General features: G+C 41.6%; 22 non-coding genes across 22 annotated transcripts; all 22 read left to right on the top strand.

The window, feature by feature from the left end:
- The first annotated feature begins 34,440 nt into the window (after positions 1-34,440).
- On the top strand, positions 34,441-34,514 carry trnai-aau (transfer RNA isoleucine (anticodon AAU)). The gene has a single exon. It is a non-coding gene; the product is annotated as a tRNA-Ile (tRNA).
- A 1,855-nt stretch (positions 34,515-36,369) lies between these two features.
- On the top strand, positions 36,370-36,443 carry trnai-aau (transfer RNA isoleucine (anticodon AAU)). The gene has a single exon. It is a non-coding gene; the product is annotated as a tRNA-Ile (tRNA).
- A 1,130-nt stretch (positions 36,444-37,573) lies between these two features.
- trnar-ucg (transfer RNA arginine (anticodon UCG)) lies at positions 37,574-37,646 on the top strand. The gene has a single exon. It is a non-coding gene; the product is annotated as a tRNA-Arg (tRNA).
- A 655-nt stretch (positions 37,647-38,301) lies between these two features.
- trnai-aau (transfer RNA isoleucine (anticodon AAU)) lies at positions 38,302-38,374 on the top strand. The gene has a single exon. It is a non-coding gene; the product is annotated as a tRNA-Ile (tRNA).
- A 1,853-nt stretch (positions 38,375-40,227) lies between these two features.
- trnai-aau (transfer RNA isoleucine (anticodon AAU)) lies at positions 40,228-40,300 on the top strand. Its single transcript has one exon. It is a non-coding gene; the product is annotated as a tRNA-Ile (tRNA).
- Positions 40,301-41,433: 1,133 nt separating this feature from the next.
- trnar-ucg (transfer RNA arginine (anticodon UCG)) lies at positions 41,434-41,506 on the top strand. The gene has a single exon. It is a non-coding gene; the product is annotated as a tRNA-Arg (tRNA).
- A 658-nt stretch (positions 41,507-42,164) lies between these two features.
- Positions 42,165-42,238, top strand: trnai-aau (transfer RNA isoleucine (anticodon AAU)). The gene has a single exon. It is a non-coding gene; the product is annotated as a tRNA-Ile (tRNA).
- A 1,858-nt stretch (positions 42,239-44,096) lies between these two features.
- Positions 44,097-44,170, top strand: trnai-aau (transfer RNA isoleucine (anticodon AAU)). The gene has a single exon. It is a non-coding gene; the product is annotated as a tRNA-Ile (tRNA).
- A 1,851-nt stretch (positions 44,171-46,021) lies between these two features.
- trnai-uau (transfer RNA isoleucine (anticodon UAU)) lies at positions 46,022-46,095 on the top strand. Its single transcript has one exon. It is a non-coding gene; the product is annotated as a tRNA-Ile (tRNA).
- A 1,127-nt stretch (positions 46,096-47,222) lies between these two features.
- Positions 47,223-47,295, top strand: trnar-ucg (transfer RNA arginine (anticodon UCG)). Its single transcript has one exon. It is a non-coding gene; the product is annotated as a tRNA-Arg (tRNA).
- Positions 47,296-47,952: 657 nt separating this feature from the next.
- Positions 47,953-48,026, top strand: trnai-aau (transfer RNA isoleucine (anticodon AAU)). The gene has a single exon. It is a non-coding gene; the product is annotated as a tRNA-Ile (tRNA).
- Positions 48,027-49,882: 1,856 nt separating this feature from the next.
- On the top strand, positions 49,883-49,956 carry trnai-aau (transfer RNA isoleucine (anticodon AAU)). Its single transcript has one exon. It is a non-coding gene; the product is annotated as a tRNA-Ile (tRNA).
- A 1,850-nt stretch (positions 49,957-51,806) lies between these two features.
- trnai-aau (transfer RNA isoleucine (anticodon AAU)) lies at positions 51,807-51,879 on the top strand. Its single transcript has one exon. It is a non-coding gene; the product is annotated as a tRNA-Ile (tRNA).
- A 1,125-nt stretch (positions 51,880-53,004) lies between these two features.
- On the top strand, positions 53,005-53,077 carry trnar-ucg (transfer RNA arginine (anticodon UCG)). Its single transcript has one exon. It is a non-coding gene; the product is annotated as a tRNA-Arg (tRNA).
- A 658-nt stretch (positions 53,078-53,735) lies between these two features.
- Positions 53,736-53,809, top strand: trnai-aau (transfer RNA isoleucine (anticodon AAU)). The gene has a single exon. It is a non-coding gene; the product is annotated as a tRNA-Ile (tRNA).
- Positions 53,810-54,936: 1,127 nt separating this feature from the next.
- trnar-ucg (transfer RNA arginine (anticodon UCG)) lies at positions 54,937-55,009 on the top strand. The gene has a single exon. It is a non-coding gene; the product is annotated as a tRNA-Arg (tRNA).
- A 654-nt stretch (positions 55,010-55,663) lies between these two features.
- trnai-aau (transfer RNA isoleucine (anticodon AAU)) lies at positions 55,664-55,737 on the top strand. The gene has a single exon. It is a non-coding gene; the product is annotated as a tRNA-Ile (tRNA).
- A 1,131-nt stretch (positions 55,738-56,868) lies between these two features.
- trnar-ucg (transfer RNA arginine (anticodon UCG)) lies at positions 56,869-56,941 on the top strand. Its single transcript has one exon. It is a non-coding gene; the product is annotated as a tRNA-Arg (tRNA).
- A 654-nt stretch (positions 56,942-57,595) lies between these two features.
- trnai-aau (transfer RNA isoleucine (anticodon AAU)) lies at positions 57,596-57,669 on the top strand. Its single transcript has one exon. It is a non-coding gene; the product is annotated as a tRNA-Ile (tRNA).
- Positions 57,670-59,523: 1,854 nt separating this feature from the next.
- trnai-aau (transfer RNA isoleucine (anticodon AAU)) lies at positions 59,524-59,597 on the top strand. Its single transcript has one exon. It is a non-coding gene; the product is annotated as a tRNA-Ile (tRNA).
- Positions 59,598-60,725: 1,128 nt separating this feature from the next.
- On the top strand, positions 60,726-60,798 carry trnar-ucg (transfer RNA arginine (anticodon UCG)). Its single transcript has one exon. It is a non-coding gene; the product is annotated as a tRNA-Arg (tRNA).
- Positions 60,799-61,452: 654 nt separating this feature from the next.
- Positions 61,453-61,526, top strand: trnai-aau (transfer RNA isoleucine (anticodon AAU)). Its single transcript has one exon. It is a non-coding gene; the product is annotated as a tRNA-Ile (tRNA).
- Positions 61,527-71,634: the final 10,108 nt, after the last annotated feature.

Raw genomic sequence — 71,634 nt, 5'->3', positions numbered from 1 at the left:
AGAGATGGTTTTGGTGAGTTTTGCTTTGTTTCTGTCAAGTTGGAGTTATGTGTGTTTTACTTTGAGATAACAAGGCAATTAAGCTTATTTGTGGCTCGGTGAATAAGAGACACTTAAATTCAGAAGGTGTATGGTTGTATATTTTCTGTGTTATATGGCAAACAGAATTTTACCTTTCTTGACATTTTGTGAGTTTACTGTTAATTTATAAGAATAATAAAGCTCAGAGAGCTTGCAAAAAGTAACAAAGTCTGGTAGGTAGTGACACACACAAATATCATCATAAACTGCATAGTTTCAGAAAGGTATGAAGGTATAAAAAAATAAATAGTGCCCATACCTAATGCCCACACTGTAACGACAGAGCTGGTTGGAAATCAGCAAAGTTTCCTTTTAACTACCCATATCACTATTTTCCAAGCTACTTTAGCTGTCATATTTCACATAACCAGACCTTGATTGGCTGTTGTAACTTGAATTTAGTTTGAGGAACCTGACGACCATGAGCAAATGTTTTATCATGAATATAGCAAGGCAGCTAGCTACAGGGGCGGAAATACTGGGGGGGGCAGGGTGTCATGACTCCCCCTTCAGTAAAGCTCTCCCCCCCCCACAATCATTTGAGACACAATTAATAATTTTTGAACAATGCAGTAGTATTTATTGAAAGCACAATGTAAGCGGTGCTCATTATAATCGCGCAATAATGTGCTATTTAAATCTTAAAAGATTTAGTCCCCCCCTCCCATTCCTAGTAGTGGTATATCCCACACTCTTTCCAACGGGCAGGGCTGCTTGGCAGCAGTAGCAGCGTGTGGCTGGACCTGGCTGCCCACATTGCGCATCGCAGGGTAAGATGTACACTCACACAGACACAGTTTAACTTACACAAGTTACAACACATCCCATTTACTGTTACAACAAGCCCCAGGCCCAGGCTGATAATATAAACTGTCTGCAACATTTCTCCTGCATTGTTCAAAAGCCTACTCAATTACGAGTGCTGCTAAGCTAAAAGCTAATGATTAAGCTCAGAGAGGACAGGAGAGAAAGAAGAGGGAGAGGACAGGACAAGAGCAGTCAGTGATGGAGGGGCTCGTAGTTAATATCTGTAGGCTCTCCACCTGTCAGTGAGACAAACATGAAAGACGTGCAGTTTAACCAACGAGGAGCGGTCATTATGCACGACTATTACGCGCTGTTGTGAGGTGCGCAGCGGCAGATCTGACAGCACACTGTTTATAAACCAGTTTACCAGTTTAATTGCAGGAAATGTTTAGTTGTTAAGCCATTTCTCATAAGTATAGACATTCACTCTGCCTGTTGGAGAGACAGAGAGACGATTAAAGCGTCAAATTGCGGTGAAAGATGCTGTATAAAAGACAGGCTACAACTTTTTTTCCTTGTCCCCCCCTGGAATTATTATCTAAAATTTTACTGTTTATTGTCTCCCCCAACTATGGGATTTTCGCCCCTGGCTAGCTATACAAATCAGAGATGTGGGTGGCGCCTCAGAAGTCTGAAATCAGGGTACCTAAGGAGTTCCATTGAGCTGAGTGAACTGTGGAGTTGGTAATTCTCTGTGAGACTATTACTAATACGGACCCCTGTCACATTACAGATAGTTATTTGATCCACTGTTACCATTAAAAGTTTTCATTAGCACAGCTTTAAAATATAAAATACACAGACTGCAATATAAAATGTACTCGTAGAAATATATAAATATATAAAGCAAAGGAACACTAAAAGAAATATGTCACCACCCTGACTTCTGTTGCCTGCATGCCATCTGTCAAAAGGCCTCATGCAAATATACCACTGCAAGTCAACTCAATGCTAAAGCTGTATGGGGCCAGTACAGAGGTATTTACAGCAGGGGAAAAGCCACCCTAATAACACTGTAATATTATACTTAGGCTCCTTATTTTTCTTTCAAAAAGTGCATGTGTCATATTGGGCTCCCTCATACAAATAGGAATTGAGGGTATTGCACCGTGGCATTTCTGTCTGGCTCGTGAACAGACGGTCCAAATGGAACCCAGGTCCCATCTCTCAGCTCCAAAATGGCACGGTTGTTAAGAAGGAAAATACATGAGACGGGAGGCTTGGATATCAGATTATCATTAAGTAGCACCAGATTCCCTGGTATTTTGTCGAAGATTTTGGTATTAAATCTCTGCTTCAAAGTGACTAATTACACTAAGTCCTGATTTCATGGTCACAGCTGTACCGTATTACCAATCACAACAGCTCGACGTGGACTGCTGTGGTTTTTCTGCAGAAGGAGATGCTGTGGCTTATCTATGGTGGTATCGATGTCACTGAGACGCTCAGCAGAACCATCTGGACCACTACCTCCATCTCATCTTCATCAGCCTAAGCAGTCACCACAAGCAAGACCCAGATTCCAAGGGTTTACCTTCAGTTTTTATATTTGAGGTAAAAATGCAGTAAGTCTTCATCCCTTTCCCTTCACGGTCCATTTCATGACTCACTCACACTTTAAGCAACATGTCACGCTTGATCAACGAGTCACTGGGAGTCCTGTTATATCCTACAGAGCTCAGTGACCATGGGAGATCAGCCAATGTGTGGATGGCCAAGAAAAGATGTCCACAGCTTAACTTTATGCAGTCATCGGCTGTTAACAGCTAATCACATTTCTGTGCTTCCCCGTGTGATTTAGTTTTATGAACGGTTCAGCATGTGAAGTAGAAAATGGTACATTTTAGAGCCATGCTGTCCCCTACTGCAGTGTTCATTACCTTCCACAGTAGGAAATTGTTCTACAAAATAAACAATGTCCTATGATCTAATGTTTGCCTTGACAGAGGAGTAAAACGACAGTTTATGGGATTGTAACAAAAGCATGGATGCATAAATGTCCCAAGCAAATTTTATAACACTGGAGTTAATACGAGAGATATCCAACCCTATCACCAGATAGAGTAATGACACTGAAAGACTGAGTGAATCCAAGGATTCAATGACAACATATTTTAGCAAGTTTTTTAAAATCATTTCCATCTCTACACATGGCAACTTTATATTAATGGTTAGGGAAGGACTGTGGTCATGGGAATCAAATGGTTATTGGCTGATTAATGTTGGGCAACTAAAACAGCTGGTGAAGTTTAGGATTAAATCATGATTATGGTTTGATATATTAACTGTTGGGTTGACCTTCACACCCTTACTTTGTATCTGTATTGCAACCCCCTTACCCCCCACATTGGCACTGATTGTAAATCATTCACTGCAGCATGGTCCACTGTAAAGATAATGTGTACGGACAATGGGCTGAGGTATCTTAGGTGTAAAGCTGAAATTTCAGCTTGAGGGTCAGGCTTGGGGAAAGCTAAAGAAGTGTCCAGAATAGAAATCATTCATCCTCGAGGGAACAAAAATCTGCTCATCAAAATATGCCAAAAATGTCAGAAATCTTAATAAAAGCATTAATTATCTACTGGGGCATAATTGTGTTAATGTGTGCAATGATATCTGCAAATATAGTAACAATGCTCAGCTTATTTACATTTTAACGCAAGAAATACTTTTGTCTCCATATTTGGATTTCCATGATGTCCTTCTTGGGTAACAGACTATAGTGGCTATTATATATTACCATATTTGGATTTGGATAGTCATGTGACAGACTGTTACATCAGCCAGAAGATTCTGAAGGACCCCCAAAACACATTACAAGGTCAGAAAGTCTCTCTTAAAATGTTGATATTTTGACCTTTTCGGTCACTGGTGCGTTATGTCCTCAAATCATGTGTCTTTCTGGATAACGCTAATAAAACATTTATGATGTTTATATATTCAAAAACTACCTATTTCATGTGAAATATGACACTGATGCATTGAAGTATAAGTTATAGTTTTCCACAGTAGGCCTAGTTAAAGCCTGATTATAAAGGGAAAATTGTTTTTTTGTCCTCCCTGGATAACAAAGATCTTCTGTTACCCAGGACATGTCCTCTGTTATCCAGAGTGGACATGTTTATCAATGCAGATTTGTATTAGTATCTGTAGCTTTTTAGGCATTGACTTGATATTGTTATATTATATTAATAACAATATTATGCTTTTTTTTTTTTTAACTTTTATGGCAGTTTCTGTTATTTATCTTGAATTCATCTGATTCAATGAACACAGGCCATTATCATAGATTTTGTCAAGTTACTGTCCAAAAATGAACCAATAATATGCTATAATTTAATATTTATGTTTTTAATAAGGTTTTAGTACAGTTTTTGATGTTTCAGGGTCAGTTTTGTTCTTCCAGATGCAGCTGTCTGATGAAGAGACGCAGAGACTATACAGGGCCAGGAAGAATGCTGATCCACAAGCTAGGGCTGAGTATCTTGAGGAAAAGAGAGCAAGGTATTGTGATTTAGTGAGGGCAGATCAGTAAAAAGGAAAAAAATATCAAAATAGGTTTACACTCATTGCAAAAGGCTTAGATGTTTTAGTTAACCCCCCTGCTGTGTTGTGGGTCAAACTGACCCGTTTCGAAGTTTAAGATCACAGAAAACATGTTTTTATTAAGTTTTGGAGCATGAAACCGTTTCTGCTGGACTTGATTAGTGTAATGAACATGTAAATGAAAAATGACTACTGACACGGCAGTGATAATGGAGGAAGGGTAAAAATATCACATTTCTTGCAAATCGAGACACAAGAGAAGAGAAGGACAGCCCAGGAGGCTCTGGAACATATCCTTGATCAGGATAGTGAAGTTGAGGAGGAATTGTCTGAAAATGTAGATGATCTTGAGATCAACTCGGATCATGAGGATTGAAATTTCAGACCATCAACTCCAAGAGAAACATTCATGTCAAAAAATGGCCAAATAGAATATTGAATGTCTCATTTTTGCCAGTGTACTAAAAGAAATCAGTGTGAAAGTTATTTTTTAATGAAAAACGAGTGAATTTTCATAAGTAAACGATGATTTGTAAAGGGTGAAACACTTGATTACATTAAATAATGATTACATTAATGTCAATTGAGCTAACGATAATGTTTATAGAGAAAAATATATTTACCTCCCCCAGGGAGGTTATGTTTTCGCCGGTGTTGGTCTTTTTGTCTTTTTGTCTGTTTGTTCGTTTGTTTGTTTGTTTGTCTGCAAAATAACTCAAAAAGTACACGGAAAGCACGGATTTTGATGAAATTTTCAGGAAAGGTGGATAATGGGACAAGGAACAGATGATAAAATTTTGGTGGTGATCGGTTGAAGGAAAGTGGATAAAATAATAAATAAAGTCTAGCGTCTGACAGCCTCAGCAGCAATTAAGACGGAAAGCACGTCTTGTTCTACTTGCTAAATATTGTTAAATTCTAAAGTTGAAATTAATGTTCTGTGTTGGAAAAAAAGAAAGTGAAAAATACAAAAAACCATTATATTCTGTGTTGGTACAAAATAAAAACGAAATATACACACCACAGTGTGTCCATGGTGAAGGCATATATAACCTAATAATAATTGTGATTCAGGCTGCAAAATCTGATGCAGAGGGGGAGGGAATATCACCTACTTGGCAGAGGTCTGCACTCTCTGAGTGCTTTTCTAGTTTTGAACTACTTTCAGATGGTTAAATATCCACTGGGTCAATTTGACCTGGGAACATCATTGCATTACTTGATAAATGTAATCATGTTTCTTGAGTTGAGGATACAATAACAACCCTTTTACCTTTACTATAAAACATTTTAAGACATTTTCCATCTTTTTTTCTCTTTTTGGCATGGAACATTGTGTGATCAACAGCAACTAATGAACCCATTTCAGTATAAATATCCAAATGTATCACATTAATTGGGATGAAAATGTTGTTTTCTGAGCAGTAATTGTTTGTTGAGCTCTAACTGTAGTTATCTATAAACTTTTATATGCCAACAATGGTAGACATTTTAATTAATTTTCAATTCCATTTCCGTTACCCAGGAAGGATATTTTCCATGGGATTATCCATATGATTGACTGAAAAATGTTAATTGCATTTTTAAAATGAATTCTTTTTGTTGAGTTGTATACAAAACACTCTAATAAAGATAGAAAGTGCCTAAATTGGCATTTTTAGCCAATTTGATTTATTTTCAATCTTCAAATCCTTATTCGTCTTTGACCCAGTTATAGTTTACATCCATGTTTTCCCAGACTCAGATGTGTCCATAACAGTTGACAATGCTTCAAATAAGGATGCTGCTGCAAAGAAGCTACATACTCTTAAATGTTTTACAAACATCTTTCCCCAGGCAGCACAGAAAATAGTCAGCGCAGTTTCAAGGATTAGTGTCACCTATTAAGAATCTGTTCCTCAGATATGAAGTTGAGTAATGGCCAGAAAAGTGTTTTTGCAGAACATTATGATTTCACAGTGAATTTGACCTTTGACCTTTTGGCTATAAACTGACATCATTTCATTATTTTATCCTATAGACATTTGTAGACATTACATGTTTACATGTATTTTAAAAGTTTGGTTTTAGTCGGATTAACACAATAAATTGATTTTCTCTGATGTTATGTAAACATACTGATTGACTCTGCTCTGTAGTCGCTTTTGAATGGCATATAGCAGGGATCAGTGGCGGCAGCAGATGATTTTTACTGGAGGTGCTGGGGGGGAGCTTGACTATTAATTGGAGGTGCTAAGGAGTTGTGGATATAGCCTACCGATATAAGCATGCAGAGTCCAAATCAACAAAAAATCATGCACATTGTGGAATTAGAGGGACCACCAACAAGAACCATCTTTGAACAACACGTCTTTAATTTAATTTTGCTGGGCTCCACAATCATCGAGGCAGAGAGAGAGAGAGAGAGAGAGAGAGAGCGCATATTTTCATGGGCCATAATACACACACTGAGCAATACAAAAGAACGACAGCTCACTGTCCTTAACACAGAGCCATAAGCCGTTTCAGGACCAAGGTGTGGCTGATCACGGACACTGTCCTTGGCCTTGAAACGGCCCACACTAACGCAACACAACAACACTATTGACTATGCCAGAGTATAATAAAAAACAATAATCCCTGTACTTCGCCTATGGCAGGCTAATATATTGTTACTCACCACTAGACGTCTTTACAGAAGAACGATGCGTCTGTTATTGTGATTGCTGGCAAAGGCATCAATGATTTTATCTGCGTCCAGATCTTTGGTCCTCCTGGTGTTTATGGTCAAGAATGCCAGGTTACTGGGCACTATGGGCTTCTTTGGGGGTGCTGAAGCACCTCCAAGCTCCCCCCCAGTGCCGCCTATGGCAGGGATCCAGACTGTTTATTACCCAGGGTGAGCAGGAACCAGACAGCACCTCACATTCCCACTGTCACACAAGTCCTATTCACCATGACGCACAGGCCCCCTTCCATTCTCTCACCATAGTGCTCAGCTCTGTTAGACCAGTTACATTTGGATTCTTTTGATTCTTTCATGAAAGCAGAGATTTTGGCTCCACAGTGGTGCTAAGCAAGAGGTCAGTGGGTTACTGAAATCATTAATGGTGACAGTGCATATACACAGAAAATTTCATGATAATCTGAGCAAGATATACCCTCTTTTGGACCAGTGTTGACCAAACTTGTACCCTTTTCCACTGCAGGAACTTACCCCATATAAACTGGAGCTTCCAAAAAAAAAAAAGACTATTGTAAAGCTACTACTAAACGTTTTCATGAGCTATTTGGTAGGGGACTGAAGAAAATGGTTGAGCATCTATGGAAGAAGTGACGCTCTGATTTTTAATAACTGATCTCATATTTACATGAACAACAACACAACAATACAAGTTACACCATGATGTATATCCCAAGGCTTCGGAGATTTTGGCCTCATGATGTTCTGCTGGGACCATCAAGTGCTTCAAACTTGTGCACTCACTGTGACTTTATATTCTCAGATGATTCATCTTTTTTTTTTCCTTTCCCATATTGTGTGTTGGCTGTGTGTTAAATCCTCAATTATGCTTGAGGTATCCTCTGGTCCACCTCTTAGTTCCTGACTCCAGCTCCCTTAGTTACTATAAAAAAACCTAAAAATCTTAAACAGTATAAATTCATAATAAGACTTTATTGATCCTGAGTGGATACATTCACTAGTGCTAACAACATGCTTCCGAACCTAAGCTTGATTTGTCCGAATTAAACTTTGCAGCTGCGGAATACTGCGCAACCAAATCCCTCCCACCCTCCACAGTCTTTACACAGAGCAACTGATCTGAGAGCCCTTGTGATATTATTTCTTCTTCAGATCAATAACTTCAATAACTTGGTCTGTACACATTTGAAATACACTTAACATTACAAGAAGAAAAAGTTAATGAGTGTTAACACATAATCTCCCTTTTGCAATAACTGCTTATTTCCTCAAAGTCTGACATTCTTTTAAACAAGATGAAATCACTGAGTAAAGGCAGTTAGCCAAACACACACACACACACACACACACATACACACACAAAATGAAATCCTCCAAATGTCAGTGCCAATCCCTCTGCTGTGGTGCTTCATGATTTGCAGTGTAAACATGATACTCAGATGGAGGACCCTGACGTGATCAGTGTTTAATTTAAACCGACACACCAATTGCTGTGGTCCAACGCTCAAAGTGCACAACAATCACTCGACTTAGTTTCTCTTCTAATAATGCATGTCTGCTGTTAGCGTGCTATGCCTTCAGAGTACCAGGCACAATCAAGCTAATATTTTCGTCTTGAGTTACTAATGACTAATAATCATAGGCTAACATAGTGGAAATATAAAGCGCAGCTCCACTCAGCTGGGCTGTCCCCTACAGAGGCAGGATGCCATTTTGGTATCAGATAGTTAATGTAATAAAGTGCAGTACGTGCCTTTTAATGTTTGGGAGACTAGAAACTGTCAGTCATGGAGAACATCAAACAAAATACAACCCAGGGTTGGAAATTAGCACCAGCCACAAGCCAAATACTGGTGAAATATGCGAGTGGCTGCTAGATTTTCTTTACTTACTGGTAAAAAACAAAACAAAACAAAACAATGGAAACCCAATGAGTGGCTGGTAGATTTTGGAATCCAGCAGCTACAGTGGCAGGTGAACAAATAATAATTTCCAACACTGATACAACCACTAGCTCAACTCCAGCCAATTCAGATGTCAAAATGAATATCAAGAGCTCAATAAACTCTGTCTAAATGTGATAAATCTTATGGATAAATATCTGTATAAATAGTCCTAGGATCCAGCTACGTGTATGGTGGTGTATGGTACGTGAACACTGTTGTTAGGCAACAACTAACAACAAAATGGAAGCCGCCGTGTTTATTTAACCGCCAGGACGGGACACTCTAAAACTAAAGCATGCACAAGCAGGTGAACTGGCACCTCTCCAGCAACCAGTCCACGCTCCATATTTGGTCTGGATGGGGACTTGAACACGCGACCCTCCGGTTCCCAACACAAGTCCCTATGGACTGAGCTACTTCAGTTCCCATTTGAGGGACAATATTACAAAATCTGAATGTGAAATCAATAAATAATGCCCTCAAATTGAGCTTCCCCTCTCTTGAATAAAGATAGGAAAAAAGCTCCATAGATGGAGGAGGTTTGTGAGACACTCCTTTCCACCTGTGAGGCATCTGACAAGATGGCTAAGTCAAACCAGATAACTTTATTTAGTAACTAAGCTGCTTTTGAACAAGGCCAGTAGATGGCACTAAACTGCACCAAATGCAAGAGATATAATAAACAAATTAGCAGAGCTGCTGATTTTCCTTTACCAACAGAAGAACCTTCTGTTTGTAGCTTAAGTTGTGAAGCCTTATTACCACCAGTGTGGAGTGGTTGTCAGTTGTTGGGCCAGTTGTTCAGTGTGCTCTGTCAATCTTTGCCCTGCCATCTTTGGTACAGACAGGGTTGCCAGCTCTCACGCATCTGGTGTGACTGTCACTCTTTCACCATCAATGTCACTCTCTCACACCCGTTTAAGAAATCGCACTCCACCATCACTGAGTCCTTTTTTTTTTTGTTACATCCAGCCCATTGTTTGGCTTGACCGGACCGCATACTGGATGTCCACTGGATCCGCTGTGTGCGCGATTTGGCTCCGACTTGTGCCGGCCATCAATGTCCACTGGAACTATAGCAGCGTGCACGTGAATGGCTGGAATTGGCGCCGCTTCCACTGTACGCCATGGCTAGGATGCGCCATGGCGCTTCTGGTGGAGCAGCTTACACTAACTTGAATGGCCACGATTAGCTCCAGCACCTACGCCTTGGCCAGATCGTGCACGTGACGGATCCAGTGGACATCCAGCTAGCGTAGGAAGTCACCTGTCATTGATACACTGCTGGTTGGAATTGTGCAAGGTAAGCAAATTGCCGACGAATTTAATTGAACTGTGTTATGAAACCATGTGCCCTGCCTGAATACACACTTACGATGAAAAAACTTTTTGTTAAATGAGTCTGCTGAATTTCTCTATGCATAAATGTACACAGGTCATTGAAAGTCCTTAAATTTATCTATTTCTGTATGAAATTGCATGATTTCGCCACGTGAATTTTCAAAATTTTCTCAGGAACCCCCCTTGAAATCTTTCTTTTTGTCACAACAGGACATATTACTGGATTTTTTAAGCAGATGATCAATACTACCATCAGATTGCTGAAACTGACCTTGATCTGCACCGTAAAACAAATATTGAGCGTCAATGGACGTATGTGGGGCTTAGGCCTATAGATATGAATATGTAAACGTATACTAGTTTCTTTTGTTTGCAACACGTGCATGCCGCCATGTCCACATATGTTCATGACCACCTCACTCCGGCCCTCTGACCAAAGTTGGCAACCCTGCACACAGGTCCAGGAACTTAGGCAACCAGGATTTGAGGTTGCCTGCAGCACCTTCCTTCAACCTGACAGTCTCTCCTGCTGCAGTTTTCAAGGTTCTTGCTGTGACTCTTACCATCATAGACTGTTGTAAAGACACCACATTGCTTTTCAGTGAAGTCACGTCATCCTCCGTGAACTTAATTTGATTTTTTGACTTCTCTAATATAAGTAGCCTAGGGGTGTCAGTGGCTTAGTGGTAGAGCAGGCACCCCATGTACAGGACTGTTGCCGCAGCGGCCTGGGCTCGAGTCCAGCCTGTGGCCCTTTGCTTCATGTCACTCCCTCTCTCTCTCCCCCTTTTGCACTTGACTGTCCTGTCCATTAAAGGCAAAAAATTAATATGAGTAGCCTACATAAAGAATTGTTGAACTTTCATATGACATTCTTCTTTCTTTATGCATAAGTGAAACTAAACTAAATTAAAAGGAAAAACTGTATTGGTGGTAATGTTATTGCACTTAGTACCCACCTGATTATAGAACATTCCAATAGTCCTCTGTTAAAAATGAAGTCAGTAAAGTTAAATAGATTTGGCTCGTGCTCTTTGCAACAGCTAACACGGGCAATGTAATTGAATGTTACAGTTATACTTCTCAGACTGATTACATTAAATTTTATAATAGCAGTGATGCCATTAGTCCATGAAAATGTAAATTAAGAACAACTTCATGGTTTCCAGTAAAATAATTTTGGGTTGGTCTTGTTTCTCAAAGAACTATCAGCAATAATAACTGTTCACTGTTACTGTTACCACATTAAACTAAAACAACATACCAGTAGCTTACAATGAGACTGTGCATGTTGTTGCTAGGATGTGCTGTCAGCAGCAGTGACTACAACAGTTCTATTTGTTTCTAATATTTCTAAGGAAAGCACTTTGTGCCAATGTGACCCTTGCTTAATTGTACCAGCCTCTGGTTAGGTCACCTGTGATACTGAATACCCTCTCTGCAAAAGGCATGAGAAGCTGGTATGGTCAACAGGTCTAAAGCAAAAGTTTTTGTGATGATTAGTGTCAGTCTTTGCCAGCCAAAGTCTGTTCCTGTATCATTTGTGGTGGGTTGTAAAAGCTTATACTTTCTGCTTTGCTGCTTCATGCTGGTGGTCAGGCATCCTCTGTCTGGGCCTTATGCAGCATTTTGAAAGAAAACCTAAAGACTGGCTGCTTTGATGAAAATGGTGCTGCTTTCAGTTCCTCCACATTCCCCTCTTCTGTATTATCTTTAGACAGATCCTCATGTTGTGTGTGGCAAAGAGGATCTGGGCACAAAGTGCTTTACTTGTTTTAGCAGCTCCTGAATATTGTCATCAGCTACATCAACAAGAGCTTCACAGAGAGTACGGTTAACAACGCGGGCAGCTGCTGTAAGTGGAACTTTTCATCAATTGGATCTAACAGCCAAGCAAAAGGCAGGCTCACATTTCCTTTCATTTTCTGTGCAAGAGTGGCAAGGTCTTGGTAGCTAGTGTTCTGTTCAAAATCAGCAAAGTGGCTGAGCAGATCAAAGAGGGCAGGGACCACCAGGGACATGGAAATGGTGTCACTCTGGAGAGTATATGTCCCACAAAATGCAGCAGTAGGTCCTGCAATGGAGTCTTGCCACTCACTAGGAAGCAAGGTGTCCATCCCATGTCATTTGTGATTTGATAAACTGAGTCTTTCACTTTGAGGAGGTGTGTGACCATGCTGAGTGTTTAGGGGAGTCATTCACAACAATAAGGCCACACTGGTCCATTACTCTCTGTGTTGCAATAGAGGACTTGTCAGAGAGCTTTACCACTGACCTCACTTTTTCAATGACTCTCTTGACAGATGCCGCCTTTGGCACCATGTGGACCACAACTTGCAAAGAATGCACCTCACAGGGGATCTGTTGCATATCCATGTCAACATGATGGTACCTAAAAAGAGTAACACAGCCAAAAAATTCTAATTATTAAGCATCTTAAGTATCTGAAAATTCAGAAAACACCTATCCAAGGCATACCCAAAGTCAAGTGAAAGCTGTTCTTGTTCTATTTTTAGTACATGTACATGCATGGTTGATTTCATTTGAAAGGCCAACATCACTGTATGTGTTGTCTGTCATTGAGTTATCGAAAGTTTGTTTTTTTTTATCTTTGCTTGAATATTTTCTTGGAAACAGATGCTGCACATGACTAGAACTGGGAGGTACTGGAGTGTTGGAAAACACAACGGGACCTGACCATGAAGCCTCACGACACCCCACAAGTCAATTCCAATAGATTCTCTTAGGGCAGCAGCCAGCCTCTTTTTGGATTCTTGTCTTTCATCTTCATAATACTTCTCATCAGATTGCTTATTTCAGTTTTGCTCATCGTAATCCTGTGAGCAGCCAATCCATTTGCTGTGGATTCCTCCCAGTTCTGTTGTTCTACAAGAAGGGCTGTTGGAATATTCTGCTGGAATGCACCAGCTTTCTTTGCACTCTGTGACCCATCCTTGTCATTGAATGTCTTTTGTATCTGTGATGTTGAATATGAGGGAAAATAAAATCAGGTTTTTCTCTTCCACCCACCTCTCTCTCTCTCTCTCTCTCTCTCTCACACACACACACACACACACACACACACACACAGCCCTAAGTTGTCTCTAACTCTCTTTACTAAATTTCTGCTTCTTTCTCCCGCCAGGTGTGTAACTGTCACGGGTGGAGTTTGAACCCAATAGCAGCACCACAAACAGAGGGACAATTTGTAACTTTATTAATGATTTAGCGGAAGAAATAAAACAGCTGGAGTTGGGGATAACATGTGGGGAAGTGAAACTCAGCACCCTGCTTTATGCAGATGATATAATATTGATGGCAGAAAATGAAATAGATATGTAAAAAATGTTAACATATGCGCCGAAAAATGGTGCAAAACATGGCGCCTTTCTATCAATCCAAAAAAGACAGAGATTATGGAGTAGAAAAGAATGAAAAAGAAGTGAATTTCAATTCTGTTTTGGTGATAAACTCAAATATACCGATAAGTACAAATATTTGGGCTGGATGAACACGTCATTTTTACATGGGACATCAGTGTTAGCAGACTAGAGTGCCCCAGGAATGAGTCCTTAAAGCCAGATACTGTATAAGTTAGCACTGTAGCACTCCCATTTCCCTCAAGTCAGAGATAATGGGTTTTTTGAATGGGTTTCTGATTAGATGTCTGAAATAAGGACTGTGGTTAACAAAAGCTTAAGAGACTTTCATGTTTTGTTCTACAACGTAAAATACATCAGTAAATATCCCACTGTGAATTTTGATGCTTTCATGTGTAAAAATGGCAGTTGCAAACAACTGGCTAAATAAGACTACAGAATGCAGTGTTTTCCCTATATGTAACTAGCAGTGGTGCACCGCCGCTGAGTAAAGCATATAAGAGGAGAGGGCTCCGTCTTATCTCTTCATAAACTAAAGTTATATTGTTTTGCGCGATGGATGCTTCATATAATAACAGAACAATATACTATTTATTGTGTTATGTCATCGTGTCATTTCTGTCTCTACATGGTCACGCATTAACAATTCTCCTCTGCTCTCTGTATTGCGCACAGCGGAGTTCTGCCTCGATGCACACACAGACATGTGCGCACACACACACGCTAGAGCGGCTCGGGCCGCATTTTCCTGACCAAACCCGACCTGAGCCCAGCACAGTTTGTTACCTGACATAGTTATTGATATGGACTGTGTGTAAATAACCAGCTAACCAGCAACAGACTGCTTTTACGCACAGACAAACACACTGCTCGCACAACAACGCCGCTCACTCAGTTGGAGCAGAGCCTGTGTTGCGTTCAGGCATTGTCACGTAAATAACAACTTCCAGCACTTAAATAGGTCATAGCACAAAACAGCAGCATGTCAAGTGACTTTTTACTTTATTATATTCAATACAATTGTATGTTCCTAAATCTTGAGACACCTCATATGTAAGCTAGACAGACATTTCACCTGCTCATTACTGTGCACACATGTACTGTATGTACTTAGTCCTAAAGAGCCCTTCTGGTGCCAGTAGATACACAGAAACATCCCAGCAGGCTGTGCTTTGCAAGCATACAAAAAAGTTTTGCGCGTGTGAAATTTTTTTTTCATGCGCATGCTTCACCTCCGCTGCTATAACTCCATCCTAGGGGAAACACCGGAGGTCATCACGCCAAACGTGGGTTAACAGCCTTGTTGTGGTTCTGACGTTAAGTCATGCACAGTGTTTGTTTATGAACTAACGTTAACTTTTAACTCCTTGCAATTACATTTCGGCTTCAAAAATACTGACAGTAGTAGATTCGCATTCTGACTTAGTTTTCATCATCACAACCATCTCGTTTTCATCAATGAGAAAATGTTGTTGACCAATAATATAAAGAAAATTATTCGTCAGTGAAATTAATGCTGCACTAGACCTTTAACATACTTTACACGACAGAGAAATCTGGTAAAACAGGCCAATCTCTAGAGCCACTGAAAAATTGGCTTTGCTGACCATTGTCAGGAGGGGGATATCGGGCCCAAAATCGTCTTGAGCCCTGTAATGTGTAATGTATAATGTTTGCATAAACACAGTCTGAGACAGATCAGTGGTGAATAGTGTGAAACCACTGGCAGGAATGTATTCATTGGAATACGTAAATAATTAAGGGACCGTTCATTGTTTGTTAGAGGAGGGAGTTTGCTGAGGAGTGACCTCTTTTTTGTTGTTCTTTATCATGACCCTACCTGAAGCCTCAAATATTTTTCCTTGAGCCTCCCTGAGTACTTTTAAATGCATGACCCTTCCTTCCAACATAAATCGACCCTAAACATACTAAACTACATGTGCACAATGACCATTGCACACAACAGTGGCAGTAGCCAGTAAACTAGTGTGGTGGAAGTTATTCGATTTTAAAAACGTACCCTTTCATATCTGAAAGTTAAGAGTTTTAAGTTGAAAAGAAAATCCTGGAATTTAAAAACACAATTGGTTTTTCCACTCTTGTTATGCACAAGAGCACAGAATTTGATTTTTTCTGTTATTTTAAGAGTTGATGAAGAGTTTTAATGAAATATTACTATTTAAAGCTTAGATATGGTTATTTTCTGTCGGCATGTGTTTCTCTCACATGATGTGTTCAAGGACCACTGGAAATGTGAAATTCTGGCAAAAACTTTTAAAGGAGTGATTTTGGTTAATTTAAAGAAAACATGCCCTTCAAACCCACTGGCAGGTTTTGGTGTTCCGATGGTGTTTAAAATAAATACAAAATACAACCATTTAAAGTTGTATGTCCTCCTTTAAGCCGAAATAAAAAAACACTGGTCCCTCCCCAGTGCTTAAAAACATATTTGACTCCCTAGTTTTGCACCACCTTCTCCAACCTCATAAATAATTAACAGTCCACTTTTACAATGTGGAACTGGTTTTAAAGTAGGTATGAGAATGAAAAGTGGCCTTGACTTTAAGCAGGGTTTATAGTTTTTGTTTTTTGTTTTTTTTATCTATTTATTTAAACAGGGACAGTACATATTGATGAACATTAAATGTAAATATGTAAAATTATAGCCAATGGCTAATTTCCATCCTCAGTCCCTTGGCAGGTAGATGTTTAACTAATCAAAAATAAAAACAAAACGACAATGACAAATAAGCAAACATATAGCAAACAGTAGTACGGACACGATAGACCACGAATTGGGGGACCAGTTGAAAGTGCAAAAGTGCTTTAGTGCTAAATTAAAGTGCGATGTGCTAAGTGCTTGAGTGCTAAGGTGCGATGGTTTTTAAGGGGTAATATTATTGCACATTGCCCCTGTTAAAGTGCTGATTGAATTGCACACCGCCTGATTGCACAGGTTTATAAAGTGCTAGTTTATATTGCACAATGCCCTATAGCACACACAAATGTGTGTGCAGGTATTATTGCACTTAAATTAGCATACATAGATGTATTTATGTACACATAATTACACTGAGTTACTTAAATTCTGTGTTGAATCAACACCATTCCTACACCATAGGCCCTGTGTAGACAAGTAGCCTACAGCGTAGCTTGATGCACCTCCCCAGAAATGTAACTGCACGTCATGGTAATGCGGACCTCCTGTTTATTTTTGTGCAGAGAAAACCATTTCCCTCAGCTGAAACACAACTTTTATTTACTTTTATTTTACAAATAAGAAACAATCAATTGTGAAAAAAATAAAGCCCCCACAAAATAGCATTTTAAGTCCTGTCTGTGATTTATCCAGGCTTCATATGAGTAGAGCACAAACTCTGCTAGCTGCTATGCTAATTTATACAATGTAAAATGTCATAGGCTTATGCTAATAACGTTAGCATGTTGTATATATGGGGAAACTGTGTTCAGTATAGGACAGTTGTTTTGTTGGTGAACCTTGTGAGTTGTAATGGGGCCAAATTCTATAATTTTACCTTTGTTAAATGTTGCTGATACTAATAGCAATAGCAACAGCTAGGCTAACTTAGCCTATACAATATAAAATGCCACAGGCCTTTGCTAATAACATTAGCATGTTATATTTGTGGGGAAAATAGTGAAGCCAGTTTGTGCACTTGTGTTTAAAATTGTCACTATTAAACCATGTTTAATTCTGTGTTTTTACTAAATCAAACTCACTAAAAAGAAACCCCGATGCTGATGGGCCTTTTGGAGGTGTAACTGCAGAGTGACACAGATACAACAAGCACAAGTATAAATGCTTGCAATGGCAAAGGTCACGCACATAGGCTACAGTGTAGGCTCTGAGGAGAGCTGACGCACCATTATACATCTACCTTTAGTCATCAACATTTCATAGATAATAGACTGAATGTAAAGGTCACCACCTCCTTCATCAGCTGTTTCTCCCTTTGTGTTGTCTTCTTCTTCCCGATAGGCTTGTTCCTCCAATGAGTCCTGCTGATCTTAGCTGGACTTCTCCAGGCCAAAACTTTAAAAGCAACTTACTACTTACTATTAAGGGGTTGGTGCTTTGATCTCTGTTGCGGCTATCTGCCTGGAAGTGTGACAGCGGCCGTGCTGCTCCGTGTGCGTAACGGCGGGCGCGCGTGCTGCTTCATGCGCGTGGTGGCGGACGCGCGTGCTGCTCCACGGTGCGCCTCAACAGGTGAGAGCAATCAGACTAATTAGCAGCACACGCCATGAGCTCAGAACAATAAATGACACTCCAGTCATTCGGCTGTGTGCAATGGAGCTGAGGACAGCAGAAACACTGACTAAAGAAGCACTTCACAGATCAAACGCATGGGAAAAGGACTCAAACCAAAAGGGCTACCGGTGAGCTCACGTTAACTGGACTGTGGCTGTGACTCTGGCTGTGTTCAAGTATTTTATTTGGGCAAATGAATTGTGCTGTCTGTTACTGATTGAGTTTAACGCTGTTTATGTGGGTAGAGTTTAAAGTTAGCAGTTGTCCTTGTGATTGGCTAAAATATTTAGATATTTAATTTGTGCCTATTTCGGTTCTTTGGGTTACCTACCTTATTTATCATAAAATATTTGTTTAATTTGTAAAGCAAATAGTGGCCCAGTTACTTTGCTCAAAACCTTGTTTAAATAGATAAATTAAAGTGCACAAACAGGCTAATATTTAAAATATAACAAATTTTGCTTTAACATTTGAAGGGAAAATATTTAATTTATGTATAAAAATAAAAGTACTTCTGTTCAAAAATGGTTGTGTTAAAATCTACAGTAAAATCAGTTTAAAATACTTGGTTTCATTTAAGTTAAAGTGAGTGTTTAGTTTAAAATTGTGATAGAAATACATGTCATATCTAAAGTCTGTATGAACTATAAATCTGTATAAAATTTACATAAGGTAAAATGGGTTAATTTAAAAGTAAATGGTTCTAAAAGTAGAACTAGGTTTCTGTTTATTCAATGCCTAATTTTACACATTACTTACCTGGATTGATTTATTGAAATAATAGTTAATGTATGCTTAAAATATACTTACCTTTACCTAATTAAATGCACTTACCTGAAAAATGTGTTTAAATGTACTTACCTTGTTTGATGGAAAATGCTGAATTTTATTCACATTGGTTTTATTTTGTGTTTAAAGGTTTTTCACCTTCCTTGTTACTGGTTAAATAAACTGAAGAATGAGTGAAATCCTGTGTCTGGTCAAGTCCTTCATTTTTCAACTGTGGGAAGCCATGGCGTTTTAAATACACTTGACAATCTCTTTAACAAAAAGCAAGAAGAAAAGAAAACTTCTTTTGATATCATTGTTGGATTTCTGGTTAATGGAGGTTTGACATCAGAGAGTTTCAGGTCTGAGTCCATAAATTGTCTTCTCAGATGAATACACTTCTCGTGGGAGGAGATCAAATCATATTTTTTTTTCTTGTGTTTGAATGAAGTGTACAATTACTTGAAATGCCGTGAGTGAAATGTAGTAACAGTTTGCGGTCCATGAGAACGAGGCCAGAGCCAACATCAAAGCTGATATGTTTTGGACATATTATTATCTGCATAATAAGGTTTTTTTTTTTTTCTCCAGTAGAGTTGACTCAAGTGATAACACACACGCACACACCTGATGGTGTGAGTATCCCTTTCTATCAGCCAACCTAATATCATACTTTCACTGTGATTCACCCCCTCTAGTTCAGCTGGGCTCATATCATATTTAAAGTCGCTATGATTGAGTCCCCCCACCCCACCCCCCCCGTTGATGGCATATTTCTCATTTAGGTTAAATCAAAGAGACGTGGTGTCAGACCTAACCACTGCTCATTACCATCATCGCAGGAGTACAGGGAACAATTTACCTGTGGAGAGGTGGTAATGCTGAATGAAAATAGGCCGAGCAGGAGCTGAAATGATATTTTTAATTATGTAGCACCTCTCCCACCGTTCCCATGCTGCTACCCGAGCCTCCAACGCCCAAACCTCATTTCAATATTTGCGTCTCATCAGACAGAGGGGAAAAGGAAGAGCATTTGAGGGGTGGAGGAGGACCTGTTCAGACGGAGGGTGGTGAATGTCTCCACACAGCGACCTCGGCACAAACAAAACAGCAGCAGTCGCAGCATCACACAAAGTTGACATTGTGTTGATTATCTGCCTAAGCAGGTGCTGCCAGCTCATTTTCCTATTCACTAACACTCTCTAAGGCTTTCAATCAAAGCTTAATTCTCATCTACTTCTGGTTTGCACTGGTTTTCATTGTAGAGGCTGAAGCTGTTGTGAGATCAGGTGTCAGTGAAGCCAGCAACTACAGCTAGGAACAAGAATTGTCTTCAGGCTTCAGAATGAATCACAGAAATTAAAAAACACTTTGAAAAATTAGCTCTGTGTACCATACTTTTTCCCATCTTGTCCTTTTTCCAATCTGGATCATTTAAGGCACCATTAGGAGCAGTGTTGGGGTAACATGCTACAAAAGTAACTCATTACAGTAATTTTTTTATGTTTTAGCAGTAACAAACTAGCCTAATATAAAGCGTTCCCAACGGGATTTGGGTGATGTTATTACATTTACAATGTCACATAGTGTGTTACCTATGGAGGACTGGAACTGCCAATTAAAAATAAATACATAAATAATAAATCAATTAAATATGCCATTAAATTGCACCAAAATGCATAAAAAATAAATGTAGGCATTAATTAACTGATAAAATGCATCTTCTTTTTACATTCACATTCCCGCACACATTCTTTGTACATTTATAGTCCTTCACACATTTAATACAATTTATACATTTAGATTCCTTCCTGAATTGTTTTCACATTTACATTTCTTCATGCATGCAGAAAGGCATGAAGAAATGAGGGGGCTGTCCAAAGTGTATCATGGGGTGAACTTTTTGCCTATTGGTTGATCGACACCTGAGTGCATGGATTGACTATACATGCCTTGCTACCCACAGCCAGCTTAGAGGAAACCTCAGAGGACTGTGATGGCTGGGGCCGCTAGAGGCTCGGTCTCTGAACTTCTCAGAGAAGCAGCGGACAGGTTGGAGGAGTTGGAGTGCGGTAAGTATGAAATGTGATGTTTTTTCTTGCGTCCGTTGAAGATTTCTTGACTTACTTTCTTCATACCCAGCTTCCACTGCGGACGCAACACATGGAGGGGAGGGGAGGCGGAGGAGCACAAGCACCTGTAAGTTTGCTAACACTCAGCTCTCAGGGGTTTCATTTCCACTAGCACAGTTTAGCTAAGCTAGCCCATGGATTAACCAAACTATGGTGCTGTAACTAACTACACTATGCTGAGAACACAAATAAAAAAAATGTTAGTTGAGATCTTCTCTATAATGGTTCATGTACATTGTATGTAATCAGTTTCTGCAAATCCACGACTTCTAGAAGTCGAAAAAATTTGTTTTCAGAGCACAAACTGTATAATTTGCTGAAAAGTGGAACAAAACATGTAGAATACAGTGACCAGCGCCACTACAGATCCGCGTAGTTCGGTCTCCATGGTTTCAGTTTACTTCTCCTAAATCGTTAGCGCATCCAGTCGCTTTTGCATCTTTTCTTGGTCAGTCGTCATGACTCTCCGCAAGTACTGCGGCATTTGGACCAGAATGAAAACAAATGTGTGTGAACGCGAACCTTAAGAACTGAAATGTTACAATTTTGCAGGTGTGGACCAAGACAGCACACTAATATGTGTGAAAGCACCATAGTTGGGTTAATCCATGGGCTAGCTTAGCTAACCTGTGCTTGAGGAAATGAAACCCCCAAGAGCTGAGCGTTAGCAAACTTACAGGTGCTCGTGCTTGTTACGGCCTCCATACAAAGACAGAAATCATGGCTCCATAGGGGCAGGAGGCTGCAACATATAAAAGAGGACGCCACACCAAAAGTAACAGTTTACCCACAGGCTTTATTTTTGTAACCCAAGTATTAACCAAAACACAAACAACTAAGAGAGAAACTAAAGGGACTTGAGACCCCAGCCAAAAGGAACAAAAGGAGGGAAGACGCTGAGCCAATCACGCAGTGGGCCGTCGCTCCTAGCGTCTCTCCAGCGTTAGACAAGCCTGACAGGAGAGAGAGACAGCACAGGCTGCTGCACGTAACTGTGCTCCTCTGACTTCCCTCTCCTCCATGTGTTGCATCCACAGTGGATGCTGTGTATGAAGAAAGTAAGTCAAGAAATCTTAAACAGACGCAAGAAAAAAACATCACATTTCAGTATTTCATACTTACTGCACTCTAACCCCTCTAGTGTTGTGTCATTTGCGAACGAATCGTTCAAAAGAATGAATCTGCGTGCTGGCCAGGAGTGGAACTGCCGATTTGGTCCGTGCAAACGATGAATCACTCACGAGGCAGCCAGGGTGCAGGGAGGGACTGCCTACCGTGTGATGAATCACTCGGTGAACGAATCACTCGGTGAATGACGTAACCCCGATCCCTGAGGGACTCAAATCATTTCTTCTCAGTAATACACTTTCAGAGGAACCATTTTCTCCAAGCTAACGGCTAATGTAGCCAGGAGTCAAGCCACATGAACACAATCACACACCTCCCCATTGTTTTAACAGACTTAGTTTCCGGATAAACAAACTGAAAACGTTAGGCTCACCAATGCAGGGCAGACGCAGCAGCAGCTCAGCCCTGTATCAGTTCAGTGAGTCAGACTACACAGTACACAGTCAGGGCTCCTCCTGTCAAGCACTGAACGATTTGGTGAACGAATCTTTTGAACGAATCTTTTTAATGAACTGATTCTAGTGGTTCAGTAACATCTAAAGAACTGCTTTGCCCACCACTAAACTCCTCCAACCTGTCTGCATTTCAGTCACATTTCAGTATTTCATACTTAACGCGCTCCAACTCCTCCAACCTGTCTGCTGCCTCTCTGAGAAGTTCAGAGACCGAGCCTCTAGCGGCCCCAGCCATCACAATCCTCTGAGGTTCCCTCTAAGCTGGCTGTGGCTGTGGGGAGCAAGGCATGTATAGTCGATCCATGCACTCAGGTGTCAATCAACCAATAGGCAAAAAGTTCACCCCATGACACACTTTGGACAGCCCCCTCATTTGCATTTACACTTCTTCATGCCTTTCTGCATGCATGAAGAAATGTAAATGTGAAAAGAACTCAGGAAGGAATGTAAATGTATAAATTGTATTAAAGGGCCAGTGTGTAAAATGGGTTGAAAACAGTGACATCAGTGGTCAAATTCTAGATTGCAGGGCTCACTTGCTCACCCCTCCCATCGGGTAAATGACGGTGGCCTCGTAGGGACAAAAAGCCTTGCGCAGACACGAGTTTTTCAGGAGTAGGTCTATCTAGCGACAAGGTGAATGTTTATTTAGAAATCTAAACCATGTTACGATATTGTAATGAATCCCTCATGAGCAGGAGACCAGAGGAGCGTTCAGGAAAAAGGCCCGTTTATTTGAGCACTCCAAAAACTCTGGTAACACTCCAGGGGGTAAAAGACTCCGTCCCAAACTCTGACTCTTCTAGCGTAACACACACACTCCATACACACATACTCGTTTACCATACCTAGCGGGTACCCCCTCCCCTCTCTGCTCCACCAATCTCCAGCCCGCACACTGACTGACAGCGTAGCCTGTAAACAGAGCTCAGCTGTTTATTTAGCCTAGCAATATCTCCGGACTATAGTAGCTGCAATGGACGACTTTGAACGCGATTTTGAAGAGTTTCTTGTGGCGGACACAGACCCAGAGCCAGGAGCCGGAGTGCACAGATGAGAGCCGGAGTACACTGAGCAGGCAAGAAGAGAGGCTGAATGCACAGAATGGGATTCAGTGCTACCATCGTTGGGGAGATATATCATCAGGAGGAAAAGCGCCGCAGAGAGTGCATCACAAGGAGTGAAGTTGCGTCTTCTTTTCCTCGCAGGTGACGGTTCGGGTTCATTCTCTCCTGTTGCGTGGTAAGTGTGGTTCTCTGGTTGGCTGGATTGTCCGCTAGGGCTGCCTTACATACATGGTGGCGCAAGATGGTGACCTCTCTAAAGCAAGGCCCTTGCTATATATATATATATATATAAAGCATAATTATAAGGCTAAGAAAACCAAACGAATTTTATTTTATAGCGATTATACACTTATATAAACATATTAATGGGTAGAAGATTCAGATTCAGATTTGACAATAAACCATGCCAAATATTACACACTGGTCCTTTAAATGTCTGAAGGAATGTAAATGTACAAAGAGTGTGTGAAGGACTGTAAATGTTAAAATGTGTGCAGGAATGTGAATGTAAAAAAAAGACTAATTTTATCAGTTAATTAACGCCTACATTTATTTTTTTATGCATTTTTGGTGCAATTTAATGGCATATGAATTTATTTATTGACTCATTTATTATTTATGTATTTATTTTTATATAGTTTATTGTTGTCTACATTGTCTACATCATACTGTGCGTTATCATGATGATTGTGTTTCCATTAATATAACGGCATACGACATATCTGTTCTGCTTTTGCGTCCTAAGGCTGCCTGAAAGCACTGGGGATAAGAAGCTGGCCTGTGGTTCATTATTTCTTCGTCCTGGTGATCAACACATCTGGGTGTTGTTAGTTTCATCTTCCCTACAACTGCAGAGCAACGCCGGCACACAGTCCTGTTCTTGTGCATAACTCTCTCGCTGGTGCTGTTGTAGCTGACTGGCACAGCGGGAACCTGCAGGTGGGTCCTCCAGCTCCAGTGTATTAATTTGCACTCGTCATAGTGACTGACTCACACGGCATTCAGATTGTTTTGCTAACCTCAACATTTATTGTGTTTCATATCATAGGCCCACACATAATTATCCATATCTCATAATGATTAGCCTAGACTTCGATCCTCTGCCTGACGCTCCCTTTGTCCAAGGCTATTCATTTATTTAAAAAGGTTTAGGCTATTTACTTACTCTATATCATCACGCTATTATTAATATAAGCAGTTGATTTTAATACAAAGTGGTAACCACTGTATGTGAGTGCATGAATGGGTCAGACCTGTGCAGCACTAGATTTGAAATGAACTGTAATAAACTGGAGCTTCTGTGCTTTGACTAGCTGCTGTAACAACATGACCCTCATCCATTTAAAATGAACATTAGTTCTTCTGTGTGCATTTTGGTCAAATGCCCCACACACACACACACACACACACACACATTTTCACCCCCCACACATTTTCCAAAGGTAAACCCATTTGCCCACCCTGACAGTGCACCAGCATACAAAAATGGAGCGCATCTCACCCCCACTTATGCTGCATGAAAAGGCATTGGTCAAATTGAACGGACATTCACCCAATCACAGGAAACACTCCACAAGAACCATGCGCACATAACAACTAGACAATAGAGAAAAAACAGAGAAAAAAAATATATACATATATACACACAGTATAACAAATAGAAGATTGAATCTATGCATACCCCTAAATAAAGGGTTGGGAGTGGAGTGTTTCCTGTACTCGAAAGTTATTGCTGTGCAGAGAGGACTACACACTCTGCTTTTGAACTACATCTCCCATCTAAGTGGGCGTGGCACAGCACAGGCGTTGCAGATCCCCTTGATCAACCACATAAATCTGTTCTTTTTCTCAGGTGCAGACTGTTACCCTGACGAAGGTCCTCAGACTGAAAGCTTAGGCTTTATGTCCAGCTCCACTACCTCCTGAACTTGAACCAGCTCCTTTATTTCCTGTCTTACATTACTGGACAAACTGATTAATCCAGGTGTGTCTGACCTCAGTGCTAGTCACAACAATGGTCAGACATACCTGGATTAATCAGTTTGTTAGTCTTGTCTCAGTTCTCAGGTAGCCTACAATGATATGGTTTGGTATATGTTCATATTAAAAATTGATAACAGATTAAATTTGTTTTAATAAATATGCATGTTCATAATGAATGACTCTCAGTTCATAATGACCGACTCTATGTTGGAAGAACCTCTGAATACTGTCTGGGAGCATTAATTTTGGAGAGGGAAACTGCCAAAGGCAGGCAGGATGTGGTGCTCATGTGCCACCACTGGAACACCCCCACATTTAAAATCACTGCTCCACCCCTGGCTAGCAGCCAGCGACAGCCGTCACTGTGACCAGTAGAAACACACAACGATCTGCTGCCGTAGACAACTGTATGACAACAACACCCCAGCATTTTTAATATTTCCTCTAGGGATGTTACCACACAGAGTAAAAGGGGAAATGATGGTGTGAAACAGCAGAGGCACTTTGTCAACCCACTGAGTTAGCGTTACTGTCATTAGCATCAAGCTAGCAAACAATGGTACATCCTCACGGTCGGACATAAAGTAATAACATTAAGAAATAGCGGCGGGGCTTTTACTCACCACAACTACAGAGGCTCCCAGCTTCATTTGAAACAAACTACATTATAGACGGTCCGTTATTTATTAATCCCTCTGTGTGTTTATATATTTACTTTTATCCGATCCGCTGTCTTTGTAAAGTTTGCACTGTCATTTCAAACTCAACGATTGTTTCAAATTAAAAGCCCCTTGTAACCTCGGCTGAGAGAATCCCTCCATTTTCTAAATAGACTTTTATTCTGAAACATTTGTCAGAACTTCCTGTGGCAGATACAGTAGCTTGATAGTTTACTTATGGTGCTTCAAATGTAGCTCCTGCCATCTGCTGATGCTTTTAGGTGACTACAACAACATGTCAGCTGGCACATGAACAGACACAGTGACTCAAGTAATAGTGAAAGTAATAAAAATAGGACAAGAATAACCCGATGACATCACACACGCTGTGAACGACGACTGGGGATAATTGGTGAGTACCAGTGTGTAGTGTGTACCAGGCATAATCCAAGTCCTGAGTCTGAAATATGTCTGTCAGCCAGTCCTACTCCACCTATTTAGACAGCATTTCTCCAACCACGTAGCGAGCCACAAGCTCCGTGGCTTCTTTCGGACTGATAGGTTTAACGTTATCTCCGTTATTAGAACCAAACGACAGCCGTTGCTGTTTCAGAGCTGAAGGACCAGCGTTCTAAAAGTAACGGAAGTAACTGATGTCTTGTTTGAAAATGTACTTAAGTATTTGATTACTCAAACAGCAAACTAACGCGTTAGGTTACTTGTTACTGCAAAAAGTAATCAAAGTACTCTATACCAACTCTGATTAGGAGACAATTGGAGCACCTAATGACTGCAAGAGATCGCAGTTTGAATCAGGAGCTGTGTGGGAATACAAATCAGCTTGGGACCTTTGACTCAGACCGGCCCACCAAAACCGACCAGGAAATACATCACCACCCATACAATCCATGTCACGCGTAAGAATTGTGTAGTCAATCTGGATTTGATTTCAGTAAACTCGCCCAATGTCATCTGGGATAGGCTCCAAACATCTGTACAATTGTATATAATAATGATAAAGATAATTGTGTAATGTTAGAATTGTTATATCAGAGCAGAACCTGTGCTGATTAAAGGAATACTTTACCTACAAAACGACTATTTGCATATCAATTACTCACCCTGTGTTAAGTTTAATTAAAGTTTAATCTAAGTTTTGTCACATGCTTCCAAAAAAGGTGAATATTCTTTATTAATTTAAGTAAATGGGGACACCGTTTAACAACAGCAACTAAACCTTCCGTTTAAAAACTCTCACACAACTTGTGCAGTATATTCCAAGTCTCATTTATCCAGTCGTATGATCAGTACTTCACAAACACATGCTGTATGACAGCAACATTATTATTTAAAACACACAAGTACAAACGGTCTCATATCGTGCAGGCAGGCTTCCGACTTTTCAGAGCCAACGTGCAAGAGGCACAGCGCACGCTCGTTGACCAGGTACCGTGTGTGGAGCGGACTTACCCAGACTCCTTAGTTATTGTCCTTGGTGACTTTAACAAAGGTAACCTCACCCATGAACTCCCCAAATACCAACAGTTTAGAAAATTTCCGACCAGAGAGGAGAATATCCTGGATCACTGTTACACAACTGTCAACGCCTATCACCCCATCCCCCGCGCTGCACTGGGCCACTCTGACCACAACACCGTCCACCTGATTCCCTCATACAGGCAGAAGTTAAAGCTCTGTAAACCTGTTGTGAGGTCATCTAAGAAGTGGAGCAGTGATGCTGTGGAGGATCTTCAGGCGTATTTGGACACCACTGACTGGGATGTTTTCAGGACCGCCACCAATAGTCTAGATGAGTACACAGAGGCTGTGACATCATACATCAGCTTCTGTGAGGACTGCTGTATACCATCACGCACCACGGTGAGGTATAACAATGACAAACCCTGGTTTAGTCCTAAACTCAGACAGTTGAGGCGCCTGAAGTAAGAGGCGTTCAGGAGTGGGGACAAGAAGAGGTTTAAAGAGTCAAAGTACAGGTTTAGAAAGGCGGTGACGGAAGCTAAATTGTTGTATGCTGAGAAACTTGAACACCAGTTCTCAGCCATTAGCCCTTTTTAGATAGGAATTGTGCAAATTTGCAGGAAAGCCCAATCAGTCTTTTTTCAGCATTGGCAGTATAAAAACAAAATTGGGGAGTGCGGCAAAATGGCGCCTACCTAATTTGTTTAAACAGAATGCGCCTTTTTCAGGGCAATGGAGGGCGTGAGCAAGTAACAAAACGTGTAGGCTAGTCAGTCCTTTGGCGATTCTCTCATAAGTTGGCCCGTTCTTCACCTGAATCCTTTCTGCTGTTCTAATCCTGATCTCTGACAGCCATCTGCAAAGCTGCTGCTGAAGTATTTGAATGCATTGGTGTGTCAGGATTTGAACTTCCTGACTCTGAGCTTTTTTCCCCTCTTTTTTAAAGGTTTGTTTCATTTATTTAATTCATATAAGCAGGCAAAACCAAATACCAGACTTCCAAATCAACACACTTAAGGTCAGACTACCACATTTAAATCTACACCACAAACTGAGTTTGCAACAGCTGTTCCTGGTGGCCCTGGAGATGGAGAGGCAGGGTGGACAGGGCTCGACTTTAGAGACTCTGGTGTTCTTGATGTGGCTGGCCAGTGGCTCTGCTTATGGGGTTGTCTCCAGGGATTTTGATAGGCCTCTTTTGAGTGTCCACAGGGTCAGCCATAGGACGGTGGGTGAGATGGTGGCTGTCCTCTCAAAGTTTGTTTGCCTTCGGCAATGGTTTTCCTTGGCTGGCTTGGCTGGGGCAATAGACAGCAGCCACATTAGAATTATGTCCCAGTTGCCCAGATGGTCACGATTACCAAAACAGTAAGTTGTACCCGTCAAGGGTGTCCAGGCAGTCTGTGACCACCAGGGTCGCGTTATTGACAGTTTTGTGGGTGATGATGGGCATGATTGTGGGCATGATTCATGCTGTCTTAAGGTGTGTTCAAAAAGTGATTTTTTACATGGTGTGATGACATATAAAGTCAATGCAGTGATGTGAATATGCTTCTGCATGAGTTGAACTGTGGAGCAAACTTAAACTTCAGCAAAAACTTTGTGTGATGTTATGTCGTGAAAGCCTATCAGTGTTGAGATTCTCCTGACATCGCCCAGAATGTGAAATGGAGAACAAACTTATTGTCGCCGTCAGTGAGCTTAACGACAAAACCACTCAATGTCAGTAGTGTACAGAGACAGAACAAAATCCCCCTCCACTAACACTAGCCAGACCACTAAATAAAACATACTAAATTGAGTGCCCGTTTTCTTTATTCTGAGTTCAATTTTTGCAACATAAGAGACTTCGGCTGATTACCCAGATGGTTTGAGTGTGATAGTAATAAAGCCAAGGTCATGGTTTCAATCCCCATACTGCTCTTAGATAAGAACCCATGTGTCCTGAGCTCCATGTGTCAGGTTCTGAAACAAAGTTTGATATAAATAGATGTTTATTGCTCTGTAGAAAACAAATATATTAAGGAGAATGTGGGCATTACGTCCACTCAGTCTCACATGGGAAGCAAGCTATATGTTTGCCTTTACTACAGTAGTAAGCTATCTCCTCCTTAGCAGCTAAAACAGGTATCTAACTTCAAATCAGAGGATTGAGGATTCACGTTCCTTTGTAGCTAGAGGCTCTTGCCTGATCAGAACAGAATGTAGGTGTGGCAGTATGAGGGAGATAAAGGGTTATTGCAAAGATTTAACCTTGTGAAATTTGAAAAGAAAACCGACAACACCACTCACAGGCACACAGGTAAGTTGTACAAGGAAGAGCAGGAGACGTGGTTCAAAGTTTAACAAATATTACCAAATTTATGTAATTGTTTGTCACAAAATATGTTAAAAATGATTTAAAAGAACTAAATTGTTACACCCTGCTCCAGTGGCTGACGCTTACTGACAGTAAAGGGCAAACTGGGGGAAGGAAGTCCAAAATAAATGAGGAGCACCCCACTGGTACGTGACACTCACACAGCATAGAAAACCAAAACCAGGATCACACAGCAAACAAAGGGAAACAACCACCTGGGACACTGCCACCACCGTTGGCTCTCAGCAACTACAGGGAGAGGGGAGAACACAATTAGTTTAACACAACATAAACTGATGCAAATCCCTTATAAAAAAGTATAATAACAGGTGTCCAAACACAAAAAAACCCAAAAAGTATTAACAGCCTAGGACTGAAACTCAATAGAAATTATGAAACAAAAATCATTAAGCTATTTCATTATTAGCAACTTAGCAAACAACAAAAAAACAAAGAGTAAACAAAGAAAAGGGCCTCTGGCTAGAGATACTAAATCAACAAATGAACATAATCATTTAATTGAGATGAAAACTAAATGATAAGTGACCAACAAATTTAAAACACAAACACCTACGCATCCACACACACACACCCACACACACCCACCCACACACACACACAAACACACACACAGTCCCGAATGGGCAACTGCCACTGAAGCCGGCCGCTAGGGGACAAAGCCTGACGCCGGAGGACCGGGGGCCGAGCAGTGACTTGAAGAAGACAGTCACAATAGTAAGCAGCAGCAGCAAGCGGCGAGCGAAGCAGCTGTAGTCTATGTAGCAGAGCGACAGAGCAGTCCCAGGCAAAGCAGCCACCGCACACCAAGGCTAGGCAAAGCAGCAGTGTTCCCGAACTTATTTTAATGTTCAGAGAGTTCAGCCACAGGTCCTGATGGGCGGTCGTCAGTGAGAGGAGAGAGACGAGGAGGCTCTGCACTGTATCTGGTATCTGGTGCGCTGGTGATACGTTCAGGGTCTGCTACGAAAAACGGACAGGTGAGGTGTTTAGTACCTGGGCTAACAGGCTATTGTTAGAGCCGAATGTAAACACTAAGGTGTGCATACCTGTGGGGTATTCCAGAAAGCGGGTTTAGTGAAAAGTCTGAGTGTGTTAACCCTGAAATGAGGGAAACTCTGGGTTTTCAGTTCCAGACAGAGAGCTAAGTCAAATCTGAGTCAATCACCATGGCAACTGACTCTGTGAACCTAACCTGTTGGCTGGCAGGTTTTCTATAAGAAACCCTGAGTTCACCCTGTCTCCTCCCTACTGCCGAGCCTGAAGCAAGCTGGCAGACACACATGGGTTGTTCGTATGTAGGAAATCTGATCGATATCAAGGCAGAATTAATTCACAATGCTTTACGTCGGGAGCGGATCTTCAGACCCCGTTTAGATGTGCTGTCTTCCCCAATGAATATCTGTTTGAACGGTACCGTTTTTTTCATTAGGCTCTATCATTTACCGGCCACGCATATCAAATCTGACACAATACGGACGTGTGTTTTCATCAGAGCAAATGTGCATCGGGCAACGTTTTTTTGGGAATAGTAGCTTTTTATATGATATTGGTGACGTTTTGCGGCCTCTGCCTTCTTTCTGTTGGCTGAGTAGAACTCAAATGTTACTAAGCAGGATATTAGGCAAGAGGACACACAAGTTGAAACAGTATTTTTGGGGGGTTTAAATTACTAGTGACCTACAGTACATAATGAAATAGCCACTGAATGATGGTTATGAATGATGGTTATTTAAGCTACTTTGTTTAATAAATCAAATATGAATCAAACTAAAGAAAGGTACAGTCATGGCCAAGTCAAATATGCCTTACCTGTTTGAACGATGTCTTTATATGTCATTTTAAGCTGCTTCCAAGTGTGTTTTTCTGCTGTGAGATTGCACCTACATGAAAATCAGATTTTATTCAAAACCACTTTTTCACCTGTAAGCTACAATTTTAATTAAGTGTGGTTAAATATGAAATTAATGGACTAGTGCATTCAAACTTACGCATTGACTTGGGCAGCAGTTTTCTCCCATGTTGCCTCTCTCTCTTACTACTTACTGTTTTTATGAAATATATGTTAATATTTGCTGTAGGCATTCATGAGCACCTCCAATTCCACAGGTGTAAAATAAGTTGATCGCTTTTTCTCTCCAATTGCCATGGTGACCGGAGGTATTGGGGCTCCACTGATGATGGCTTTTTATTGTGGTTGTGCACGGGCTTAGCTCAAGGTGTACCTACTCAGAGTTGATTGAACTAATTCAAATCAACTGTTCTGGAACCGGATACTCAGAGTTTCCCATCTCAGAGTAAGTCAACTCAGAGTTCAGGATTAGAGGCCGTTTACACGTACACGGTGATTTTGATAAACGGAGACATCTTCCTTCGTTTGTGCCCTTCGTTTACACGCAAACGGAGATTTCTCCTCTGAAAACGAATCTTTCAAAAAACTCCGGCCAGAGTGGAGATTTTGGAAAACTCCGGTCGCGCGTTTGCATGTAAACTGAGATAAATGGAGATAAACGGAGTTATAGGCAGCCGACGTCACAGTATGCGCCATAATTTGCGCCTGTGTCAAAAGTGCGACCTATGTTGCTATGGTGACAATGGATACATGGAAGGCTTGAGCTTCTCGGTACACTGCCACCTACAGATTTGGCATGCTCATGTGTATATATACACGGGTAAGTGTAAACGAACATCTTTTTGAAAACGGAGACGGTGAAATGTCCGTTTATGAAAATAGCCGGCAATGTGTAAATGACCTCTAAGACTCAGAGTTTATTGAACCTTCTACCTGGAATACCCCTCTGGTCTTTTAAATGCCTATGGCGAACAACAAAGATAAGCAGCAATCACCTTGACCACGAAGGACCACTATAAACACAAGGAGGTGAGCTGTTCAATACAGAAACTAATGCAAGCTAAAAACAAACAAACTGCAGAGGAGAAAGTGGAAGGCCAGGAAGCGGGAGGGCCTTTGAGCCAGGAAGTGAGAGAGTGAGGGAGGGACACAGCCTCCTTTTACACCCTTGCCCTGTACACTGATAGGCTAATGAGCCAGGCAAAGTGCAGCGCAGCAGGCTTGCCTGCATTCAGCCACAGCAGCATATCATACTGCTACAGGCATTAAAGCTACTCTTACCCTTCTTGCATTTCACACAGCACAACACAATTTGAACATCCACAACTCCACCTCCCTCCAAATGCCTACTCCCCCCTCCTCCATTACGTCCCCATTACGTCTATGATAGACGTAGCTGTTGGAAAGGTAACGTTAGATACACGGAAGAGGAGAGCGAGTGTAACGTTACAACCAAGACAATCAAACGCAACCCCGGAGTTTTAAGACTCAACTGGAGTCAGTGATGACTGATGACTTTTAGAATAAGGCTACAGTGCTAACGTTAGATAGTAGCGTTAACATTACTAGAAAGTAGAAATGCACAAGGAAGATAACATTAATGTTTCAGAGACTATGCTACAGTAGGCGAACATTAGCCATTAGCAACTGGATGCTGTTTTGTCATATAAAATTATATGTTATATTTGAAGCAAACTGAACATAATGTTGTCTGTCCTGCACAATCAAATGCAAGCCCAGAGTTTTGAAACTTATCCGGGGTCAGTGATGACTGATGAGTTTTAGAATATAACGTAAACGCTAATGTGAGATAGTACTGATGACTGTCAACAAACAAGGATAATAATAAAGAGGCTCAGGCAACGTTAGGCTACAGTAGGCTAACCGTTAGCAACTGGATGCTGTGTTGTCATATATAACGTTATTGCCTATGTTACATTAGAGGAAAACTAAAAATACCTGTCCAGCAAAAAGAAACGCGAACATCTCTTCCCTTTTTAGCTAAGTATGAAGCTACATCTATCTTCGCCATCGCTCGAAAACAGAGCGAACCGTCTGCCATTCAACCTGATTTCCCCCCACAGAAGCCAACTGGCCAGCTATATAGTTTTTCTTAATGACAATGGTTTGCTATCTTCTACGTGTCAGATAAACCCATGGAACTTTTTAATTGTATAAATTATTGACTTCTTAGGGAGCACATGACCTAACGGACCAGGCGTCTGACTTCAGATCAGACGGTAAAAAGTTTGAATCCCTTTTTGTTTGAAAGCTCTGGCCTGATTAGTAAAGAAAGTAGACATTCAATTCTCTAACAGTTCCATGCAACATGTGCAGTTTACCAATTAGTCATTCCCCTTTACCACCTCTTACCTGGAAGGTTTTCCCACCTCACTCCATATCCCAAATGGAGCTACATCCTTTTGTACTCTGTCTTAGCAGTTTGAGAAAAGTTTTACCACCAACAGACTTCAAAACATGGCCGGTTAGCTCAGATGGTTAGAGCGTGGTGCTAATAACGCCAAGGTCATGGGTTCAATCCCCATACTGGCCAATGACCAGAACTAATGCTTAATGAGCTCCATGGCTCAGTTTTCTCTACAAACATTGATATAAGAAGATTATTCTGTGGAGACCATGGACATTAAGTCCACTCAGTCTCGCATGAGAAGCGAGGGTCCTCAAGTTAAGGTGATTCCTCCACTGACACCAACCTGGGAAGCCGTTGCCTCAGATGGTTAGAGTGTGCTGCCAAAAACGCCAAGGTCAAGGCTTTATCCCCATACAGGCCAATGATTAAAAACAAATGTGACATTTCAACCTCCCAGGCTATGATGCAATGTTTGATAGAAGAAGGCATACGCTGCTCTGGGAAAACAAACATTATGTAGAAGGTGGGTATTCGTTCCATAAAGTCTCTCAAACGCGGTCTACCAATTCAGGTAATTTCCCACCCACACAAGCTAACGAACCAGCAGCCATACAGTTTGCCGTTATGACAATGGTTAGCTATCTCCTACTTAGCAGCTAAACCATGGAACTTTTCAAGCATAAACACTAAATTTTGTGGGACCACGTGGCCTAATGGACAAGGCGTCTAACTTCGAATCAGAGCATTGAGGGTTCATGTCCCTTAGTGGATGGAAGCTCTTGCCTGATCGGAAGAGAGAATGTAGGCATTAATTCTATTAACATTCCCACGCAATGTGAGTGATCCACCAATTGAATTAATTTCCTAATGCTAACTTGGAAGGTGACCCCACCTTACTAACAGTCCCAAATGGAGTCTCTTTTGTTCTGTTTTTATTTTGCTCCCAAAAAAGACCAAGAAACTGGCCAGTTACCTCTGATGGTTAGAGTAAGGCACTAGTAATGTCACAATCATGGGATCAATCCCCATACCAGCCAGAGATAAGAATCTATGTGTCATCACCTCCATCTCTCAGGCTCTGATATAAAGTTTGATATGAGAAGATGTATGTTGCTCTGCAGGAAAGAATTTTTATGGAGAATGTGGCGTAACCTCCAGTGAGTCTCAAATGCGAGACTGACTGCCATCTACCATTCAACCTAATTCCCCTCCACAGAAGCCAAGCTATATGTTTGTCTTTACTACACTGGTAAACTATCTCCTACTTAGCAGCTAAACCATGGAACTTTTCAATTTGTAAACATGAAATGCGGGACCACGTGGCCTAATGGACAAGGCGTCTGACTTCGGATCAGAAGATTAAGGGTTCAAGTCCTTCGTGGTTGGAAGCTCTTACCTAATGAGAATACAATATAGGCATCAACTCTACTAACTCCTCCATGGACCATGAGAGATCCATCAGTTAAGGTAATTCCCCTCCACTGTTGGCCACCAAACTAAATGTTTGTGCTTCAATTCTGAGGCAGATTTTGCAACAAAGAAGACATCGGCTGATTACCCAGGTGGTTTGAGCGGGATGCTAATGATGCCATAGTCATGGTTTCAATCCCCATACTGCCCTTAGATAAGAATCCATGTGTCAGGTTCTGAAACTATAAGCAATATATAGCTTTTCTCAATGACAATGGTTTGCTATCTTCTACGTGTCAGATAAACCCATGGAACTTTTAATTGTATAAATTATTAACTTCTTAGGAGCACATGACCTAACGGACCAGGCGTCTGACTTCAGATCAGACGGTAAAAGTTTGAATCCCTTTTTGTTTGAAAGCTCTGGCCTGATTAGTAAAGAAAGTAGACATTCAATTCTCTAACAGTTCCATGCAACATGTGCAGTTTACCAATTAGTCATTCCCTTTACCACCTCTTACCTGGAAGGTTTTCCCACCTCACTCCATATCCCAAATGGAGCTACATCCTTTTGTACTCTGTCTTAGCAGTTTGAGAAAAGTTTTACCACCAACAGACTTCAAAACATGGCCGGTTAGCTCAGATGGTTAGAGCGTGGTGCTAATAACGCCAAGGTCATGGGTTCAATCCCCATACTGGCCAATGACCAGAACTAATGCTTAATGAGCTCCATGGCTCAGTTTTCTCTACAAACATTGATATAAGAAGATTATTCTGTGGAGACCTTGGACATTAAGTCCACTCAGTCTCACATGAGAAGCGAGGGGTCCTCAAGTTAAGGTGATTCCCTGCACTGACACCAACCTGGGAAGCCGTTGCCTCAGATGGTTAGAGTGTGCTGCCAAAACGCCAAGGTCAAGGCTTTATCCCCATACAGGCCAATGATTAAAAACAAATGTGACATTTCAACCTCCCAGGCTATGATGCAATGTTTGATAGAAGAAGGCATACGCTGCTCTGCGGAAAACAAACATTATGTAGAAGGTGGGTATTCGTTCCATAAAGTCTCTCATACGCGGTCTACCAATTCAGGTAATTTCCCCCCCACACAAGCTAACGAACCAGCAGCCATACAGTTTGCCGTTATGACAATGGTTAGCTATCTCCTACTTAGCAGCTAAACCATGGAACTTTTCAAGCATAAACACTAAATTTTGTGGGACCACGTGGCCTAATGGACAAGGCGTCTAACTTCGAATCAGAGCATTGAGGATTCCTGTTCCTTTGTGGCTGGAAGCTCTTGCCTGATCGGAAGAGAATGTAGGCATTAATTCTATTAACATTCCCACGCAATGTGAGTGATCCACCAATTGAATTAATTTCCTAATGCTAACTTGGAAGGTGACCCCACCTTACTAACAGTCCCAAATGGAGTCTCTTTTGTTCTGTTTTTATTTTGCTCCCAAAAAAGACCAAGAAACTGGCCAGTTACCTCTGATGGTTAGAGTAAGGCACTAGTAATGTCACAATCATGGGATCAATCCCCATACCAGCCAGAGATAAGAATCTATGTGTCATCACCTCCATCTCTCAGGCTCTGATATAAAGTTTGATATGAGAAGATGTATGTTGCTCTGCAGGAAAGAATTTTTATGGAGAATGTGGCGTAACCTCCAGTGAGTCTCAAATGCGAGACTGACTGCCATCTACCATTCAACCTAATTCCCCTCCACAGAAGCCAAGCTATATGTTTGTCTTTACTACACTGGTAAACTATCTCCTACTTAGCAGCTAAACCATGGAACTTTTCAATTTGTAAACATGAAATGCGGGACCACGTGGCCTAATGGACAAGGCGTCTGACTTCGGATCAGAAGATTAAGGGTTCAAGTCCCTTCGTGGTTGGAAGCTCTTACCTAATGAGAATACAATATAGGCATCAACTCTACTAACTCCTCCCATGGACCATGAGAGATCCATCAGTTAAGGTAATTCCCCTCTACTGTTGGCCACCAAACTAAATGTTTGTGCTTCAATTCTGAGGCAGATTTTGCAACAAAGAAGACATCGGCTGATTACCCAGGTGGCTTGAGCGGGATGCTAATGATGCCATAGTCATGGTTTCAATCCCCATACTGCCCTTAAATAAGAATCCATGTGTCAGGTTCTGAAACTATAAGCAATATATAGCTTTTCTTAATGACAATGGTTTGCTATCTTCTACGTGTCAGATAAACCCATGGAACTTTTTAATTGTATAAATTATTAACTTCTTAGGAGCACATGACCTAACGGACCAGGCGTCTGACTTCAGATCAGGCGGTAAAAGTTTGAATCCCTTTTTGTTTGAAAGCTCTGGCCTGATTAGTAAAGAAAGTAGACATTCAATTCTCTAACAGTTCCATGCAACATGTGCAGTTTACCAATTAGTCATTCCCCTTTACCACCTCTTACCTGGAAGGTTTTCCCACCTCACTCCATATCCCAAATGGAGCTACATCCTTTGTACTCTGTCTTAGCAGTTTGAGAAAAGTTTTACCACCAACAGACTTCAAAACATGGCGGTTAGCTCAGATGGTTAGAGCGTGGTGCTAATAACGCCAAGGTCATGGGTTCAATCCCCATACTGGCCAATGACCAGAACTAATGCTTAATGAGCTCCATGGCTCAGTTTTCTCTACAAACATTGATATAAGAAGATTATTCTGTGGAGACCTTGGACATTAAGTCCACTCAGTCTCGCATGAGAAGCGAGGGGTCCTCAAGTTAAGGTGATTCCCCTGCACTGACACCAACCTGGGAAGCCGTTGCCTCAGATGGTTAGAGTGTGCTGCCAAAAATGCCAAGGTCAAGGCTTTATCCCCATACAGGCCAATGATTAAAAACAAATGTGACATTTCAACCTCCCAGGCTATGATGCAATGTTTGATAGAAGAAGGCATACGCTGCTCTGCAGAAAACAAACATTATGTAGAAGGTGGGTATTCGTTCCATAAAGTCTCTCATACGCGGTCTACCAATTCAGGTAATTTCCCCACAAGCTAACGAACCAGCAGCCATACAGTTTGCCGTTATGACAATGGTTAGCTATCTCCTACTTAGCAGCTAAACCATGGAACTTTTCAAGCATAAACACTAAATTTTGTGGGACCACGTGGCCTAATGGACAAGGCGTCTAACTTCGAATCAGAGCATTGAGGATTCCTGTTCCTTTGTGGCTGGAAGCTCTTGCCTGATCGGAAGAGAATGTAGGCATTAATTCTATTAACATTCCCACGCAATGTGAGTGATCCACCAATTGAATTAATTTCCTAATGCTAACTTGGAAGGTGACCCCACCTTACTAACAGTCCCAAATGGAGTCTCTTTTGTTCTGTTTTTATTTTGCTCCCAAAAAAGACCAAGAAACTGGCCAGTTACCTCTGATGGTTAGAGTAAGGCACTAGTAATGTCACAATCATGGGATCAATCCCCATACCAGCCAGAGATAAGAATCTATGTGTCATCACCTCCATCTCTCAGGCTCTGATATAAAGTTTGATATGAGAAGATGTATGTTGCTCTGCAGGAAAGAATTTTTATGGAGAATGTGGGCGTAACCTCCAGTGAGTCTCAAATGCGAGACTGACTGCCATCTACCATTCAACCTAATTCCCCTCCACAGAAGCCAAGCTATATGTTTGTCTTTACTACACTGGTAAACTATCTCCTACTTAGCAGCTAAACCATGGAACTTTTCAATTTGTAAACATGAAATGCGGGACCACGTGGCCTAATGGACAAGGCGTCTGACTTGGATCAGAAGATTAAGGGTTCAAGTCCCTTTGTGGTTGGAAGCTCTTACCTAATGAGAATACAATATAGGCATCAACTCTACTAACTCCTCCCATGGACCATGAGAGATCCATCAGTTAAGGTAATTCCCCTCACTGTTGGCCACCAAACTAAATGTTTGTGCTTCAATTCTGAGGCAGATTTTGCAACAAAGAAGACATCGGCTGATTACCCAGGTGGTTTGAGCGGGATGCTAATGATGCCATAGTCATGGTTTCAATCCCCATACTGCCCTTAGATAAGAATCCATGTGTCAGGTTCTGAAACTATAAGCAATATATAGCTTTTCTTAATGACAATGGTTTGCTATCTTCTACGTGTCAGATAAACCCATGGAACTTTTTAATTGTATAAATTATTAACTTCTTAGGAGCACATGACCTAACGGACCAGGCGTCTGACTTCAGATCAGACGGTAAAAGTTGAATCCCTTTTTGTTTGAAAGCTCTGGCCTGATTAGTAAAGAAAGTAGACATTCAATTCTCTAACAGTTCCATGCAACATGTGCAGTTTACCAATTAGTCATTCCCTTTACCACCTCTTACCTGGAAGGTTTTCCCACCTCACTCCATATCCCAAATGGAGCTACATCCTTTTGTACTCTGTCTTAGCAGTTTGAGAAAAGTTTTACCACCAACAGACTTCAAAACATGGCGGTTAGCTCAGATGGTTAGAGCGTGGTGCTAATAACGCCAAGGTCATGGGTTCAATCCCCATACTGGCCAATGACCAGAACTAATGCTTAATGAGCTCCATGGCTCAGTTTTCTCTACAAACATTGATATAAGAAGATTATTCTGTGGAGACCTTGGACATTAAGTCCACTCAGTCTCGCATGAGAAGCAAGGGGTCCTCAAGTTAAGGTGATTCCCCTGCACTGACACCAACCTGGGAAGCCGTTGCCTCAGATGGTTAGAGTGTGCTGCCAAAAACGCCAAGGTCAAGGCTTTATCCCCATACAGGCCAATGATTAAAAACAAATGTGACATTTCAACCTCCCAGGCTATGATGCAATGTTTGATAGAAGAAGGCATATGCTGCTCTGCGGAAAACAAACATTATGTAGAAGGTGGGTATTCGTTCCATAAAGTCTCTCATACGCGGTCTACCAATTCAGGTAATTTCCCCCCCACACAAGCTAACGAACCAGCAGCCATACAGTTTGCCGTTATGACAATGGTTAGCTATCTCCTACTTAGCAGCTAAACCATGGAACTTTTCAAGCATAAACACTAAATTTTGTGGGACCACGTGGCCTAATGGACAAGGCGTCTAACTTCGAATCAGAGCATTGAGGATTCCTGTTCCTTTGTGGCTGGAAGCTCTTGCCTGATCGGAAGAGAATGTAGGCATTAATTCTATTAACATTCCCACGCAATGTGAGTGATCCACCAATTGAATTAATTTCCTAATGCTAACTTGGAAGGTGACCCCACCTTACTAACAGTCCCAAATGGAGTCTCTTTTGTTCTGTTTTTATTTTGCTCCCAAAAAAGACCAAGAAACTGGCCAGTTACCTCTGATGGTTAGAGTAAGGCACTAGTAATGTCACAATCATGGGATCAATCCCCATACCAGCCAGAGATAAGAATCTGTGTGTCATCACCTCCATCTCTCAGGCTCTGATATAAAGTTTGATATGAGAAGATGTATGTTGCTCTGCAGGAAAGAATTTTTATGGAGAATGTGGGCGTAACCTCCAGTGAGTCTCAAATGCGAGACTGACTGCCATCTACCATTCAACCTAATTCCCCTCCACAGAAGCCAAGCTATATGTTTGTCTTTACTACACTGGTAAACTATCTCCTACTTAGCAGCTAAACCATGGAACTTTTCAATTTGTAAACATGAAATGCGGGACCACGTGGCCTAATGGACAAGGCGTCTGACTTCGGATCAGAAGATTAAGGGTTCAAGTCCCTTCGTGGTTGGAAGCTCTTACCTAATGAGAATACAATATAGGCATCAACTCTACTAACTCCTCCCATGGACCATGAGAGATCCATCAGTTAAGGTAATTCCCCTCCACTGTTGGCCACCAAACTAAATGTTTGTGCTTCAATTCTGAGGCAGATTTTGCAACAAAGAAGACATCGGCTGATTACCCAGGTGGTTTGAGCGGGATGCTAATGATGCCATAGTCATGGTTTCAATCCCCATACTGCCCTTAGATAAGAATCCATGTGTCAGGTTCTGAAACTATAAGCAATATATAGCTTTTCTTAATGACAATGGTTTGCTATCTTCTACGTGTCAGATAAACCCATGGAACTTTTTAATTGTATAAATTATTAACTTCTTAGGGAGCACATGACCTAACGGACCAGGCGTCTGACTTCAGATCAGACGGTAAAAAGTTTGAATCCCTTTTTGTTTGAAAGCTCTGGCCTGATTAGTAAAGAAAGTAGACATTCAATTCTCTAACAGTTCCATGCAACATGTGCAGTTTACCAATTAGTCATTCCCCTTTACCACCTCTTACCTGGAAGGTTTTCCCACCTCACTCCATATCCCAAATGGAGCTACATCCTTTTGTACTCTGTCTTAGCAGTTTGAGAAAAGTTTTACCACCAACAGACTTCAAAACATGGCCGGTTAGCTCAGATGGTTAGAGCGTGGTGCTAATAACGCCAAGGTCATGGGTTCAATCCCCATACTGGCCAATGACCAGAACTAATGCTTAATGAGCTCCATGGCTCAGTTTTCTCTACAAACATTGATATAAGAAGATTATTCTGTGGAGACCTTGGACATTAAGTCCACTCAGTCTCGCATGAGAAGCAAGGGGTCCTCAAGTTAAGGTGATTCCCCTGCACTGACACCAACCTGGGAAGCCGTTGCCTCAGATGGTTAGAGTGTGCTGCCAAAAACGCCAAGGTCAAGGCTTTATCCCCATACAGGCCAATGATTAAAAACAAATGTGACATTTCAACCTCCCAGGCTATGATGCAATGTTTGATAGAAGAAGGCATACGCTGCTCTGCGGAAAACAAACATTATGTAGAAGGTGGGTATTCGTTCCATAAAGTCTCTCATACGCGGTCTACCAATTCAGGTAATTTCCCCCCCACACAAGCTAACGAACCAGCAGCCATACAGTTTGCCGTTATGACAATGGTTAGCTATCTCCTACTTAGCAGCTAAACCATGGAACTTTTCAAGCATAAACACTAAATTTTGTGGGACCACGTGGCCTAATGGACAAGGCGTCTAACCGAATCAGAGCATTGAGGATTCCTGTTCCTTTGTGGCTGGAAGCTCTTGCCTGATCGGAAGAGAATGTAGGCATTAATTCTATTAACATTCCCACGCAATGTGAGTGATCCACCAATTGCATTAATTTCCTAATGCTAACTTGGAAGGTGACCCCACCTTACTAACAGTCCCAAATGGAGTCTCTTTTGTTCTGTTTTTATTTTGCTCCCAAAAAAGACCAAGAAACTGGCCAGTTACCTCTGATGGTTAGAGTAAGGCACTAGTAATGTCACAATCATGGGATCAATCCCCATACCAGCCAGAGATAAGAATCTATGTGTCATCACCTCCATCTCTCAGGCTCTGATATAAAGTTTGATATGAGAAGATGTATGTTGCTCTGCAGGAAAGAATTTTTATGGAGAATGTGGGCGTAACCTCCAGTGAGTCTCAAATGCGAGACTGACTGCCATCTACCATTCAACCTAATTCCCTCCACAGAAGCCAAGCTATATGTTTGTCTTTACTACACTGGTAAACTATCTCCTACTTAGCAGCTAAACCATGGAACTTTTCAATTTGTAAACATGAAATGCGGGACCACGTGGCCTAATGGACAAGGCGTCTGACTTGGATCAGAAGATTAAGGGTTCAAGTCCTTCGTGGTTGGAAGCTCTTACCTAATGAGAATACAATATAGGCATCAACTCTACTAACTCCTCCCATGGACCATGAGAGATCCATCAGTTAAGGTAATTCCCCTCCACTGTTGGCCACCAAACTAAATGTTTGTGCTTCAATTCTGAGGCAGATTTTGCAACAAAGAAGACATCGGCTGATTACCCAGGTGGTTTGAGCGGGATGCTAATGATGCCATAGTCATGGTTTCAATCCCCATACTGCCCTTAGATAAGAATCCATGTGTCAGGTTCTGAAACTATAAGCAATATATAGCTTTTCTTAATGACAATGGTTTGCTATCTTCTACGTGTCAGATAAACCCATGGAACTTTTTAATTGTATAAATTATTAACTTCTTAGGGAGCACATGACCTAACGGACCAGGCGTCTGACTTCAGATCAGACGGTAAAAAGTTTGAATCCCTTTTTGTTTGAAAGCTCTGGCCTGATTAGTAAAGAAAGTAGACATTCAATTCTCTAACAGTTCCATGCAACATGTGCAGTTGACCAATTAGTCATTCCCTTTACCACCTCTTACCTGGAAGGTTTTCCCACCTCACTCCATATCCCAAATGGAGCTACATCCTTTTGTACTCTGTCTTAGCAGTTTGAGAAAAGTTTTACCACCAACAGACTTCAAAACATGGCCGGTTAGCTCAGATGGTTAGAGCGTGGTGCTAATAACGCCAAGGTCATGGGTTCAATCCCCATACTGGCCAATGACCAGAACTAATGCTTAATGAGCTCCATGGCTCAGTTTTCTCTACAAACATTGATATAAGAAGATTATTCTGTGGAGACCTTGGACATTAAGTCCACTCAGTCTCGCATGAGAAGCGAGGGTCCTCAAGTTAAGGTGATTCCCTCCACTGACACCAACCTGGGAAGCCGTTGCCTCAGATGGTTAGAGTGTGCTGCCAAAAACGCCAAGGTCAAGGCTTTATCCCCATACAGGCCAATGATTAAAAACAAATGTGACATTTCAACCTCCCAGGCTATGATGCAATGTTTGATAGAAGAAGGCATACGCTGCTCTCGGAAAACAAACATTATGTAGAAGGTGGGTATTCGTTCCATAAAGTCTCTCATACGCGGTCTACCAATTCAGGTAATTTCCCCACACAAGCTAACGAACCAGCAGCCATACAGTTTGCCGTTATGACAATGGTTAGCTATCTCCTACTTAGCAGCTAAACCATGGAACTTTTCAAGCATAAACACTAAATTTTGTGGGACCACGTGGCCTAATGGACAAGGCGTCTAACTGAATCAGAGCATTGAGGATTCCTGTTCCTTTGTGGCTGGAAGCTCTTGCCTGATCGGAAGAGAATGTAGGCATTAATTCTATTAACATTCCCACGCAATGTGAGTGATCCACCAATTGAATTAATTTCCTAATGCTAACTTGGAAGGTGACCCCACCTTACTAACAGTCCCAAATGGAGTCTCTTTTGTTCTGTTTCTTATTTTGCTCCCAAAAAAGACCAAGAAACTGGCCAGTTACCTCTGATGGTTAGAGTAAGGCACTAGTAATGTCACAATCATGGATCAATCCCCATACCAGCCAGAGATAAGAATCTGTGTCATCACCTCCATCTCTCAGGCTCTGATATAAAGTTTGATATGAGAAGATGTATGTTGCTCTGCAGGAAAGAATTTTTATGGAGAATGTGGGCGTAACCTCCAGTGAGTCTCAAATGCGAGACTGACTGCCATCTACCATTCAACCTAATTCCCCTCCACAGAAGCCAAGCTATATGTTTGTCTTTACTACACTGGTAAACTATCTCCTACTTAGCAGCTAAACCATGGAACTTTTCAATTTGTAAACATGAAATGCGGGACCACGTGGCCTAATGGACAAGGCGTCTGACTTGGATCAGAAGATTAAGGGTTCAAGTCCCTTCGTGGTTGGAAGCTCTTACCTAATGAGAATACAATATAGGCATCAACTCTACTAACTCCTCCCATGGACCATGAGAGATCCATCAGTTAAGGTAATTCCCTCCACTGTTGGCCACCAAACTAAATGTTTGTGCTTCAATTCTGAGGCAGATTTTGCAACAAAGAAGACATCGGCTGATTACCCAGGTGGTTTGAGCGGGATGCTAATGATGCCATAGTCATGGTTTCAATCCCCATACTGCCCTTAGATAAGAATCCATGTGTCAGGTTCTGAAACTATAAGCAATATATAGCTTTTCTTAATGACAATGGTTTGCTATCTTCTACGTGTCAGATAAACCCATGGAACTTTTAATTTTATAAATTATTTACTTCTTAGGGATCAAATGACCTAACGGAACAGGCGTATGACTTAAGATCAGACTGTAATAAGTTTGAATCCCTTTTTGTTTGAAAGCTCTGGCCTGATTAGTAAAGAAAGTAGACATTCAATTCTCTAACAGTTCCATGCAACATGTGCAGTTTACCAATTAGTCATTCCCCTTTACCACCTCTTACCTGGAAGGTTTTCCCACCTCACTCCATATCCCAAATGGAGCTACATCCTTTTGTACTCTGTCTTAGCAGTTTGAGAAAAGTTTTACCACCAACAGACTTCAAAACATGGACGGTTAGCTCAGATGGTTAGAGCGTGGTGCTTATAACGCCAAGGTCATGGGTTCAATCCCCATACTGGCCAATGACCAGAACTAATGCTTAATGAGCTCCATGGCTCAGTTCTCTACAAACATTGATATAAGAAGATTATTCTGTGGAGACCTTGGACATTAAGTCCACTCAGTCTCACATGAGAAGCGAGGGGTCCTCAAGTTAAGGTGATTCCCCTCCACTGACACCAACCTGGGAAGCCGTTGCCTCAGATGGTTAGAGTGTGCTGCCAAAAACGCCAAGGTCAAGGCTTTATCCCCATACAGGCCAATGATTAAAAACAAATGTGACATTTCAACCTCCCAGGCTATGATGCAATGTTTGATAGAAGAAGGCATACGCTGCTCTGCGGAAAACAAACATTATGTAGAAGGTGGGTATTCGTTCCATAAAGTCTCTCATCGCGGTCTACCAAGACAGGTAATTTCCCCCCCACACAAGCTAACGAACCAGCAGCCATACAGTTTGCCGTTATGACAATGGTTAGCTATCTCCTACTTAGCAGCTAAACCATGGAACTTTTCAAGCATAAACACTAAATTTTGTGGGACCACGTGGCCTAATGGACAAGGCGTCTAACTTGAATCAGAGCATTGAGGATTCCTGTTCCTTTGTGGCTGGAAGCTCTTGCCTGATCGGAAGAGAATGTAGGCATTAATTCTATTAACATTCCCACGCAATGTGAGTGATCCACCAATTGAATTAATTTCCTAATGCTAACTTGGAAGGTGACCCCACCTTACTAACAGTCCCAAATGGAGTCTCTTTTGTTCTGTTTCTTATTTTGCTCCCAAAAAAGACCAAGAAACTGGCCAGTTACCTCTGATGGTTAGAGTAAGGCACTAGTAATGTCACAATCATGGGATCAATCCCCATACCAGCCAGAGATAAGAATCTATGTCATCACCTCCATCTCTCAGGCTCTGATATAAAGTTTGATATGAGAAGATGTATGTTGCTCTGCAGGAAAGAATTTTTATGGAGAATGTGGCGTAACCTCCAGTGAGTCTCAAATGCGAGACTGACTGCCATCTACCATTCAACCTAATTCCCCTCCACAGAAGCCAAGCTATATGTTTGTCTTTACTACACTGGTAAACTATCTCCTACTTAGCAGCTAAACCATGGAACTTTTCAATTTGTAAACATGAAATGCGGGACCACGTGGCCTAATGGACAAGGCGTCTGACTTCGGATCAGAAGATTAAGGGTTCAAGTCCCTTCGTGGTTGGAAGCTCTTACCTAATGAGAATACAATATAGGCATCAACTCTACTAACTCCTCCCATGGACCATGAGAGATCCATCAGTTAAGGTAATTACCCTCCACTGTTGGCCACCAAACTAAATGTTTGTGCTTCAATTCTGAGGCAGATTTTGCAACAAAGAAGACATCGGCTGATTACCCAGGTGGTTTGAGCGGGATGCTAATGATGCCATAGTCATGGTTTCAATCCCCATACTGCCCTTAGATAAGAATCCATGTGTCAGGTTCTGAAACTATAAGCAATATATAGCTTTTCTCAATGACAATGGTTTGCTATCTTCTACGTGTCAGATAAACCCATGGTAATTTTTAATTGTATAAATTATTAACTTCTTAGGGAGCACATGACCTAACGGACCAGGCGTCTGACTTCAGATCAGAGCGGTAAAAGTTTGAATCCCTTTTTGTTTGAATGCTCTGGCCTGATTAGTAAAGAAAGTAGACATTCAATTCTCTAACAGTTCCATGCAACATGTGCAGTTTACCAATTAGTCATTCCCTTTACCACCTCTTACCTGGAAGGTTTTCCCACCTCACTCCATATCCCAAATGGAGCTACATCCTTTTGTACTCTGTCTTAGCAGTTTGAGAAAAGTTTTACCACCAACAGACTTCAAAACATGGCCGGTTAGCTCAGATGGTTAGAGCGTGGTGCTAATAACGCCAAGGTCATGGGTTCAATCCCCATACTGGCCAATGACCAGAACTAATGCTTAATGAGCTCCATGGCTCAGTTTTCTCTACAAACATTGATATAAGAAGATTATTCTGTGGAGACCTTGGACATTAAGTCCACTCAGTCTCACATGAGAAGCGAGGGGTCCTCAAGTTAAGGTGATTCCCCTCCACTGACACCAACCTGGGAAGCCGTTGCCTCAGATGGTTAGAGTGTGCTGCCAAAAACGCCAAGGTCAAGGCTTTATCCCCATACAGGCCAATGATTAAAAACAAATGTGACATTTCAACCTCCCAGGCTATGATGCAATGTTTGATAGAAGAAGGCATACGCTGCTCTCGGAAAACAAACATTATGTAGAAGGTGGGTATTCGTTCCATAAAGTCTCTCATACGTGGTCTACCAATTCAGGTAATTTCCCCCCCACACAAGCTAACGAACCAGCAGCCATACAGTTTGCCGTTATGACAATGGTTAGCTATCTCCTACTTAGCAGCTAAACCATGGAACTTTTCAAGCATAAACACTAAATTTTGTGGGACCACGTGGCCTAATGGACAAGGCGTCTAACCGAATCAGAGCATTGAGGATTCCTGTTCCTTTGTGGCTGGAAGCTCTTGCCTGATCGGAAGAGAATGTAGGCATTAATTCTATTAACATTCCCACGCAATGTGAGTGATCCACCAATTGAATTAATTTCCTAATGCTAACTTGGAAGGTGACCCCACCTTACTAACAGTCCCAAATGGAGTCTCTTTTGTTCTGTTTCTTATTTTGCTCCCAAAAAAGACCAAGAAACTGGCCAGTTACCTCTGATGGTTAGAGTAAGGCACTAGTAATGTCACAATCATGGGATCAATCCCCATACCAGCCAGAGATAAGAATCTATGTGTCATCACCTCCATCTCTCAGGCTCTGATATAAAGTTTGATATGAGAAGATGTATGTTGCTCTGCAGGAAAGAATTTTTATGGAGAATGTGGGCGTAACCTCCAGTGAGTCTCAAATGCGAGACTGACTGCCATCTACCATTCAACCTAATTCCCCTCCACAGAAGCCAAGCTATATGTTTGTCTTTACTACACTGGTAAACTATCTCCTACTTAGCAGCTAAACCATGGAACTTTTCAATTTGTAAACATGAAATGCGGGACCACGTGGCCTAATGGACAAGGCGTCTGACTTCGGATCAGAAGATTAAGGGTTCAAGTCCTTCGTGGTTGGAAGCTCTTACCTAATGAGAATACAATATAGGCATCAACTCTACTAACTCCTCCCATGGACCATGAGAGATCCATCAGTTAAGGTAATTCCTCCACTGTTGGCCACCAAACTAAATGTTTGTGCTTCAATTCTGAGGCAGATTTTGCAACAAAGAAGACATCGGCTGATTACCCAGGTGGTTTGAGCGGGATGCTAATGATGCCATAGTCATGGTTTCAATCCCCATACTGCCCTTAGATAAGAATCCATGTGTCAGGTTCTGAAACTATAAGCAATATATAGCTTTTCTTAATGACAATGGTTTGCTATCTTCTACGTGTCAGATAAACCCATGGACATTTTAAATTGTATAAATTATTAACTTCTTAGGGAGCACATGACCTAACGGACCAGGCGTCTGACTTCAGATCAGACGGTAAAAGTTTGAATCCTTTTTGTTTGAAAGCTCTGGCCTGATTAGTAAAGAAAGTAGACATTCAATTCTCTAACAGTTCCATGCAACATGTGCAGTTTACCAATTAGTCATTCCCTTTACCACCTCTTACCTGGAAGGTTTTCCCACCTCACTCCATATCCCAAATGGAGCTACATCCTTTTGTACTCTGTCTTAGCAGTTTGAGAAAAGTTTTACCACCAACAGACTTCAAAACATGGCCGGTTAGCTCAGATGGTTAGAGCGTGGTGCTAATAACGCCAAGGTCATGGGTTCAATCCCCATACTGGCCAATGACCAGAACTAATGCTTAATGAGCTCCATGGCTCAGTTTTCTACAAACATTGATATAAGAAGATTATTCTGTGGAGACCTTGGACATTAAGTCCACTCAGTCTCGCATGAGAAGCAAGGGTCCTCAAGTTAAGGTGATTCCCCTGCACTGACACCAACCTGGGAAGCCGTTGCCTCAGATGGTTAGAGTGTGCTGCCAAAAACGCCAAGGTCAAGGCTTTATCCCCATACAGGCCAATGATTAAAAACAAATGTGACATTTCAACCTCCCAGGCTATGATGCAATGTTTGATAGAAGAAGGCATACGCTGCTCTGCAGAAAACAAACATTATGTAGAAGGTGGGTATTCGTTCCATAAAGTCTCTCATACGCGGTCTACCAATTCAGGTAATTTCCCCCCCACACAAGCTAACGAACCAGCAGCCATACAGTTTGCCGTTATGACAATGGTTAGCTATCTCCTACTTAGCAGCTAAACCATGGAACTTTTCAAGCATAAACACTAAATTTTGTGGGACCACGTGGCCTAATGGACAAGGCGTCTAACTTCGAATCAGAGCATTGAGGATTCCTGTTCCTTTGTGGCTGGAAGCTCTTGCCTGATCGGAAGAGAATGTAGGCATTAATTCTATTAACATTCCCACGCAATGTGAGTGATCCACCAATTGAATTAATTTCCTAATGCTAACTTGGAAGGTGACCCCACCTTACTAACAGTCCCAAATGGAGTCTCTTTTGTTCTGTTTTTATTTTGCTCCCAAAAAGACCAAGAAACTGGCCAGTTACCTCTGATGGTTAGAGTAAGGCACTAGTAATGTCACAATCATGGATCAATCCCCATACCAGCCAGAGATAAGAATCTATGTGTCATCACCTCCATCTCTCAGGCTCTGATATAAAGTTTGATATGAGAAGATGTATGTTGCTCTGCAGGAAAGAATTTTTATGGAGAATGTGGGCGTAACCTCCAGTGAGTCTCAAATGCGAGACTGACTGCCATCTACCATTCAACCTAATTCCTCCACAGAAGCCAAGCTATATGTTTGTCTTTACTACACTGGTAAACTATCTCCTACTTAGCAGCTAAACCATGGAACTTTTCAATTTGTAAACATGAAATGCGGGACCACGTGGCCTAATGGACAAGGCGTCTGACTTGGATCAGAAGATTAAGGGTTCAAGTCCTTCGTGGTTGGAAGCTCTTACCTAATGAGAATACAATATAGGCATCAACTCTACTAACTCCTCCCATGGACCATGAGAGATCCATCAGTTAAGGTAATTCCCTCCACTGTTGGCCACCAAACTAAATGTTTGTGCTTCAATTCTGAGGCAGATTTTGCAACAAAGAAGACATCGGCTGATTACCCAGGTGGTTTGAGCGGGATGCTAATGATGCCATAGTCATGGTTTCAATCCCCATACTGCCCTTAGATAAGAATCCATGTGTCAGGTTCTGAAACTATAAGCAATATATAGCTTTTCTTAATGACAATGGTTTGCTATCTTCTACGTGTCAGATAAACCCATGGAACTTTTTAATTGTATAAATTATTAACTTCTTAGGAGCACATGACCTAACGGACCAGGCGTCTGACTTCAGATCAGACGGTAAAAGTTTGAATCCCTTTTTGTTTGAAAGCTCTGGCCTGATTAGTAAAGAAAGTAGACATTCAATTCTCTAACAGTTCCATGCAACATGTGCAGTTTACCAATTAGTCATTCCCTTTACCACCTCTTACCTGGAAGGTTTTCCCACCTCACTCCATATCCCAAATGGAGCTACATCCTTTGTACTCTGTCTTAGCAGTTTGAGAAAAGTTTTACCACCAACAGACTTCAAAACATGGCGGTTAGCTCAGATGGTTAGAGCGTGGTGCTAATAACGCCAAGGTCATGGGTTCAATCCCCATACTGGCCAATGACCAGAACTAATGCTTAATGAGCTCCATGGCTCAGTTTTCTCTACAAACATTGATATAAGAAGATTATTCTGTGGAGACCTTGGACATTAAGTCCACTCAGTCTCGCATGAGAAGCGAGGGGTCCTCAAGTTAAGGTGATTCCCTCCACTGACACCAACCTGGGAAGCCGTTGCCTCAGATGGTTAGAGCGTGGTGCTAATAACGCCAAGGTCATGGGTTCAATCCCCATACTGGCCAATGATAAAAAACAAATGTGACATTTCAACCTCCCAGGCTATGATGCAATGTTTGATAGAAGAAGGCATACGCTGCTCTGGAAAACAAACATTATGTAGAAGGTGGGTATTCTCCATAAAGTCTCTCATACGCGGTCTACCAATTCAGGTAATTTCCCCACACAAGCTAACGAACCAGCAGCCATACAGTTTGCCGTTATGACAATGGTTAGCTATCTCCTACTTAGCAGCTAAACCATGGAACTTTTCAAGCATAAACACTAAATTTTGTGGGACCACGTGGCCTAATGGACAAGGCGACTAACTTCGAATCAGAGCATTGAGGATTCCTGTTCCTTTGTGGCTGGAAGCTCTTGCCTGATCGGAAGAGAATGTAGGCATTAATTCTATTAACATTCCCACGCAATGTGAGTGATCCACCAATTGAATTAATTTCCTAATGCTAACTTGGAAGGTGACCCCACCTTACTAACAGTCCCAAATGGAGTCTCTTTTGTTCTGTTTTTTATTTTGCTCCCAAAAAAGACCAAGAAACTGGCCAGTTACCTCTGATGGTTAGAGTAAGGCACTAGTAATGTCACAATCATGGGATCAATCCCCATACCAGCCAGAGATAAGAATCTATGTGTCATCACCTCCATCTCTCAGGCTCTGATATAAAGTTTGATATGAGAAGATATATGTTGCTCTGCAGGAAAGAATTTTTATGGAGAATGTGGGCGTAACCTCCAGTGAGTCTCAAATGCGAGACTGACTGCCATCTACCATTCAACCTAATTCCTCCACAGAAGCCAAGCTATATGTTTGTCTTTACTACACTGGTAAACTATCTCCTACTTAGCAGCTAAACCATGGAACTTTTCAATTTGTAAACATGAAATGCGGGACCACGTGGCCTAATGGACAAGGCGTCTGACTTCGGATCAGAAGATTAAGGGTTCAAGTCCCTTCGTGGTTGGAAGCTCTTACCTAATGAGAATACAATATAGGCATCAACTCTACTAACTCCTCCCATGGACCATGAGAGATCCATCAGTTAAGGTAATTCCCCTCTACTGTTGGCCACCAAACTAAATGTTTGTGCTTCAATTCTGAGGCAGATTTTGCAACAAAGAAGACATCGGCTGATTACCCAGGTGGCCTGAGCGGGATGCTAATGATGCCATAGTCATGGTTTCAATCCCCATACTGCCCTTAAATAAGAATCCATGTGTCAGGTTCTGAAACTATAAGCAATATATAGCTTTTCTTAATGACAATGGTTTGCTATCTTCTACGTGTCAGATAAACCCATGGAACTTTTTAATTGTATAAATTATTAACTTCTTAGGGAGCACATGACCTAACGGACCAGGCGTCTGACTTCAGATCAGACGGTAAAAAGTTTGAATCCCTTTTTGTTTGAAAGCTCTGGCCTGATTAGTAAAGAAAGTAGACATTCAGTTCTCTAACAGTTCCATGCAACATGTGCAGTTTACCAATTAGTCATTCCCCTTTACCAACTCTTACCTGGAAGGTTTTCCCACCTCACTCCATATCCCAAATGGAGCTACATCCTTTTGTACTCTGTCTTAGCAGTTTGAGAAAAGTTTTACCACCAACAGACTTCAAAACATGGCCGGTTAGCTCAGATGGTTAGAGCGTGGTGCTAATAACGCCAAGGTCATGGGTTCAATCCCCATACTGGCCAATGACCAGAACTAATGCTTAATGAGCTCCATGGCTCAGTTTTCTCTACAAACATTGATATAAGAAGATTATTCTGTGGAGACCTTGGACATTAAGTCCACTCAGTCTCGCATGAGAAGCAAGGGGTCCTCAAGTTAAGGTGATTCCCTGCACTGACACCAACCTGGAAGCCGTTGCCTCAGATGGTTAGAGTGTGCTGCCAAAAACGCCAAGGTCAAGGCTTTATCCCCATACAGGCCAATGATTAAAAACAAATGTGACATTTCAACCTCCCAGGCTATGATGCAATGTTTGATAGAAGAAGGCATACGCTGCTCTGCAGAAAACAAACATTATGTAGAAGGTGGGTATTCGTTCCATAAAGTCTCTCATACGCGGTCTACCAATTCAGGTAATTTCCCCCCCACACAAGCTAACGAACCAGCAGCCATACAGTTTGCCGTTATGACAATGGTTAGCTATCTCCTACTTAGCAGCTAAACCATGGAACTTTTCAAGCATAAACACTAAATTTTGTGGGACCACGTGGCCTAATGGACAAGGCGTCTAACTTCGAATCAGAGCATTGAGGATTCCTGTTCCTTTGTGGCTGGAAGCTCTTGCCTGATCGGAAGAGAATGTAGGCATTAATTCTATTAACATTCCCACGCAATGTGAGTGATCCACCAATTGAATTAATTTCCTAATGCTAACTTGGAAGGTGACCCCACCTTACTAACAGTCCCAAATGGAGTCTCTTTTGTTCTGTTTCTTATTTTGCTCCCAAAAAAGACCAAGAAACTGGCCAGTTACCTCTGATGGTTAGAGTAAGGCACTAGTAATGTCACAATCATGGGATCAATCCCCATACCAGCCAGAGATAAGAATCTGTGTGTCATCACCTCCATCTCTCAGGCTCTGATATAAAGTTTGATATGAGAAGATGTATGTTGCTCTGCAGGAAAGAATTTTTATGGAGAATGTGCGTAACCTCCAGTGAGTCTCAAATGCGAGACTGACTGCCATCTACCATTCAACCTAATTCCCCTCCACAGAAGCCAAGCTATATGTTTGTCTTTACTACACTGGTAAACTATCTCCTACTTAGCAGCTAAACCATGGAACTTTTCAATTTGTAAACATGAAAGGGACCACGTGGCCTAATGGACAAGGCGTCTGACTTCGGATCAGAAGATTAAGGGTTCAAGTCCCTTCGTGGTTGGAAGCTCTTACCTAATGAGAATACAATATAGGCATCAACTCTACTAACTCCTCCCATGGACCATGAGAGATCCATCAGTTAAGGTAATTCTCCACTGTTGGCCACCAAACTAAATGTTTGTGCTTCAATTCTGAGGCAGATTTTGCAACAAAGAAGACATCGGCTGATTACCCAGGTGGTTTGAGCGGGATGCTAATGATGCCATAGTCATGGTTTCAATCCCCATACTGCCCTTAGATAAGAATCCATGTGTCAGGTTCTGAAACTATAAGCAATATATAGCTTTTCTTAATGACAATGGTTTGCTATCTTCTACGTGTCAGATAAACCCATGGAACTTTTAATTGTATAAATTATTAACTTCTTAGGGAGCACAAGACCGACCGCACCCGGCGTCTGACGTCAGATCAGCCGGTACACAGTTTGAATCCCTTGTTGGTAGAAAGCTCTGGCCTGATTAGTAAAGAAAGTAGACATTCAATTCTCTAACAGTTTCATGCAACATGTGCAGTTGACCAATTAGTCATTCCCTTTACCACTCTCTTACCTGGAAGGTTTTCCCACCTCACTCCATATCCCAAATGGAGCTACATCCTTTTGTACTCTGTCTTAGCAGTTTGAGAAAAGTTTTACCACCAACAGACTTCAAAACATGGCCGGTTAGCTCAGATGGTTAGAGCGTGGTGCTAATAACGCCAAGGTCATGGGTTCAATCCCCATACTGGCCAATGACCAGAACTAATGCTTAATGAGCTCCATGGCTCAGTTTTCTCTACAAACATTGATATAAGAAGATTATTCTGTGGAGACCTTGGACATTAAGTCCACTCAGTCTCGCATGAGAAGCAAGGGGTCCTCAAGTTAAGGTGATTCCCTGCACTGACACCAACCTGGGAAGCCGTTGCCTCAGATGGTTAGAGTGTGCTGCCAAAAACGCCAAGGTCAAGGCTTTATCCCCATACAGGCCAATGATTAAAAACAAATGTGACATTTCAACCTCCCAGGCTATGATGCAATGTTTGATAGAAGAAGGCATACGCTGCTCTGCGGAAAACAAACATTATGTAGAAGGTGGGTATTCGTTCCATAAAGTCTCTCATACGCGGTCTACCAATTCAGGTAATTTCCCCCCCACACAAGCTAACGAACCAGCAGCCATACAGTTTGCCGTTATGACAATGGTTAGCTATCTCCTACTTAGCAGCTAAACCATGGAACTTTTCAAGCATAAACACTAAATTTTGTGGGACCACGTGGCCTAATGGACAAGGCGTCTAACTTCGAATCAGAGCATTGAGGATTCCTGTTCCTTTGTGGCTGGAAGCTCTTGCCTGATCGGAAGAGAATGTAGGCATTAATTCTATTAACATTCCCACGCAATGTGAGTGATCCACCAATTGAATTAATTTCCTAATGCTAACTTGGAAGGTGACCCCACCTTACTAACAGTCCCAAATGGAGTCTCTTTTGTTCTGTTTTTATTTTGCTCCCAAAAAAGACCAAGAAACTGGCCAGTTACCTCTGATGGTTAGAGTAAGGCACTAGTAATGTCACAATCATGGGATCAATCCCCATACCAGCCAGAGATAAGAATCTGTGTGTCATCACCTCCATCTCTCAGGCTCTGATATAAAGTTTGATATGAGAAGATGTATGTTGCTCTGCAGGAAAGAATTTTTATGGAGAATGTGGGCGTAACCTCCAGTGAGTCTCAAATGCGAGACTGACTGCCATCTACCATTCAACCTAATTCCCTCCACAGAAGCCAAGCTATATGTTTGTCTTTACTACACTGGTAAACTATCTCCTACTTAGCAGCTAAACCATGGAACTTTTCAATTTGTAAACATGAAATGCGGGACCACGTGGCCTAATGGACAAGGCGCCTGACTTCGGATCAGAAGATTAAGGGTTCAAGTCCCTTCGTGGTTGGAAGCTCTTACCTAATGAGAATACAATATAGGCATCAACTCTACTAACTCCTCCCATGGACCATGAGAGATCCATCAGTTAAGGTAATTCCCTCCACTGTTGGCCACCAAACTAAATGTTTGTGCTTCAATTCTGAGGCAGATTTTGCAACAAAGAAGACATCGGCTGATTACCCAGGTGGTTTGAGCGGGATGCTAATGATGCCATAGTCATGGTTTCAATCCCCATACTGCCCTTAGATAAGAATCCATGTGTCAGGTTCTGAAACTATAAGCAATATATAGCTTTTCTTAATGACAATGGTTTGCTATCTTCTACGTGTCAGATAAACCCATGGAACTTTTAATTGTATAAATTATTAACTTCTTAGGGAGCACATGACCTAACGGACCAGGCGTCTGACTTCAGATCAGACGGTAAAAGTTTGAATCCCTTTTTGTTTGAACGCTCTGGCCTGATTAGTAAAGAAAGTAGACATTCAATTCTCTAACAGTTCCATGCAACATGTGCAGTTTACCAATTAGTCATTCCCTTTACCACCTCTTACCTGGAAGGTTTTCCCACCTCACTCCATATCCCAAATGGAGCTACATCCTTTTGTACTCTGTCTTAGCAGTTTGAGAAAAGTTTTACCACCAACAGACTTCAAAACATGGCCGGTTAGCTCAGATGGTTAGAGCGTGGTGCTAATAACGCCAAGGTCATGGGTTCAATCCCCATACTGGCCAATGACCAGAACTAATGCTTAATGAGCTCCATGGCTCAGTTTTCTCTACAAACATTGATATAAGAAGATTATTCTGTGGAGACCTTGGACATTAAGTCCACTCAGTCTCGCATGAGAAGCGAGGGGTCCTCAAGTTAAGGTGATTCCCCTCCACTGACACCAACCTGGGAAGCCGTTGCCTCAGATGGTTAGAGTGTGCTGCCAAAAACGCCAAGGTCAAGGCTTTATCCCCATACAGGCCAATGATTAAAAACAAATGTGACATTTCAACCTCCCAGGCTATGATGCAATGTTTGATAGAAGAAGGCATACGCTGCTCTGGAAAACAAACATTATGTAGAAGGTGGGTATTCGTTCCATAAAGTCTCTCATACGCGGTCTACCAATTCAGGTAATTTCCCCACACAAGCTAACGAACCAGCAGCCATACAGTTTGCCGTTATGACAATGGTTAGCTATCTCCTACTTAGCAGCTAAACCATGGAACTTTTCAAGCATAAACACTAAATTTTGTGGGACCACGTGGCCTAATGGACAAGGCGTCTAACTTCGAATCAGAGCATTGAGGATTCCTGTTCCTTTGTGGCTGGAAGCTCTTGCCTGATCGGAAGAGAATGTAGGCATTAATTCTATTAACATTCCCACGCAATGTGAGTGATCCACCAATTGAATTAATTTCCTAATGCTAACTTGGAAGGTGACCCCACCTTACTAACAGTCCCAAATGGAGTCTCTTTTGTTCTGTTTCTTATTTTGCTCCCAAAAAAGACCAAGAAACTGGCCAGTTACCTCTGATGGTTAGAGTAAGGCACTAGTAATGTCACAATCATGGGATCAATCCCCATACCAGCCAGAGATAAGAATCTGTGTGTCATCACCTCCATCTCTCAGGCTCTGATATAAAGTTTGATATGAGAAGATGTATGTTGCTCTGCAGGAAAGAATTTTTATGGAGAATGTGGCCGTAAACTCCAGTGAGTCTCAAATGCGAGACTGACTGCCATCTACCATTCAACCTAATTCCCCTCCACAGAAGCCAAGCTATATGTTTGTCTTTACTACACTGGTAAACTATCTCCTACTTAGCAGCTAAACCATGGAACTTTTCAATTTGTAAACATGAAATGCGGGACCACGTGGCCTAATGGACAAGGCGTCTGACTTGGATCAGAAGATTAAGGGTTCAAGTCCCTTCGTGGTTGGAAGCTCTTACCTAATGAGAATACAATATAGGCATCAACTCTACTAACTCCTCCCATGGACCATGAGAGATCCATCAGTTAAGGTAATTCCTCCACTGTTGGCCACCAAACTAAATGTTTGTGCTTCAATTCTGAGGCAGATTTTGCAACAAAGAAGACATCGGCTGATTACCCAGGTGGTTTGAGGGATGCTAATGATGCCATAGTCATGGTTTCAATCCCCATACTGCCCTTACATAAGAATCCATGTGTCAGCTTCTGAAACTATAAGCACTATATAGCTTTTCTTAATGACAATGGTTTGCTATCTTCTACGTGTCAGATAAACCCATGGAACTTTTAATTGTATAAATTATTAACTTCTTAGGGAGCACATGACCTAACGGACCAGGCGTCTGTCTTCAGATCAGACGGTAAATATTTTGAATCCCTTTTTGTTTGAAAGCTCTGGCCTGATTAGTAAAGAAAGTAGACATTCAATTCTCTAACAGGTCCATGCAACATGTGCAGTTTACCAATTAGTCATTCCCCTTTACCACCTCTTACCTGGAAGGTTTTCCCACCTCACTCCATATCCCAAATGGAGCTACATCCTTTTGTACTCTGTCTTAGCAGTTTGAGAAAAGTTTTACCACCAACAGACTTCAAAACATGGCCGGTTAGCTCAGATGGTTAGAGCGTGGTGCTAATAACGCCAAGGTCATGGGTTCAATCCCCATACTGGCCAATGACCAGAACTAATGCTTAATGAGCTCCATGGCTCAGTTTTCTCTACAAACATTGATATAAGAAGATTATTCTGTGGAGACCTTGGACATTAAGTCCACTCAGTCTCGCATGAGAAGCGAGGGTCCTCAAGTTAAGGTGATTCCCCACTGACACCAACCTGGGAAGCCGTTGCCTCAGATGGTTAGAGTGTGCTGCCAAAAACGCCAAGGTCAAGGCTTTATCCCCATACAGGCCAATGATTAAAAACAAATGTGACATTTCAACCTCCCAGGCTATGATGCAATGTTTGATAGAAGAAGGCATACGCTGCTCATGGAAAACAAACATTATGTAGAAGGTGGGTATTCGTTCCATAAAGTCTCTCATACGCGGTCTACCAATTCAGGTAATTTCCCCCCCACACAAGCTAACGAACCAGCAGCCATACAGTTTGCCGTTATGACAATGGTTAGCTATCTCCTACTTAGCAGCTAAACCATGGAACTTTTCAAGCATAAACACTAAATTTTGTGGGACCACGTGGCCTAATGGACAAGGCGTCTAACTTCGAATCAGAGCATTGAGGATTCCTGTTCCTTTGTGGCTGGAAGCTCTTGCCTGATCGGAAGAGAATGTAGGCATTAATTCTATTAACATTCCCACGCAATGTGAGTGATCCACCAATTGAATTAATTTCCTAATGCTAACTTGGAAGGTGACCCCACCTTACTAACAGTCCCAAATGGAGTCTCTTTTGTTCTGTTTTTATTTTGCTCCCAAAAAAGACCAAGAAACTGGCCAGTTACCTCTGATGGTTAGAGTAAGGCACTAGTAATGTCACAATCATGGGATCAATCCCCATACCAGCCAGAGATAAGAATCTATGTGTCATCACCTCCATCTCTCAGGCTCTGATATAAAGTTTGATATGAGAAGATATATGTTGCTCTGCAGGAAAGAATTTTTATGGAGAATGTGGGCGTAACCTCCAGTGAGTCTCAAATGCGAGACTGACTGCCATCTACCATTCAACCTAATTCCCCTCCGCAGAAGCCAAGCTATATGTTTGTCTTTACTACACTGGTAAACTATCTCCTACTTAGCAGCTAAACCATGGAACTTTTCAATTTGTAAACATGAAATGTGGGACCACGTGGCCTAATGGACAAGGCGTCTGACTTCGGATCAGAAGATTAAGGGTTCAAGTCCCTTCGTGGTTGGAAGCTCTTACCTAATGAGAATACAATATAGGCATCAACTCTACTAACTCCTCCCATGGACCATGAGAGATCCATCAGTTAAGGTAATTCCTCTACTGTTGGCCACCAAACTAAATGTTTGTGCTTCAATTCTGAGGCAGATTTTGCAACAAAGAAGACATCGGCTGATTACCCAGGTGGCTTGAGCGGGATGCTAATGATGCCATAGTCATGGTTTCAATCCCCATACTGCCCTTAAATAAGAATCCATGTGTCAGGTTCTGAAACTATAAGCAATATATAGCTTTTCTTAATGACAATGGTTTGCTATCTTCTACGTGTCAGATAAACCCATGGAACTTTTTAATTGTATAAATTATTAACTTCTTAGGGAGCACATGACCTAACGGACCAGGCGTCTGACTTCAGATCAGACGGTAAAAAGTTTGAATCCCTTTTGTTTGAAAGCTCTGGCCTGATTAGTAAAGAAAGTAGACATTCAGTTCTCTAACAGTTCCATGCAACATGTGCAGTTTACCAATTAGTCATTCCCTTTACCACCTCTTACCTGGAAGGTTTTCCCACCTCACTCCATATCCCAAATGGAGCTACATCCTTTTGTACTCTGTCTTAGCAGTTTGAGAAAAGTTTTACCACCAACAGACTTCAAAACATGGCCGGTTAGCTCAGATGGTTAGAGCGTGGTGCTAATAACGCCAAGGTCATGGGTTCAATCCCCATACTGGCCAATGACCAGAACTAATGCTTAATGAGCTGTGGCTCAGTTTTCTCTACAAACATTGATATAAGAAGATTATTCTGTGGAGACCTTGGACATTAAGTCCACTCAGTCTCGCATGAGAAGCTGAGGGGTCCTCAAGTTAAGGTGATTCCTCCACTGACACCAACCTGGGAAGCCGTTGCCTCAGATGGTTAGAGTGTGCTGCCAAAAACGCCAAGGTCAAGGCTTTATCCCCATACAGGCCAATGATTAAAAACAAATGTGACATTTCAACCTCCCAGGCTGTGATGCAATGTTTGATAGAAGAAGGCATATGCTGTTCTGCGGAAAACAAATATTATGTAGAAGGTGGGTATTCGTTCCACAAAGTCTCTCATACGCGGTCTACCAATTCAGGTAATTTCCCCCCCACACAAGCTAACGAACCAGCAGCCATACAGTTTGCCGTTATGACAATGGTTAGCTATCTCCTACTTAGCAGCTAAACCATGGAACTTTTCAAGCATAAACACTAAATTTTGTGGGACCACATGGCCTAATGGACAAGGCGTCTAACTTCGAATCAGAGCATTGAGGATTCCTGTTCCTTTGTGGCTGGAAGCTCTTGCCTGATCGGAAGAGAATGTAGGCATTAATTCTATTAACATTCCCACGCAATGTGAGTGATCCACCAATTGCATTAATTTCCTAATGCTAACTTGGAAGGTGACCCCACCTTACTAACAGTCCCAAATGGAGTCTCTTTTGTTCTGTTTCTTATTTTGCTCCCAAAAAAGACCAAGAAACTGGCCAGTTACCTCTGATGGTTAGAGTAAGGCACTAGTAATGTCACAATCATGGGATCAATCCCCATACCAGTGTGACTGCCCCTGCTTGGCTGCGTGGGTTGGTTCAGTGGGTTGTCATGTTGTCTGTGATGAAGTAATTGGTGACATGTTGTTGTATTGTCTTTATCCTGAGGTAAACAGCTTATTGATTCATTATCCTGATCGCGAGAACCTGGGCCCGGTACGTGGACGGATATAAACAGTGCTGGCTGACGCCGCGTTCTCTCTCTCTCTATCTCGACTCTTCGCCAGCGCCCGTACTTCTGTTTGGCTTTTCTTTTAGGTTATCTCCACAACACCACACCTCGCATATTCGACAAGACGTCTGACTTCAGATCAGAAGGTAAAAAGTCTGAATCCCTTTTTGTTTGATTAGTCAAGGAAGTATACATTAATTTCTCTCACATTCCCATGCAACATGAGCAGTTTAACAAATGAGATCATTTACAGGAAAATGCATGCAAATACTTGTCTTATTTGTTGACAAATCTTTTAATTCTATTTTGTTGAATTTTACAAGCTGGTACTGCAACACACTGGGACAAACTGGAATTTTTTTCTTTTTTTTAATTCAAAGAAAAGAACAACTTTATGTGTTACATTTACGAGACTAATAGGGGAGAGTGGGGAGATTTGTCCCAGTGGGAGAGTTGTGCCACCCCTTGTTTCTTGAAAACCACAGAAGAAATTGGTCATGTGACCTCATATTTTTGAAGAGGCATCCATTTTACTCAGACAAGAGGTGAGCAGATTTAAGTCCAAAAAACAGGGGTTTTTTGCCATTCAAAGTGAATTTTTTATGATCATGGTTTACTGATTGTTGTGTCTGAACAATTATAGATAAGTTTGAAAACATTTCACACATGGGTTAGTGCTTTAGTAAGCTACAATATGAGGCTATATTGTTAGCATGATGTTAGCTCTAAACTGCTGGATGATACAAGTTTGCTAAAATTGTGGGGATGGGGTGATTTGTGCCAAAAGGCCTGGGTTAAGTTGTGCCAGTGGCACAACTCATCCCCACTGATGATTATGATTAACATATTATTTTATTGTAAGTATTGAATTATTTTATTTTATCACTACTATAACTTGATTTTAGACCTAAAGCCATTATGCCATGCCTTTACAAAAGCACAGACAGGGGTTCAACCCCTCTTACGGAGTTGGACAGAGCAGTGAGAGAGGTGCAGCAGGGGAAGGTCTGTAAATAGGCCTTGTTGAAGAAGATTGCAGCTTTTGAGACATCAAACACACTCTCTCTCTCTCTCTCTCTCTCTCTCTCTCTCTCTCTCTCTCTCTCACACCACACACACACACACACACACACACACACACACACTACTGGCCAGGAGTTGACATTTATGACCTGGAGCCTTCATTTTTAATTTCATCTTGTTCTTAACATTTTAAATAGGCCTTGTTGAAGAATATTGCAGCATTGACAAGTGGCATGTTGTGTTGTAGCCTGGTTTTGAGAATTGCAGTTGATTTTGTTCAGGTTTAACTTAATTTTATTCTGAAAATGTTAAATATTATGTAGACCTACTTCTAGCCTATATTTCATGTATTCAACATGTTATCTACTGCTAAAATTGGCATTTGATGTTATTAAAAAAAGCTTTATTAAGTAATTTGGTATTGAATTTGTCTTGCTTTGATACAGCATTACAGTATATTAGATGAAAATGTTCTGTTTTACTTCAGTAATCAATGGCACGATTACCCCAACATATTTTCTCCAAAGGCACAACTCACCCCGCATCGGGGGCAAATTGTGCCACAAGACCACTTTTTTTTTATACACATATTTTTTAAACAGTTTACTTAAGATCCAAAGTGGTTGTTCCCAGGGATGCCCCACATCCTGAAATATATGTACATATTTTAGTTGTACGCATTACTGCCATGCCCTCTCTTTAAAGCCACCTCAAGTAAAAACTGGCACATCTCACCCCACTCTCCCCTAACCAAGAAATTGTCAGACAGAGTTTCAGCATGTTTATAAAGTTTGCCCTACTTTAATAACCCACAAAACTCAGCAATTATTTAAGGGAGTCTGGGAATTTCTCCCAAGGTGAAAAAGGAGTGTCATGTGGTTAGTGCACTATTTAGATTGTTTCCCAAACACAACAAATTAACTACCGGTGTGGATCCAAAATGAAATAAAATATTAAATGACTCAATCATTTTACTTTAGTTGATAACTCCAACTTTTAAGATAAATATAAGAAGGATAAAATAGAGATTGTGAAACTGATGTGATGCTCTGTTTTGTTTTGTTTTTCTGACTTAGGCATCATCTTGTGAGGATTGTGCTCTGTTACTGGCATGGTGTTCAAGCAACAGTATTTGAACAAACTAATCATGAAAAACGACATAGATCCATATGACTGGGCAGCTTAAGGCTAGATTACAGACCCCAATGCACTACATCCACTCACCCAGACAGTGTAAACTCTTGTTTTGTACTGAGTTCATACACTTTGGTAACAGAGATTAACAGTGCACATACCACACAAGATGGCGCCCCCACCCCAAACAGGATGACATAACTTCACATTCTTCATAACATTTTATGATAATGAGTTTTAATAATGGAAAAGATCAATAACTGTGAATGTCAAACGAGCATCATTGGCTACAGCTGGAAAAATGAGTTGACTGTAAGTGTGTATAGTCCGGACTGAAATTTAAACCTCTTGGTGAACCTGCTCTCTTACTGATTCAGCTGTTTGGTCTCCAGGGGACACTAAAGCTGCTGTCATGCTTACATTGCCGTGGTGTATAGTCAGCAGGCACCTCAGACAGAGCCAATATAGTGGGTGCTGCTGACGAGCCTCAGAGCCAGCAGACTGCAGGAAGTGAGCAGATGATGGGCATGCTGTGCTCACACACAGCTGAAGGAGTGAAAACAGGTCTCTCTACTGAGCACCTCAACATGCCCAGAAGACATGGATTTGAAGCATCTTGAAAATTCAGATTCAGATTCAGATTCAGAATACTTTATTAATCCCCGGGGGGAAATTGTTTTTGTTCCAGTGCTCCGTGCAAAGTAGAAATAGAAATACAGCATGAATGGAAACAAGAGATAAAGATGAAAAATACTAAAATAGACAATGAAATAAATAAAATAAAATATTAAAGTATACATTAAAATAAAATAAAATAAAATAAAATATTAAAGTAGACATTAAAATAAAATAAGATAAAACATTAAAGTAGACAATCTGAAATATATACAATATGCAATGAAATGGTTGTAGCGTTATAAATGAAATGAGAATGAGTAGTTATATTGTTTGTTTTGTTTTATAAGTAGAAAAGAGAATATACCTACATATGTAGACCTTGATCAGTACATTGCAACAAGTTTATTGGACATTGTGGCTGTTTCATTCCTGCATGTGTTGTCGTAAATACTGTCCAGATTTTATATTACAGTATTCTTCAGTTTTTTATTACTTGGGTCTTCAGTTTGAATGTTTATTGTTGACCATGGAGACAGCAGTTTTACAAACCTGTCTCAACTCACAGTGCATTTACTTGCTTGTTCTGCAGCTCTTAACTTTCAGTGTAACACTGACAAGAAGCCCTAAAATGCTAAGACAAATAAAAAGAGTTGTAAAGAATCAAGAAGTCAGACTAGTGTAAACAAACCCTGGTTAGTCACAAGGGTGTGTTTAAGGGTGCTCACCCATAATATAACAATTTGTAAATCAGTAAGTCATGTAGTGTTACCTTGAAATTGTCAAGACACCTTGTTTTTCTTGCATGTCTCCATGGATAAATGCCAAACATACTGATTTATTGATCGGCTGGGGACCACGTTTAACAACATAAAAATTGTATCAAAACATCCGTGACCAAACTCTCACACATCTTGTGCAGAACTATCTCATTTGTCCAGTTGTTTTCTAAGTACTTTGCAAACACTAAAAAAACAGAGCACAGATACGGTTCACTTTCAGTTCAGTTTTAGGCCCTGTCTATCCACCTTATTCCTGGCCCCCATGACACCTTGCATGAATTATGGGTGCAACTTCCGGCGTTGAACCGAAACCAGCGATTTTAATGGTGACAGTTCGTTTACAGTACTCTATTCTTCTTTCCAAGAGCAACTGGAAAGTAAAATAGGGAACACTGCACCTGTTGTAGCTCAAACAGGATTATGTGATCATACCTCTGCCATCTCTCACAGCCATCTCAAAGCACTGTTTGTTTTTCCTTTTCAACCGAGCACACGAGCAATTAGCTTGCCTTGCTCCATTAGAATATTGTTAACTTTAACATGGCCTGAGCTAGCTTAAGGTAAACATCTGCTCCTTCTACAGATGATTTCTGATGACTTATTAAGAGATACAAACACATTTGGCAAACATTTAACATAATTCAGTATTAATTGTAGCTCCATGTAAAATGAATAAATGTGATGTTTCCCAGCTAATCCGCCGCTTGTCTGTGTTAAAGATGCAGTTTACACGTTTTTTTTTTACTTCTGATTTATTAAAAACTATTCTGAGCAAAACATGTTGCTGAATTTAGCAACAGACTTCAGAAATAGTAATATGAAGTAGTAGTAAAAGAAATAACTTTTGGCATTTTTTTATATGATGTAAAGGAAGTACGGTAAAACGGTTACACATTCTCAACCTTAATGACTAAATACACTGCTCAAAAAAAATAAAGGGGACACTTAAGTCACACATCCCAGATCTCGATGAATGAAATAATCCAGATGAAAATCTTTATTGATTACATAGTGTTTGTTGAGAACAAAATAATGTAAGAGCGATCCATGGAAACCAAAATCATTAACTCATTTAGGACTGGATTCAGAATCATACCCAAAATCAAAGTGGAAAAATCAGATCACAGGCTGATCCAACTGTGAATTTCCTCAGGACAACCCATAATGCAGCTCAGTAATGTGTATGGCCTCCACATGCCTGTATACATTCCCTACAATGTCTGGGAATGCTCCTGATGAGACAACGGATGGTCTCCTTGGGGATCTCCTCCCAGACCTGGATCAGGGCATCAGTCAGCTCCTGAACAGTCTGTGGTGCGATGTGGCTGCGGTGGATGCTACGATACATGATGTCCCAAAGGTGCTCAAGCGGATTCAGGTCTGGCGAACGGGTGGGCCAGTCAATAGCATCAATGCCTTTGTTATCCAGGAACTGCTGACACACTCCAGCCACATGTGGCAGGGCATTGTCATGCATCAGAAGGAACCCAGGGCCCACTGCACCAGCATATGGTCTGACAATGGGTCTGAGGATCTCATCCCAGTACCTAACAGCAGTCAGGGTACCTCTGGCTAGCACGTGGCTAGCCTGATGACAGGCCCAACTTGTGCAAGTCGGGCCCTCATGCCATCCTCATGGAGTCTGTTTCTGACAGTTAGGGCAGAAACATGCACACGAGTGGCCTGCTGGAGGTCATTTTGTAGAGCGCTGGCAGTGCTCCTCCTGTTCCTTCTTGCACAAAGAAGCAGATAGCAGTCCTGCTGCTGGGTTGTTGCCCTTCTACGGCCCCCTCCACCTCTCCTGGTGTAGTGGCCTGTCTCCTGGTATCTCCTCCATGCTCTTGACACTGTGCTGGGAGACACAAACCTTCTGGCCACGCATATGGATGTGCCATCATGGAGTAGCTGCATTACCTGAGCAACTTCTGCGGGCTGCAGATACCGCCTCATGATACCACTAGTGGTGAGGGCAATGGAAAAATGCAAAACTAGAATCAGCCAGAAAGGACGCAGAGAGGGAAATGGTCAGTGGCCACCGCCTGCAAAACCATTCCTAAATAGGAGTTGTTTTGGTAATTGTCTCTCCTTTCATCCTGTTGTCTGTTGAATTTGTAGTCTGGAAATCCAGACCCAAATCTAGAAAGATTTAGGGTCTGGCTATGAAAATGGCCCAACTCGAGGGGCGACACCAAGCATGCATTTGAAAATATCACTGCACGCAATTGGATAACACTACGACCAATCAGAACAATACACGGGGTGACGTATCTAGAACTTAGCTATCAGCGGAACTAACTGGTAGATTAGACTCTTGCCGTATCCGGTCGGCAAAACAGCAAAAACATCCTTCTTGCAAAGGAAAGATTCGAGCGCCGTCTTCTGTTCCTCTTTTAGAGAAAAAGCCAAGTCTAACTCGTTCATTGTAGCGGCCAAAGCCGTTTCAAACAACTGGTGTTCATCTGTAGCCATCTTGCAATGTTTACTGACTGATTGCGGACTTCGTCGCAGCATTGTCGTCATCTGTTTAGCTCGCCTCTGGCCCGCCTATATCAGATACACCGATGTGATTGGTGCAGCTTGGCTCCAACGGCATAGGTAATGAGCATTGCCAGATTGATTGCCAGAGTGACTCACTGAGCAAATTCAAATTGTGCTCTAGCGAGAACTCTGGATTTCCAAGGCGCTATGGCAGGTGTCACAGTACACGGCATTTCGTAGGAAGCAATTGATGATTTTTGGAGACATATTGATTAGATGCAGGGCTCAACAATAACAATTGCCCGATTGCCCGGGGCAAGTAAAACTCAAGGTCGGGCATGTAAACTAACAACTCACTAAAAATAGTAAAAGTTAATAACTAATTGATAAAATAAATGTATTTTAAAATGTGCTCCTTCGGCTCTGATGCAGCGGTCTCTCTGCCTGAAGTCACAGGCACAGCTCACAGGACGTCACAGGACGCTGTGGGTGCTTCATATAATAACATAACAATATACTATTTATGGTGTTATGCCATCGTGTCATTTCTGTCTCTACATGGTCACGCGTTAACAATTCTCCTCTGCTCTCTGTATCGCACACGGCGGAGTTCCGCCACACACACAAGTGAGCACGCTAGAGCAGCTCGGGCCGCATTTTCCTGACCAAACCTGGCCCCGAGCCCGGTGCAGTTTGTCAGCTGACAAAGTTATTGTTATGGACACTGTGTTAATAACCAGCAACAGACTGCTGTTACGCACAGACAAGTACGCTGCTCGCACAGCAGCGCAGCACAGCACTCCTGCTGAGCTTGTGTTGTGTTCAAGCTTTGTCACATAAATAACAACTTCCAACACTTAAATATGCTCTTTCTGAGGTTTCTACCATTTTTTTCCCCAGTTAAAGGTTTTTTTGGGGAGTTTTTCCTTATCCGCTGTGAGGGTCCTAAGGACAGAGGGGTGTTGTATGCTGTAAAGCCCTGTGAGGCAAATTGTGATTTGTGATATTGGGCTTTATAAATAAAATTGATTGATTGATTGAAATATGTCATAGCACAAAACAGCAGCATGTCAAGTGACTTTTTACTTTTATTATATTCAATAAAGTTGTATGTTCCTAAATCTTGAGACACCTCATATGTAAGCTAGACAGACATTTCACCTGCTCATTACTGTGCACACATGTATTGTATGTACTTAGTCCTAAAGAGCCCTTCTGGTGCCAGTAGATTCATAGAAACATTCCAGCAGGCTGTGCTTTGCAAGCATACAAAAAAGTTTCACACATGTGAAAATTATTTTTCATGTGTGTGCTTCACCTCTGCTGCTACAACTCCATCCTAGGGGAAACACTGCTGTGTGCGTTTTGTGCAACAGGTGGATGTGGTAGTCTACTGGTAGAGTAGAGAGAGAGCTAAGTAGCGTTGAAGTACAGTAGAGCAGGGCAGAGGGATGGAAGCAAAATATATTAAACCCGGTGTTAATACAGCAGAACTGGAGAGAGGGGTCATCGTGCAGGGCTGCCAACTCTCACGCATTGGCCGTGAGACACACGCATTTGATTGGCTTCACACGCTCTCACGCCACACCCCCGATGTCTCACGCTGAAGTGTCCGTCTGAGCTGGCCGTTGGCGTCCGCTCAATATGGTACACAATGGGTTAACAGTCGTTGGTGTCTACCATACATCCCGCCTCTAATCTTGTATTGCTCATCGATTGGCTCTACTGTATTTTGGTAACGTGTGATTGGTCCTCCCCAGCGCCGCTCTCTCCACTGACTTTGTGGTTGCGCGTCACCATACAGTTCACGGCAGTTCTGAATGGCGTTCCTTGGCAACTCTTTGCTAGATAATGAGATGCTAACGAGCTAATACTAGCTGAGCTAAGTTTGGCAACTATTAGATCAATATTATATGCCAGAGAACATGAAATTCCACTTCACATGTTCCATCAGCAATCATAGATGTCATGTAGTGATGACACAGTTCAAATTAATGTTTGTAGTAAGATGACATGATAGAAACAGTCTGAATTAATAAAGTGTAAACACTATGAATAATAGCTCCTTCAGTGACAGTCTTCAGCATCCATGGTGTGTGAAGGAGAGACTTAGGAGAATACAGATCCACTGCTCCCAGTAAAAACACCAACACTGAGTCATATTCATGTAATAGATATTGGGTGTAAGTGCAACATTTTGCACACAGTTGTATTATAATGATTTTTGGAGCATTTACGTTTTTGTTGATTTATTTTAGTTTTGTTTAACATGATGAAGCTGACTAACTTGTGTTGACATTATGGCTGTTCTTTAGCCTATATACATTCAGATGTTGTTAAATGAATTACACAATTGTAAAACACACAGTATGTTTTCCTCAAAACAATCAAAATCTATGACTGTTGCATCTCAAATTGTCCCACTGTTCACATGTCTTGCATCAATATATTTTTTGTCAGATGACAAGTAGTAGAGAGACTGGAGGAGATGGAGGAGATGGAGGAGGAGAGGCAGGAAGAGAGACAGAAGGAGATGGAAGAGAGATGGGGAGATAGAGGAGAGACAGGAGCCTCACAGGTGAGATTGAATCATGAAGGATATATGTTGATAGTGAGATTCAGCATTGTGACTAGGGGTAAGTAAAAATATTGATTCATGCATAATATATGTTTTTACCCGATATCAATATCAATTCGGATCACTGTTACCAACCAGAGTCCTGCACTGGGTCGGGTACCCGATGGGTACCCACAAAAACAGCTGATTTGCGGGTGGTTTTTAAAAAACATTTTTTCCCGGGTTCGGATCTGGGTGGAAAAAATAACATGCGGGTCGGATCGCAGGTTTTAGATAAACACATCAGTCATTAGTTCGGTAAACTACAAATAACTATCTTGGTCATTATTTACTCTCTGAGGATCGCCTCCACTATTTCACAGCAGTCATTGGTTCAGCTGTTTCACACACGTTTCACCATCTAATAACACAATTTGTGAATGGACGACAGAATCAACATGGCTGCCACCGTCTAACAAGCGCTGCTTCCAAAACAGTAAAT

This window comes from Epinephelus fuscoguttatus, linkage group LG14 (assembly GCF_011397635.1).
Source record: "Epinephelus fuscoguttatus linkage group LG14, E.fuscoguttatus.final_Chr_v1".
Classification (NCBI taxonomy): Eukaryota; Metazoa; Chordata; class Actinopteri; order Perciformes; family Serranidae; genus Epinephelus; species Epinephelus fuscoguttatus.
The sequence above is the reverse complement of the archived record's forward strand: the minus strand, read 5'-3'. Positions and strand labels throughout refer to the sequence as shown.